The 72089-nt window shown below is 42.4% G+C and overlaps 1 protein-coding gene across 1 annotated transcript; it reads right to left on the bottom strand.

Annotated features, from left to right (window-relative positions):
* Positions 1 to 36435: 36435 nt before the first annotated feature.
* On the bottom strand, positions 36436 to 65980 carry LOC115892749. Its single transcript, XM_030914529.1, has 39 exons — positions 65959 to 65980; positions 65714 to 65778; positions 65369 to 65396; positions 64718 to 64779; positions 64281 to 64308; positions 63701 to 63762; positions 63257 to 63284; positions 62695 to 62769; positions 61005 to 61069; positions 60502 to 60529; positions 59986 to 60047; positions 59541 to 59568; positions 54233 to 54294; positions 53792 to 53819; positions 53209 to 53270; positions 52764 to 52791; positions 52186 to 52247; positions 51746 to 51773; positions 51164 to 51225; positions 50724 to 50751; positions 50161 to 50235; positions 48472 to 48536; positions 48048 to 48075; positions 47466 to 47527; positions 46700 to 46727; positions 46119 to 46180; positions 45682 to 45709; positions 45100 to 45161; positions 44655 to 44682; positions 44074 to 44135; positions 43637 to 43664; positions 43059 to 43120; positions 42620 to 42647; positions 39344 to 39408; positions 38855 to 38867; positions 38326 to 38387; positions 37885 to 37912; positions 37304 to 37368; positions 36436 to 36468 (listed from the first exon to the last, which is right to left on the bottom strand). Exons 1-39 carry the CDS (start codon positions 65978 to 65980, stop codon positions 36436 to 36438), a joined length of 1797 nt encoding a protein of 598 aa, XP_030770389.1.
* Between the last annotated feature and the right edge of the window lie 6109 nt (positions 65981 to 72089).

Below are 72089 nucleotides of genomic sequence, written 5' to 3'. Positions count from 1 at the left end.
ACTTATTCAATGGCAGACTATGAACAAAAACCTTAAATAAAGAAAAAACCCACTTTCATAATCTTCAAAAACTAATAGGGAAAATAGTACTTTACTTGATAAATTAGAAGCTCTCCAATTCTGTGATGCTCTAGAACAGCACTGTACAATAAACATATTACTGTAAGCCATGTGTATTAAAATTTTTAGTAGCAACATTAAAAAGCATAAAGAAACCAATTTTAATAAATTTCATATAACTCAAAATATCTAGAACATTATGATTTTGACATGTGTTCAGCATAAAAATTATTAATGGAATTTTTACATTCTTTCTTCTAATACTTTAACACTTCAAAATCTTGTGCATTTTGTACTTATTGCACATTTCAATTAAGGCACAAAATTTCCATCAGGAAAAATTGATCTGGCTTAAAATTTATAAAATTTACAGTTGAAAAAGTAGAATCACATATGAAAGTTGTTCCAAACATACTTAAACTTTTGCCAAAAACGGAATCGACTCTCAGTAGAATGAAAACTTTGGTGCCTCAGTCGCACTAGCCATATGTCAAGTGCTCAGCAGCCACACGGGAAGACACTAACGGGGAGACACAACCGAATCGGATGGTGCAGGTATAGCGCTTTCACTTTGCCCCTTCGCTAGAATTCCCCTAGATGGGAAGAGACCTGTCCCCAGTTCACTTGTGAAGAGAACCCGGGAAGACCAACTCCCAGCGCTGCGTTCGCCCACGAGGGTGTCCCACCTTGTGGGGGTCATCCTCAGTTTACTCAGATCATCTTCCCTGGTCCAAACTTGCATAACATGATAAAAGGCAGCTCAACAAGACACAGTTCAAACACGAGGGGTTTTAAAACTGTGGATATTTTTTCATGTCTGATTCTCTGCCTCCCTTCTTATGTCCTAGTGAATTTACGAGCATGTATACTGAGATTCATTAGGTGCTAGTTCTGTATGCCCCAGTCTTCAAACAGTACATCATTTACTCTCAGAGCAATCAGGTGAGATCGGTGAGAACTAGACAGGGTGACAGTCACGTGCTCAAGGACATTCACCGAATTATAAGTGGTTAGAGCAGGGATTTAAGCCCAGAGAGTCTGGATTATTAAAAAGCATGCCTAGTAGGGGCCACTTATGCTAATCACCCACCCTAAATTCACACTTTTCAAAGCTCTCTCACAATTCTCAGGGAATAGGCAGGCAAAACTGAGCAGGTATTACGCTTGCCACTTTGTCAGTGAGGCACAGGTGGTAAGAGATTCGCCCAAAGAGGCACAGCAAGAGCCTGGCAGAGCAACCCCTCAGATTCCACATCCTGTGCTCCTTCCACGATACCCAGTGCCAGGGAACAGGCAGAGGAAAACCTGCTATTTACTACGTACCACACGCATTCCCGTCTTTATGTTGGTCAATCTTCCCACCACTTTGGGAAGAAGGGATTATCCATGAGTAGAGATGAGAATTCCACATGGCAATGAAAAGTGCCCTAGGCCACAGAGCCTGCTGGTGCCACAGCTGAGGTCCCAATCCAGGTCTGTGTCCACAGAGACGGAACCTCTGCCAAGGATCGTCTAACATCAGGCTCGCCCCAGACTGCAACTGTGCTCTTCACTCAAACGAAACCTTCCACTAAGTCATATAACGTGACTGACTACATAACAGAAAACAGGATCACCAACATGGCGAAACCCAGTCTCTGGTAAAAATACAGAAATTAGCCGGGCATGGTGGCAGATGCCTTTAATCCCAGCTACTTGGGAGGCTGGGGCAGAAGAATTGCTCGAACTGGGGAGGCAGAGGCTGCAGTGAGCCAAGATCACGTCACTGCACTCCAGCCTGAGCGACAGAGTGAGATTCCACCTCAAAAAAAAAAAAAAAAAAAAAAAAAAAGGCAGGATCAGATTGCTCTACAGTTCAGACAGCATTAATTCAGAATGTCTGTTCTTGTGTTTGTCTGACTTGATAAAGTGCTATTGTATTTCTATGGGATGAATTCACAACCTAAAAAAAAAAAGACACAGAAGGCTGGTTCTATTAGATTAAGTATTCAGAGAGGTGGCATTTTAAGGGAACACACCACTTTTAATTTACCACATTTAATTTAACCACATTTAAGGGAACACAGCAGAATAAAATTGGCTTTTCCCCAGAGCAGGATTAAATAGGCCAGTCTGGCAGTGACCAGGGTGACCACTAACAAAGCGGGGACTAAGCCATTACTGGGAAACACATGAGAAGTGTAGAGCCTCTTCACTCGGGTTTTCACTTGCAACTCCTTAAATATCAGGTAAAATGAAAATCGCTCCTGTTACCACTCAGGCAGACAGTGCCCGGGAGTAGAAATAAATGTCCCTCCCCAGCACAGACCTGCCTCCGATGAGAGTATCTGCAGTTGTAGAACTATATGAGCAAAAACCAGACTTCACTACCAACCCCAATGTCACCTAGCTGACAAGCATCTGAAAGTTTGCATCTGAGCAGCACATGGCAGTATTATTAGCCAAACTTTAAACAGGTTTATGAGCAACTGGTTCAGAAAATCACATGTAATAAGTTCCTTAATTTCACCATACAGGCAAAGGTATACATTTTTATTAATAGAAAATCAATTTCTCCCACCTCCACTAAATAAAGATGGAGTAGATAAAGGTTATCAGTTTGGGCTCACCATGGTGGCTCACACCTGTAATCCCAGCACTTTGGGAAGCTGAGGTGGGTAGATCACTTGAGGTCAGGAGTTCAAGACCAGCCTGGCCAACATGGTGAAAACCCCATCTCTACTAAAAATACCAAAATTAGCCAGGTATAGTGGTGCACGCCTGTAGTCCCAGCTACTCTACTCAGGAGGCTGAGGCAGGAGAATCACGTGAACCCAGGAGGTGGAGGTTGCAGTGAGCTGAGATCACACCACTGCACTCCAGCCTGGGTGACAGAGCCAGACTCCACCTCAAAAAAAAAAAAAAAGATTATCAGTTTGATAAGGTGCCAATGATTAGCCTGCTCAGGACACCACCTGTCTCAGGTCAGCCCTGGCATTCCAATGAGAAGGAATTCTGCTCAAATAATTTCGTAACACACAAGTATTTACAATTCCCATTTAACAACAACAAAAAAACCCTCAAGCTTCCTAACCTAAACAATAGAAGTTGTTAGAACAACTTAACATTTGAGGAGTCACCAGTTCATTTCATAACATAAGAGCAATTTTTCCTTCCCTAGCATCTGCAAGCTAAAAGAGTTTCCTACAAATGAGATGGTGTCTGTGAAAATGCTGTGTGCAAATCCCCTCCACATGGCGGACCCTCCTGAAAAGGGTGTCAGTAAGTCCCAAATCCATACCTTGAGCTGGCTTTTTTGGGCTGAGCCGAACCTCCAGTTTGTAACAAGACCCGGGAGGACCTGGCTGAATAGGCCTCTCCCTTGGGAGAAACAGAACTGGATCAAAGTCTTTTGGGATAATTCTTTGACTATGTACTCCCTTGATTTTCTTAAATGTGTATTGTACAAGATTACTCAACCTCTATTATCTTCACTAATATTTTCAAAAAGTGACCTTTATAAATTAGAACCTGTAGAATTAATCATAAATCACCTATTAGTCAACTGTTTTCAACTTTTATTCCCACAATCCTTCCGAAGATGTGAGCTATCACTGAGTAATAAAATTGGGTAATTTTAATCAGCTATCTCCACTTTCTCTGTCTGAGAGAAATGATAAAAATGATGAAATGGTACACAGAGAAGCTCAAAAGGAAAGGCAACTTAAATTCAGCTATGCCTACTATAAAGAGCTCTGAAACTTGGGTATGAATGGTGACAAACAAAGCATATTAGAATTGAAGTGTGGCAATTACAGCATTGAATTTAATACCATTTATGAAACTTCACAGGGTTGTTTATAACATTTATGTATGCTCATCTAAGTGATGTTTCCAGCCTTAAAAAAATTAGTGCTTACCACACAGGGTTCAAAAGTTTGAAACACTGCATCTTTTTCAAGAAGTTGCCATTCACTGGAAAATTGTTTCCAAACAATCACCAACAATAACGTCATCTGATTTCATTTACTTACCTATTTATATTTGTAGGAGTGCTGGGAAGTCTTAATGAACAACTTCAGGAAAATGCCACCTGGAAAAACAAATTGAACAAAGAGTTAGATTTTAAACACACATACACACACAAAGACTTAGCATGCAATTTTATATCTCATTAAAATATGTGACGTTTCAAATATTGGTCCCTAGGCAGCACACAGCTCAACTTGCATTAGAACACGGCCGCTCCCGCCCAGGAACACCAACACACAAACACAGGGTCCAAACCACTGATGAACCAGAAAAAGTAAAAGGCCAGGGGGGAACGTCCAGACTGTGAACATGTACCTAATTCCATCCTTTCCTTTCCCCTCACAAGGGGACCAACTTAAAAACATAATTTGTGTCCTGGAGGATACTTTAATGAATGACCATAAAAAGGCTCAAAAATCCAGAAACAAATTAAGAAATAAAATATGAAATTGTGACTGAAGAAACTATCCTAGCAGCACTTTATATCCTTTTCAGTTATGCTGGTTAAGTCCTAAAGTTAAATTCACAAAGATGTCACGACTGGGAAAGTGGGAAAAGGGCTATTTTTAGAAAAACCCTAACACAGTAAAAATAAAAGTTGAAAAGTATTGAAAAGTAAGAACTTACTTAATGATTAGTTTATTTAGAAATCAGGGATTCCTTCTGGTGGTCTCAAAGTCTTTAGGGAACCTTTAGAAAATTATAAGCCTACTAATACATTCACAAAACAGAGAATCCTCAAATATCTCTTCAGCATTGCTTTGAAATATTAAACATAAATGGAACAAACTTCTAACATAAAATGTCACAATTACCATTTGTTGAAAATCTATCATGCACCTGGGACTGTTATAGGAACATATTACAACCTTTCTAGACAAAGATACCCATTAACAGCTGGGGAAACTGATGTTAAAAGAAGTAGAGAACCTTCCTCAATACCACAGGATCCAGGGTTTCCAAACACGCCTTTTTCCTCCTATCAGATAATCTGGCTCTTAAAAGAATCTCTTCCACTCTACAAAGCCTATTCGTCACCTCTCCAGATAGAAACCACATATTCCTTAATGCAAACTCTAACAGAAATTGGCTAGCAGATGACCAGTCAATTAGCTTTTTCTTTTTGCACATTTAAAAGTAATTTCTTCATTTAAAAATGATTAGGCTTATGTTATTTAGGACTACAAGGTAACACTGTATATGAGTAAATATTTAGAAAAAAAGCATTTTGAGTTCATGAGATATTAAAAATGCAACTGGGATGTATAAATATGTATAATTCCACATAAGGTAAATTAAACAGAAAATGCTCAACAGCGTCAATTCTACTGATAAGCAGGAAAACAAGAAGTCCCCATGCTTATTTTCTATAATCAAATTTTCAAATACAGCCATGAGATAATAATCAAAATCTGTAATATCAAGCTATGACTGTCCACACTAATACGCAGGTGAGCAGCTTCATATCAGCAGCACCAGTGTTAATCAAAAGTGTACCTGAGGTTGAAAAGCCAGTGGTGGCACAAAGCCTCCTCTATCACATCATTTTAGCTTAGTAATAAACTTGAAGATACTGGACAACAGTCATTGGGTTTCACTTTAATAAAGATACACAAAAGAACTCTGAATTCATAAAGTCCTTTGTTATAATAGTTAAGGAAACTATGACTTTTTTTTTTTTTTTTTTGGAGACAGAGTCTCCCTGTCACCCAGGCTGGAATACAATGGCGCGATCTCGGCTCACTGGAATCTCCGCCTCCTGGGTTCAAGCAATTCTCCTACCTCAGCTTCCCGAGTAGCTGGGATTACAGGCATGTGCCACCACCCCCAGCTAATTTTTGTGTTTTTAGTAGAGACAAGGTTTCACCATGTTAGCCAGGCTGGTCTTGAACTCCTGACCTCAAGTGATCCGCCCACCTCCGCCTCCCAAAGTGCTGGGATTACAGGCGTGAGCCACTGCGCCTGGCAAAACTATGACTTTTTACAAATGGTTCTTTGTTAACTTAATTACTTGCTAAATTCTAAGCATTTCCCACAATTTTATTTTACCCTTTAGGGGAAGTAATGATCAGTATTTTTATCTGGAAATGGCTTCTGTGAAATATGCCACTAGGATTATTATGAATGGGTCTGTTATAAATGGAGTTCTTGATCAACATTTCCTTATTTCTAAAAGCTAAATGAGTCACAACAAAATGAGTCACTTCAACCTTGGTACTGTTCAAAATTCAAAGATAACATTTTTTAAAATCTCCTTTTTTTACACATACAGCAAGCAAAGCTCTGGACAGTTAAGACAGTCAAGACCCTAACAGTAACAGAGAAGGCAGAATTGTATCCCAGTTCCCACCTAAAGTTTTCCAAATTCACACTGGCAGTAAAAAGCATTTTCTAGAATAAATTAATTTGACCCAAAGCTTTGAAGATAAAAGGCATTTAGGAATAGGTTCTTAGTATCATGATTAAGCCTTTTTGACAAAGAAGTAATATCTTGTGAAACCACCAAAGTAATCAGGAAGATAAAAACATGCCAATTCTGTTCTGGGTTTGGTTCGTTTACAGGGTGTGATTTTCATTTTTTTTTAAATACGCTATTTCGAAAATACAGTATACTAAAAATATACTAAGTCACAGACGCTTCCAACGTTCACCCAAAAAGTTAATATATTAGGACTGTCAGGCACTGTTCTATGTATTAGAACAGTGTCTTTATTTCTAGTTTTAATCTTGGCATCTGTTTTTTAGAAACATTGGTCTGTTATTACTTAAAGCTTATGAATAAGAGACCAATGTTTCTGAAAAACAATTTTTGTGAATTAACTCATTTGCTTTCACAAAACCCCCAAAGTAGCTACCAGTATTATCCCATTTTAAAGATGAGGAAGCAGGCAAAAAGAAACTTAATCTTACCAAAAGTTACATGGCTTGCAAGAAGTGGTATTAATATTCAAATCCGCATACATGATCACATTTTATTCTAACAACCATATAATGCAAGCAGGAGAGAAAATTTTGGCCTCATTTTAACTATGAGGGAAACGAATTCCTGAGGAATAATGGCTGGCTTCCTCAAAGGCATGCAGCTAGTCAGTAACAGGGGTCAAGAACTGCTAGGGGCACCTACTGCTAAGGCTGTACTGCTTTTTCATTTGTTCATTGTTGTCTTGGATTCTATAAATCAACGTGCAAAACTCAGTGTAAAGAGTGTGGTCCCTCTAATCACTGAGAAGACACTTCAGGATCCTCTCATGGGATGTGCTGACGACAAGAACATCAATTAGAGCACATACAAAAGTATTCTCACGCTGCCAGGTCACCTTTTCTCCATTTTCCTAAATGCAAATATGGGATTTTTTTCACTTACTGGTAGGTAAACACATGGGTTCATGTAAATATTGGTCTTTATCTGTATATATGTATATTATTAGTCTGCGTGGCCACTTATAGTCCAATCAAAGTAGGCACTGTTTATTCCAACAAACATTCTAAATAAAATTAAAACTACTGTGTTTTTGCACATTAAGGAGTTAAAAAGTCTTCACTTCCCATTCATCTCCATTTGGGCTGCTGCCCTTCTGTTACACTTCCGGATGTCAGGAGAAACAATAGCTGCCTTTAGTGCGGCACAGCGAACACGGCTCCCACGTGACCGGCACCAGCACTTACTTATTGAACTGAATTGCCAAAAACAGGAAGCAGAGTTGTAAGACCCCTTTCTCAGTTACAGATTGCTAAGACTTGCAGTGCACTGATTTGAACTGTTTCATGTTACTCTGTAAAACTAGAACCAAGGAGTAAAAACTACCTTGGAAATGACAGGGGTAAATTTCGGCTGAATGAAGAAAGAACTTTGTAATAAACAAGAGTTGCCCCGAGGTGGTCCACGTTGCCTCTAGGGTGGGTTAAGAAACAGCAGGTCGGCCGGGCGCGGTAGCTCAAGCCTGTAATCCCAGCACTTTGGGAGGCCGAGACGGGCGGATCACAAGGTCAGGAGATCGAGACCATCCTGGCTAACACGGTGAAACCCCGTCTCTACTAAAAAAATACAAAAAACTAGCCGGGTGAGGTGGCGGGCGTCTGTAGTCCCAGCTACTCGGGAGGCTGAGGCAGGAGAATGGCGTAAACCTGGGAGGCGGAGCTTGCAGTGAGCTGAGATCCGGCCACTGCACTCCAGCCTGGGCGACAGAGCGAGACTCCTCGTCTCAAAAAAAAAAAGAAAAAAGAAAAAAAAAAAGAAACAGCATGTCAGGCCGGGCGCGGTGGCTCAAGCCTGTAATCCCAGCACTTTGGGAGGCCGAGACGGGCGGATCACGAGGTCAGAAGATCGAGACTATCCTGGCTAACATGGTGAAACCCCGTCTCTACTAAAAAATACAAAAAACTAGCCGGGCGATGTGGCGGGGGCCTGTAGTCCCAGCTACTCGGGAGGCTGAGGCAGGAGAATGGCGTAAACCCAGGAGGCGGGGCTTGCAGTGAGCTGAGATCCGGCCATTGCACTCCAGCCTGGGCGGCAGAGCGAGACTCCGTCTCAAAAAAAAAAAAAAGAAAAGAAAAAGAAAAAGAAACAGCACGTCATAATCACAGAGGCTACAGGGGGGAAAGTCTCAGCAACTGTCCTCTCACAATCCTTCCCTGAGACCTGAGGTCTATGCCCATCCACGGCAAGAATGGGAGCTTCACGGCAGAGCACTGTATGTCACAGGACACTCTGCAATTCATTTTCTCATTTTATAGGCACTATTACTAAAAGGGGGCCAGAGTGTGGGTGGGGAAAGACATTTTTATTATCCCCATTTTATAAACCAGGAATCTGAACCACTTAAGCTAAATCACACCCTTAGTAAATGCCAGAATATGGGCTCCAATCTAGGACTTCTGACCCCCCAGGCAGGCCAGTGTATTTCCAGCTAGGCAATACTGCAGCAACCAACATAAGATGCCTGCAACCATTATTCTTATTAAGTATCATCTCCCCATATTAAGATCAGGGGCAAGGATGGGCCCCAAAGACTTGAAGCACCGAGGCAAATACCAAAGCAAAATTAGCTAAAAGAAAAATACAGTAAGAGCTCTGCTACTCTCACAAAACCATCCCTTCTACCTGACTAGGAAGAGCTCATTGTATTTTCTGTAGACGCACTCTCTAAGGCTCTACTTACATGAGTCAACTAAAGGAGTAATTGTCCAAATTCTACTTTACTGTGCTCTACTGATACAACAAGTGCTCGGGGAAGTCTGTCCACATGTTAAGGGGAGTCTGTGACAGCATACTAAGCACAAAGAGCACTCCTCGTTTCTGCAGCCAAAGCATTAATCGTTGCTCCAGAACTAGGCTGGTGGTAACTTTTTTTTACAGTCTGAAATGTGTTCTCTGACAACAGGTCCAGGACAACCTCACAATTGTGTCTGACAACAGGAGTTTAACAGAACTGGGTCAGCCACCGAAGGATTGCTGAACCTTGCAAGATTTTCAAGGAAAGACATGAGAGTGTCAAGTTTCATGAACCGTCTACCAAGCACAGAGAGTGGCAGCTTGCCAAAGGCTGAACTGTGTTAAATGCATGTGAGACGCTGGGAACCTGAACCCCAACAATGCCAGCCCCTGCCACTCAACCACGGTGGTGAAAGACTGAGGTTCAAGTTTCCAAAGACCTCACGGACTCTAAGCCAAACGTTGCTAATCAGGAAAAAGTCCTTCTTCTCTTAAGGAAGGAGAAACTCCTTGATTCAAACATTATCCCATCAACGTGAAGCTGTTACAGAGTATGTTTTTAAATATCTAGGTACAACAGAATAGCCTATAATGTGCCAGCCACGAGTCACATTCAATTATACTGCTTTTTAACATGCCAGGTTTGCACATCAAAACACTGCTATTGTTAGTCCCACACAGCTGGGCCCATGTTCATTCACATAATTCTTACCTCTTCCCCAATATTTAGTTATAAATCTATGGGACAACAAGGTCCTTGAGAACAAAACTAATTCTAGCTTACTCCTCTCAAAATCTCTTGCACTCAACACAGGGCATGACATAGAGTAGACAATTCATAAATGTTTACTGAATAAACAAAAGGATCATTGCAGCATGAACATTCCCTACAGATAGTAGTTAGAAAGGTCAGGCTATGTAGAAGAAAGAAATACTGGGTTAACAAGAGTGGAGAAAATCATCAGGCAAACACGACAGCAGGAATTCCAGCATGAGAAGAAAGCGCAGGAGGCAAGGAGGAATCGCAGGCAGCAACGAAGCACTGGGTAGCAGTGACGCTGTCCAAGGCAGGGGGGATCCTCCAGTGGGTATGTTTCCAAAACACCAGTGTCTGGACCCACCTCTGTGAACTCCTTCTATTGTAGAGTAGCCCTAGACTATGAGTGATGAAGGAGAGTGACAGGGGAGCAAGTGTGTATAGGCAATTCTGAGAACCCTCCTCCAGATGACAATTACTCAAATCGTCTTGCTTTTTTTTTTAACCCTGAATATACACATCATCATTTTGCAAGACAGAAACTACCGTGAACAGTGTTGAGCACGAGCAATGTGCAAACCTCATCAAATATCCTACTTGTTCCAGAATAGGTTATTTAAGATCCACAGACACAGGGCATTACACGCAGACAGGTGAGTGCAACACTCTTGGGGAATAGGCCAGGCAAACAGGTGGCCGCAGTGAATAACTCAGGCTGTAAGTGCTGACAAGCGCTTTCTGTGCCTGACAGTTCTTCGTGGTCTGCATTCCAAATCTAAGCATAAGCTTTAAGTAATAACAGACCAATGTTTCTGAAAAACAGATGCCAAGATTAAAACTAGAAGACAAGACACAGAGTAAGGGAGACGTAGGGAAGGAACACTCTCTTGGAGGCATCTGGAAAGAGAAGAAGGTGGAAAAGCCTCTGGTTCTTTCTCGCATCTTTCCTTTTCCAAAGGCAGCACTCAAAATCAGACACGTGGAAACTGTCCTCTTAAAACACACCCATCCCCAGCTCATCTGTCCTGGAATTTGCTGCACACTCCCCATCACAGGTCATGGGTTTATGCTCCTCTCCTTTTTTGGCCTGTGTGGACCCTGAATTGGATGCTGCATTCTGAAAACCTCAGATTTGAGGCCCAGGGCATCTGCCTCTGTAACTATTTTGCCTCTATATCCTTCCCAACTCTATGCGTGAAACTCTGCTCAAGACCCAACTTCAGTGTTGTCTTCCATGCAGCCTTCTCTGAACCCACCCTCGCCTCTGCCCTCTCCATGCCTTCTCTGAGCTCACGCGGCTCAGAGAGTGGTAGGGGTCACATCCACCACACTAATTATTCGCTTGTCTCTCTCCCTGTTTCAAGTCCATCCACTTATCTCACGGCTCACATTTACTAACTGTGGCTTGGGGTGACATCCAAAAATGACCTGTTTGTCCTTGACTGGGAAGGACTAACAGAGGGTGAGGCAGACCCCCCAAAATCACAGATATTCATACTTGTCCTCTGGTTCATTCAAATCTCCATTCAAACATTACCTCCTTCCCTGACCACCCTAGCTAAAAGTGCAACACACTCCTCTGTGCCTCCAGCACTGCCTGTCCACAGCTCTCACCACTGCCTGACGTCCATCCATATGGATGGATAAGGCGGATACACAGAGACAGAAATGTCTAGCTAGGTAAGTACAGAAATAGATCTGAATTTTTAAGTTAGTTGTCTATCCAACAGGATGTAAGCTCCCAGAAGACAAGGTTTTTAATCAGTTTTGGTCTGTGAACATAGATCCCTAACACCAGTAATAGTGCCTGAGAAAGAATGCATTCTCTCAGTAAATATCAGTTGATGAATACATGCGTGGGCAGATGATAATGTCTTGACCAAACACTAGGGGAAAAGGAGATCAGACAAGATAGGGAGGACATTTTGCTCTGCTGAAGCTTTGAAGGTTTGAAGTACCTAGCTGGGCAACCTGGTCGGGCGGATTCCAGTAGCGCAGGCAATATAGTTTGGAAAACTGCCAACATATAGGAGATGACTGAAGTCATAGGTAAGAGTGAGATTACCCCCAGAAAAGCATGTGAAGTAAGTCAGAGCTGGCTATATAGTAAAAAGAAAAAATAGCATCTACCTCAGAGGGATGTATGTATTAGAAGAGTTAGTGCGTATGAAATACCTGAGCTATCTCTTCAAGGCTCCACCAAATAATTCTACAAAGTATGCTATATATATAGGTAAATATATACATGTATATGTGTATATATACATACGTATATGCATATACACACATGTATATACATATACGTGTGTATATACGTATATACATATGTGCATATATTCATATGTATATACATATGTGTGTATATATGTATATACATATATACACACACACACACACACACTAAATATATGAGGACATTGTAAGACTGCAAAAGATCACTTTCAGTGCCAAATGACAAGCATTTGGGCACAGCATGGACCTAAAAATTGAACATTTACATGAGGCTGTGTTTTTCTTTTGTAGGGCTAGGAGTTACTCAAGATTTGTTCAGTTTAACAGATACTCTATTTAACAGATGCGGAGTTTAATAGATACTCCCGCATTATCTACAGTAGCAGTCCCCAACCTTTTTGACACCAGGGACCTGTTTCCTGAAAGACAATTTTTCTATGGGCAGTGGGTGGGGAAAGATGGTTTCAGGATGAAACTGTTCCACCTTAGATCATCAGGCATTAGATTCTCATAAGGAGCATGCAAGTTAGGTTCCTCGCAGGCACAGTTCACAATAGGGTGTGTGCTCCTATGAGAATCTAATGCTGCTGCTGAGCTGACAGGAGGCGGGGCTCAGGCCATAATGCTCGCTCACCCGGTCCTGCTGCGCAGCTTGGGCCCCAAAAAGGCCTGGGGACCCAAGACCTACCGTGTGAAATCACACCGCATTGCTGCTTCTTATCTAGTGGGGAAGAGAAAACAGGCAGGAACTCAATTTCCTGGAACGGGACATACAAGGAAAAAACTCATTCTACAGGATCCATGAACAGAATTGTCTACCATGGTGGGTGCAAGCACTATAGTGACAGCCTTAAGCCCAATCCACAAGGAGAAAAACTTCTTGGCACAGACTAAAGAGTAGTGACAAATGTGGCATTTCAGCTAAACTGAAAGAATGACTTAACTGTAAAGGTCCAATTTTAAGATAGAAAAAAATACTGGTTGGCTTAGGTGGTTAGCTTTTAAGTTTGCAACTAACTATAGCTTAACTAAAAATAACCACCCCAAGTGAATGGCAGAGAAACAAGCGTCACTACGGCTGCCCCACTTAGAAGAGTTGGTCAGGGAAGTTGAGGCCAACACACTCAACCACTGAAACAGCAGGGAAGGGCATGTTGGAGGTATCTCTGCAGAGGGGGTCTCTCAGCAGAGGGACCTGTAAGTTTCACTGCTTAGGGCGGAGGGGGAGTGAGCCGAGCTCCTCCACAGCTACAACCAGCCATCGCTGCTTTTATCTTTTTTCCCCCATGTTAGAATTTGACTTAACATTTTGAAGAAAGCACTCACTGTTGAAACAAACACTTTGGAAGTCACTGCCCTATACCCAATTAATTCTGGGGGAAAAATAAATCACAAGTTTTAAAATTCTAACTTTTATGTCCATTTAAAAATTGATTCAAGATTATCTTGATGATGGCTACCATGGGAGTAGGTTTGTGCAGAGATTAAGAAGTTTTAGAATTCTGTAATGTTTGAATTTTGTGTAATAGAAACGAACACTTTACTCATCAAAAGTGCCTAAGATCATTTACTTCAAACTACTTGTCTTTCCTATATTTCATAGGAAACAAATTATAACTAAATCCAATAGAAGTAAATATCCAAAAGAGAAGCAAATTTCTCTTTTAATGCCAGCTCTTCTCCCAGTTCCCAAAGAGGAGGAGAGTATGCTCACAACGAGAACTATGAAGCATTATTTCCATAATGTCTGTTCTAACTTAGAAGAGGAAGTTTTGTCTTCAGACTGAAGAGGTCCACTAACAGTGGGTGTGAAGACAGTGGTCCGTGGGGAGTATTTCACATTTCCCTTTAGCTGTTAAAGACATGCGGAGGGTGCCCTCTGTACACCAGGCCCAGCCCTCCAGCAGCAGGGTAAAGGCTCGGCTTGGCCCCAGGAGGAAAGGCTGAGTTGGGATATCCTTCCATGCCCTCTAACTCTTCCCTGTGACCCATGGCACACATGTGAGAGCCAGTTGGTCAGGGGTTAAAAGTACAGTCTGGCCAGAGGGCCCAGCCCAGCTAACTGGCCCACATAGCAACTGAACCCTGACCCTGGCCTCACCATCTCCATTCTCGAACCAAATGTGTTAATTGGCTGCAGATTCTTGAACTATGTCTCAGATGCATTTCCCAACTAACAACAACAACAAAGTGATGGACATAATTTTGTGTAGTAAGGGAAAACGGTTTTAACTAAACCACTGCTGACCAGCAAATTCAACAACAATCACTGGTAAACAACCACCTACAATTGACTGAAGTCCTTTTCGCCACAAGATTCTTCTGTGCTAAAGGGTTGCAGATGCCTTGCTGAAACCTTCAGAAAACGCTGTCCTCAGGGGCAATTCTGCCAATGCATGTTTTCATTCCTGAGCTTTCGTTTGCATGAAGTGAAGGCTACTCATGCTAACGCAGGGTGATGCGTCCTCTCTCCAGACCTGTTCTGTTCTTGCTGTGCGTCACCAAACACCTCACCACCTCAGTCTCTCTGTGTGACTCAGAACTGCTGGCTGTCAGGGCAGGAAGGACCTCAGAGAGACTCTGGCCCAAAGTCATCATTTCATAAAGGAATCCAGAGACATAAAGTGACAAAAGGTCTTGGTGGCAGAGCTAGGGACTGCAAAACGGACACTGCCTCCTAATCCTGTGTTCTTGCCAGTGGATTATAGAACAGACTGCTCAGCTGTGCCTCAGGGACCATATGGCAAGAAGGCGGCTGCGGGCAACCCCCATCCCAGGGCAGCAGCTCTTAATCTGTTTCCTATATTAGGGTTAAACACAAGATTTCATTTAAAAGAAAGGGCTCTGCTGTAAATAAACAAACATCTTGAAAACCAACACATGGAGGGCCAGGCATGGTGGCTCATGCCTGTAATCCCAGAACTTTGGGAGGCCGAGGTGGGCGGATCATGAGGTCAGGAGATCGAGACCATCCTGGCTAACATGGTGAAACCACATCTCTACTAAGAATACAAAAAAATTAGCCGGCGTGGTGGCACACGCCTGTAGTCCCAGCTACTTGGGAGGCTGAGGCAGGAGAATCGCTGGAGGCTGAGGCAGGAGAATCCTTGAACCTGGGAGGCAGAGGTTGCAGTGAGCCAAGACTGCACCACTGCACTACAGCCTGGGTGACAGAGCAAGACTCCATCTCAAAAAAAAGAAAACCACCACATGGCAAAACTAACTCCACAAAATGTTAAAGGAGAGAAATAACTAAAAATGTAGGTTTTATTTTAATGAGTGTGTCTTTTTAAAACGGAACAAGCAAAGAAAACAGCACTAAAACAAAATGTTATAGCTTAGTGTTCTCTCCTTCATTTTCCCCTGACCAGGAAGATAACACACGCACTACAAAAGACAAGAGAAGAAAAACAAAGGGAAGACAGTGTAATTTAGTTTCTGGGTCTCTGGAAAAGTCTTCAAACTGCACAGACTGGACAATTTCAAGAAGGAGAGTCGCAGACGACATTTAATCTTCTAATTTAAATTTGTAAAACTTTCTCTTTGGAGACAGGGTCTTGCTCTGTCGCCCACGCTGGAGCGCAGTGGCCTGGTGCAATCTTACAGGCGTGAGCCACTGTGCCCAGCCAAAATATGTAAGATAAATCTTTACTCGAAAAAGAATGAAAGAAATTAGTCCTCATAAATTACCCACGAAAAAGTAAATAAATACGTAAAGTTAAGTCTCCCAATTTTACCTTTTGCTCTCCTGTCTGCCGAGCACCTTTAATAGCCTTCAATTCCTCCCATGCCTAAAAACACAAGTCCTCCGCACAGGTGCTGACAAGCCACGAGCTGTGTCTCTTTAAGGGCAGTGGAGGGAGGGAAACTCTGTGGTAGGCATCTGAACTGGATGCAATTTGCAGGAGAAGAGAGGGCCCCGGGGATACTGGCAATTCAACAAGTCACCAAGAACTATGTTCACTGTGGTTTGACATTCCACAAATAACCTTTTCTTTGACTTTTCAATTCTTTGTCATGAGCCAGATGAGTTTAAAATCTTACTTCCGACAATCTTTGTTTGTTTGTTTGTTTCTTAACTTTTATTTTAGGTTCAGGGGTACATAGGCAGGTTTGTTATATGGATACCAACAGTCTTCTTAACTTTTTAAAGTGAAATAGCTTCCAGTGACATTGAACCAAGCAACCTTTTAGCATTTTATAGATCATTTAAAGCCAGCAAACTTGATCATTGGCAATGCAATAGTCCTTTACAGGAAATACCCACAAGCTAAGTGCAGTTCCTTAGAGATTTTGTTAATATGTTCAGTCAAGTCAGTTCTGTCTATGCCAAGTGTCCTCTCAGCGCCATCCTCTGAAAAGATCAAATGTTTTCTAAAAGGACAACCCCTCTTACTTCCTCTATCCCACTCATTCGTAAATTTCCACAAGCAACAGTATCATACAATGCAAATGAGAGATGCAGGCCTTCCAGGCATAGGGAATTAAAACATTTTAAGAAGTCACAGGATAAGGTAACAAAGGACTGATTGTCTTGATGCTCTAACAGTATATGAATATTAACATGAGTTGTTTCATAAACTTGGAACACTGCAAGAGGCCATCCTGGTCAGCCTCCAAGCAGACTTACTTAAGCGACCTAATTTTTATGTTCTACTTCTGAGGATCTCCAGGACAGAAATTCCACAACCTCCCATTGGTATCTTGACTTGTGGTTTAATTTCCTTCAGAGTCAAAGGGGGCTGTTTCTCTCAACTTTTTTTTTATGTTAAATAAGAGCTCAACTCATATAAAAAGTGTCATTTAAACGCTGAAACTGGCAACTGGAACAACACAAAAGTGAACAACCAAGAACTAGGCTATCTGCCGTACACGGGTCCATTTGCCTGGCTCACTACGGGACAGTCATACTGTACTCTCCCCAAGCTGAGTCCAATCAAGACTCAAGCTCACAGCCTTAAGAAATGACTCCACAGCTCCTAAAAGGAGAGTAGCTTACAGACAATGAAGAAATACTTCTTAGTCACTGGGGAAAATCTTTCCCAGGCCTTCCACACTTTCTAAATGAGAACAAGACAATTTTGTTTTTCTGATGTCCTTTTTGTTTAGACTCTCCTAAGCAATATCATATTCAGTTTTCTTAAATTTTTTTAAAAGTGAACTTTCCACTGAGCTACACTCCTTGAAACAAGTCTTCCAGAGATTTCTGCCCTTGGCCTCCTGGAATTTTTCAATTAAACTCCAAAGAGGGCCGGGCGCGGTCGCTCAAGCCTGTAATCCCAGCACTTTGGGAGGCCGAGACGGGCAGATCACGAGGTCAGGAGATCGAGACCATCCTGGCTAACACGGTGAAACCCTGTCTCTACTAAAAACTACAAAAAACTAGCCGGGCAAGGTGGCGGGCGCCTGTAGTCCCAGCTACTCAGGAGGCTGAGGCAGGAGAATGGTGTAAACCCGGGAGGCGGAGCTTGCAGTGAGCTGAGATCCGGCCACTGCACTCCAGCCTGGGCGACAGAGCGAGACTCCGTCTCAAAAAAAAAAAAAAAAAACCTCCAAAGAGATGTTTACCTGACCCCAAATGTTACCCTAATGAAAACTATGTTTTTAATTCTTTGAACTCTTCTCTTTCCTTGTCATACCCTCTGGGAAAGAGAGACAAGTACAGATGTTGGCTTGACCTCAACTGGCAAACACCAGGATAACTGAGTTTTAATCATTTCTTAGGAAGTTGGACAGAATCACAAAGGTATTAATTATGCTCCCTCTTCTGGCATGGTCCTCTGTACTTCACTTGCTTAGAGGATCAGTGTAAAGATAGGAAATGCCAGCACATTATCTTTTCGACAAAAACAAGATGCTCATCACAGGAAGAATAAAAGGAGTATTACAGGATTTTCAAAAGCCATGAGAGAGCTGAAAGAACTACAACCTCAGGGGCAGGGAAAAGGAGGAATAAGAACCATTTTTTGCCAATTAAAGGATCTAAATGAGGCTGGGTCCAGGCTCTCTCTCGCAGGGGGGTTTTAGGCAGTTTTGGAATTGGGAAACTACAATCTGGGTTTAGTTGATAATTTCCTTCTCTTGCAAGAGGGGAAGGTTCTGGTACAGAGGTTTTGACAATTCCATTTCAAATAGCCACATTTACCCCTGTTTAGGAAGGGCTTAGGCTGTTTCTTTCTTGCATATGGGCATGCATGCGCGGGCACGCATGCGCACACACACACGCACACACACACAGAGCCGGGTCATATGCATTTCAAGGGCTTCTTATCTCAAGATAGCCTCTGCCTAGAAACATGTACTTTACCAAGAAATCAATGGGTGAAATGAATGACTTTACTTCGCTGTCAGTTTTCTCTGGGAAATGTCTTCCAGGAATCATCTATGTACAAGGATTTTGACACCACTACACTCTACTCCATCTCTAACTCTAGGTTCTCAGTAGAATGCTTGTTCCCAGCTATCTGTCCTGTAACAAAGTACAATAGCCGCACGATCTATCAACAACATAGGAGAGCAATGTGAGGGCTCAAGAGACGCCAGTCAAGTCTTGCTCCCTGCTCCTAGAAGTTACAATCCAGTGGCAGAGAGAGCATCTATTCACCAAGAGCTGTGGTTGAGGCAAGCCCTTCTGGGGAGGTACGTTCAGTCTAACAGGGATTATTAACTTGAACCCAGTACGAAGGGGTAGTTTATTTCCCCCACCTTTAGAATCTGGGACTCTGCAAAAGAAACGGATAAAAATTGTCCTTAAAGCAAAAAACCCTCACATGACCTATAATAAGGTGACCCAAGTTTAGAGATTTGCTATTGTTAAAGTCTGGCCATTTCTCTATACTGGGAGTGGAGAGGGAGGGGGAGCAGGAGAGGGAGGAGGAGGAAGAAGATTTTCTGTTACTGCGAAGATTCTCAGTGCTCTCAAGGTTTTAGTTGAGAGTACTAAAACAACCTCCTCCTCCTCATCATCATCATGTATTAGCTGAGCCCTGGCTATATGCCAGGCACTGTGCTAGGCACTTAATAGCATTTGTCTTCATGGAAAACTCACAACAATTTTATGAGACAGGCTATTAACCCCATTTTACAGATGGGGAGACTGGGTTGGGGTTGGGGTTGGGGTTGGGGATGGGATGCATAAAGGAGCCTGCCCAAGGTCCTGCCATAACAAGCAACACAAGCCTTTCTTGTATTACCTCTCAGTGGCCTAAGAGGTCATAGAACATCAGAGCGTAATGTGGAAGAAGTAATACAGTCATTTTTTAAACACAAGGTTCACCTCTCTAAAGGGCTTGAGGATGAGGAGCAGCACCAACCCTGGAGTTCAAATTCTTGGGTTTAAGCAGCAGCTTCATCATGCGCCATTTGGAAATGTAACAAACTAATCATGAGACACTGATTAGCAGGGCCCAGTTCCCATGGGTGGTAACTGTCCACTTTCCTCTCTTCCCTTGGGCAAGTTACTCAAACCTCAAAGAACTTTTTTCCTCATCTCAAACACTGGGAGTCAACAACATGCACCTCACCAAGCAGCCATGAGGATTACGTGAGATGATTTCACAGTGATCAAATGGGACACATGTACTGACTGTTGCCATTCTTTCATGCTATCCCATTTGATTTTCATGTTGTCTCATTTGCGGAGGAATGCTATCCCATCTGGCTTTCCAGAAGACTGGGTAGAAGATAGGAACAGTCATGTCCTCATTTCATAACTGCAGTAAGTGAAGCCCAGGCGCACTGAGTCGGCGCACGGAGTCATCACACAGCTGGTATACCACAGGCTCCCTATCCTCAGCTTCCTCTGCCCTTTGTCTCAGGCACAAAAAACCTCAACACTCTCAGGCAACAGAGTCTGTAATGAAGACCACCACTTGGCATGATTTCACTGTCCTGACAGTGATTCTGCGCAAGGCTGGCACACACTCCTGCTCCACCCACTCAGGTAGGAGCTTCCACATTCAAATAAAACAACGGCAAAAACTTCCAGGTTTTTAAAGGGGGAAAAATAAAGTCAATCCCTAAATTCTGCCCCACTATTCAACCTTGGCTCCCTTGGTTATTAATATAGTGTAAGTTATATTTTCTAGCAATTATTTGAAAAGTTCTAGAAAGGAGTATTTCCACACAACAGAAACTAGAATATTCTTTTTATATATACCAACACTTGGAATAGTCTTTGTACTTCTTTTTGCTGCCTAATGAATACTTACTGGATTTTTAAACTCAGTAAGGTACTTCTTTATTTGAGGTGTGGAGAAACTCAGTAACTGCTGCTTCAGTAACATACAACTGTTAAATTATTGCAACTACTTCTATCCCTTCCACTTTTCCCCTTCATTATTAGTAATAAAATGAAGGTATTTCTTACAGTCAGTCATCTAAAGTCCTTGCCACATGAATTGTAAAAAAACAGATACCAAACAAGGCAAGTCTAAATACCCTGAACTTTGCTAGCAATATTAAATTAAAATGTCTACTGCAAAGCCAATTAAAGTTGGTCCCAAAGACTCACATTTTCCACAGTCTGCTGGCATGGTGGATGCTTGTTGGCAAAGATGCCGAATAGAGTCTTCTTACTAAATAGGTCAAATGATGACAATGGTAGACACTGCAAGCTAACCATTATGGAAGAATTTCACCACTTTAAAGGGTCTGCAAGCCAAGAAGAAATGATGCAGCAGAAAAAGACCACCAGAAAATGCTGACATTTCTGATCCCTGCTTTTGACTCTGCATCCCACACCTCCTGGACAAAGTGGGAGACTTAGGCTTGAATCCTAAATACTCTATGCCCACATGTAAGCTATTATGGGTAACTGTGCTTGAAATTTAATTCCACATCTGCTCTTCTGCAGCCTTTGGAAATCTTATGAATTTCTCTGACAATTGTTTGCAAAGGCCATAATCACAGGCATCTGTAACTGGATCCCCAGCTACAGGACAAAACACCACATAATCCTAAGAGGCTTTCGGTCAAAGCTTACTTGGTTTCTTTTGTCTTTTGCTGTCTTTAAAATTGCACTAAGCCTTCAATTTAGAGAGAGCACCGATTAGCATTGGTCTGAAGGTGGCCCAACCCCCTGTATCGTCCCCACCACACAGCCAGCACAAATCCTTATCATCTCCCTTCTGGCTGTGGCCTCCCTGGCCCACCTTCAGAAAGAAGCCTTATGCCTCTGGAGGACGCAATCTGAACTAAGGACAAGTAAGGTCCCAGGGCCAGTTCACGTTCTCTGCCCCTCCCTCTGGTGGTTCCAGAATCGGAGGAGATATGAGGATGTACCCTGGTTCCAAGTGTCCAAGAAAATAGATGCACTGGTACTTTTCAAATTCTTTCACTTGGGTCACTCAGAAGCTGGATCTATCTTTTCTAATTCTAGCTGACCAACAGCCTGACATGAGACCTTAAGCAACAAAACTAACTTCCTGTGTCTGTTCCACATTGTTTTTTAATTTGTTTACGAGATAGCATCTTGCTCTGTGGCCTAGGCTGGAGTGCAATGGTGCAATCATAGCTCACTGCTGCCTGGAACTCCTGGGCTCAAGTGATCTTCCTGCCTCAGCCTCCCGAGTGGCCAGGAATACAGGTGCCTGCCACAGCACCCAGCTTGTGTTTTTAAAAATTTAACAGCAACCATTTCTTTAAAAAAATTCCTGAACTATTCTTTCATTCTATAAACACTCGCAAGAGTCAAGTGGAAAAAGTTCTTGTACCAACAAGGCCACATACTGATTTAGTAACCTTGGGCAAATAACACTCCCATCTGGGTACCTTAGTTTTCTAATCTAATGTCTAGCCATCTCCTGTTTTTTTTTAATGAGAAACAAAAGTAACAATGTACACAGAAGTGTTCTTCAAAGGATGAAGCTCTGTAAAAATCTAAGATATCATTACTGCTGTTATCCTCTTCAAAAGCTCCATGTTGATGTTTAAGAGCTCTGGGGCCAGCCAGGCAGGGTTGATAAAAGTTACTTAACCTCTCTAGCCTCAATTTTCTCATCTGTAAAGTGGAGATAAAATAATGGTCCCTGACACTGTTAGTGTGAGGAATAAATAAGTAACTGCAGAGAGAGCACTTAAAATGGTGCCTGACTCAACAAATGGTACCTAATGTTAGTTACTCTCCTTATTCATAGTGAATCCTGTGTTCTTGTTTCATCAGCCGCCTTTCAGAATAACTTACCGTTTACAAGCCATTCTGTTTTAGTGTGCTAAGAAAAGGGAGGGTACTAATACATATTGTTACATATCTCATTTACTCCTGCCAACCATCATGTGTGGCAGATCTTATTATCCCCTTTTTACATGAAGTTCAGAAAGGTCAAGTGGCTGTCAGGTGGCAGCCAGGATTCAAAGACAGGCCTGGATGACCCAGACTGTGCTTTCTATTGCATCCAGTTGCCATTTAGATACAAAGTGGGAGAATAACAAAGGCATTTCTTAAAACAATTAGAAGTCGGCCGGGCACGGTGGCTCACGCCTGTAATCCCAACACTTTGGGAGGCCGAGGCGGGTGGATCTTAAGGTCAGGAGATCAAGACCATCCTGGCTAACACGGTGAAACCCCATCTCTACTCAAAAACAAATCAGTTGGACATGGTGGCACGCGCCTGTAATCCCAGCTACTCGGGAGGCTGAGGCAGGAGAATCGTTTGAAACCAGGAGGTAGAGGTTGCAATGGCCGAGATCGCACCACTGCACTCCAGCCCAGCGACAGAGCTAACTCCATCTCAGAAAAAAAAGATAATAAAAAATAAAAATAAAAATTAGAGATTATCTAATTTATATGGGAAGTGCAAAAAACAGCATTAGATTTGGACTTAAGCTGTGAAGACAGTTCAAATAGTGCCTACTCTTGCCCTCCTTTCCCTGTCTCTCCTCAACCTGCACCCTCATTAACAGGTGAGCAGAGACTTCTGCTGCAGGGCCAGCCTTGTGCGCTTCTCTACAGCACTCGCCACCCAGCAGCATGCGTGCTGGTTCATGTCCGTCTCCTCCAGCAGACCATGGGTTGGTTCCTTGAGGATGGTCACTATGTCTGGTTCACCTCATATGCCCAAGGCCTCCCCTCATGCCCAGCCCAGAACAGGACACAACACAGTTAACAGAATAAATGCATGGATGGTGGCTATCCAGATACTCCCTGATGTACCAAGGACTGGTTCATTTGACAATTATTGTAGTTATAAGGGGCCCAAAATTAAACCTAGCCCCTGCAGGTTGTCACTTCAGAATATGACCTGTGTCACATGTAAGACCACCTCTTGTAAATGGCATTTCATTAGTCTATGTAATTAGACATACATATAACTAAGATATATTTATATCATTATGAAACTTGCCTGCTACGAAATGCTCTTGCACCATTATACAAACACCCGCACTTTCACACACAGGGCTCTACTAGAGCTAGTTCGTTATGATAGCTCTTTTCTATCCCTTTTGGTCCAGGAAGACCTAGCCAGGAACAACAACAACAACAAAAATGGGCAACAGTGTTCGAGGTATGTTGTGATGAAAAGTTACCTTTAGGTCATTATCTTTCCGCCTTGACAAGTATCTGGCAAGAGAGCAGATACAAACATAAGCAAAATGAAATCAAGGTCTTTATACTATACCTAGAACTTTAAAGTCACTTTATCTTACCTCTTGATTTTTTCTAACTATACTGAAGTCATTTTTCCTTCTGCTTTCACATTTTTTTTTTAACAACTAATAAATACTGTGAAGTTTCTATCAAAGATAGTGTGGTGGGATGTTATTCAATCTTTTTTTTTCCAGTTTAGAACTGGGTCTTCCTCCTGACAAGAATCACAGAGGCATACAATTCTCTCTTAAAATTTAAGTGTAAAATTGTTGGACAATTTATTTTTTGAAACATCTATGATGCTTACTCTTGTATTTAATAAAAGTCAATGTACTCTTGTTACAAAGGGCCTTTTACCCAGAATACATTTATATTTCACTAAATAGTCATTCAAAACCTAGAAATAGTTATATCACCCATGCTGGAACATTTAATCTTACCAAAATAATGTAGAACAGTGTAAAGTCATAATACCTCTCTAAAAGATGTTCTCTAAATGGATAATGCAGATCATGCCTTTTGTTACCACTGGTTTATAGCTAAGAATGTTTTCTAGTCTCTAAAAGGCCTCCGGTTCTATTTAGGGATCTTTGACCCTTTATACCTGGGGGTTTGTGACATTTCTGAGAAAATCAGACTGCTTCCCACTAAAAATTAGCCAAATATTTCTCAGCCAAATATTTTTTTTTGGCCACAAAAAAATTCGCCAAATATTTAACCTAGTGACACACCGAATGCACTAATTTGTGGTGGAAGAGGGAAATCTGACTTCCTATTTTTGTAAAATCTCCTCAGGCTTAGTCCCTATCTATACAGAAAGAAACACTCAGGAAGTAAAACGCTCATGACTTGGTGTGTACATGTAAAGTTTACAGAAAAACATGAAGACAAGGGCCTAACCCCCTAATGACCAATGTTTGTTACCATGACCAAGGAACAAATGAAATTCAAAGAACGGGGGAAGAAGTTGACCTCAAGCGCCCTGCAACATTTTTCCCTTTGCAGCTTTTGAAACCGTTTAGTTTCTTTATCTTTATTAGGACATTTTCCTCATCAAATTAATGAGTCACTAAACAAAAGGCTTACTAAAATGTTTACCTCTGAGAATAAACTATCTGGTAAGACTCTAGGAGAAAAGACAAGTCATAATTGGCCATCACTTTTCAATGAAATCATCTGGGAAAAGCAAGGCAGAAAGTGGGGGTAGGAAGAGAGGATGACAACATAAAATTCAAAGCAAATCCTGAGACTAACTCCAAAATGTTTGCGATCCTTTGTGTCCTGTAATCCTTGACATTGTCACCTCTTCCCTCCTGCCTTTATGGAACACTTTCTTTCTGACAATTATTAAATAAGACATTCTTGTGGAATACTTAGCTTTGTTCAAACCAACTCTTGCACAAGGGAAAACAGGAGAGGAGAAGCCAGGAGACTTTGTGCCGTGGGGGCCGCAGAAACAGAAAGGAAGCTTACTAGTTGAGGCAGCAAGAGCAAACACAAGGCACATTTAGAACATGGATAGGAAAAAAAGGGCAACACATATAATCACCAGGTTTTCTTATAGTTCTTTCTGGGCACACACAACTGGCATGAACATGTGGTTGGCAGGTCTGAGAACTGAGTCCTAGAGACTGAGAGCTGGCGCACAAGGGCTGGGAAGGGGGCACTATATCTGCCTCATCTGGAGAGTGTCTGAACGCCATGGTTCCCTTCAACTCATTTTCATTTGATGGTCTTTTCACAGTGCTCAAGAGCACACAGTCTTCCATTAACAGGCAGTACAATAGTCTTTTAACAAGCAACACGGACCTACGGTGAGGGGTCAAAGAGAAGTCAAATGCGTGGCAACAGAATTCCAGCCAGGAAATTCTGGAAGACTCCAGAAGTACTCAGACATGGCAAGGCATTCTCTCCCAAACACTCAGGAAGGACAGAGAGCACCTCCCTCGAAGGAGTGCAGGATGGATGCCTCAGATTTCAGAGGAAGCCTCTGCAGATCCACAGCGAATTCTACTGAGGAAATTTTTTCCTCAAGAAGACTCTCTAAGAGTAACAAAAAGTCAGAGCTAATTTGGGTTTGTCTCCTGTGTATTTTCTAGTTCTCAGTGTAAACTGCATAAATTCTCTACCCAGTGCGGGGACGAGGGTGCTTTTTCCTTTTCTCTCCACCAAAGTTTCACAATTATGTACGAGACTGGCCCTTCTTGAGCATCTTTTGCTTTCTTCACTTCCACTTTCATTCTGCCTGATTACTCTTCAACTTAGTGAAAAAAATCAGACACACACACACACACACACACACACACACACACACACACAGTCAACTGAATTACTCCTGGCCATCCAGGTTGGTCCTTCTGAATTTTAAAAATCATTCAGAATGGGGAGTTATTGTTTCTTGGGTACAGAGTTTCAGTTTTGCAAGATAGAAGAGTTCTGGAAGTGGTGGTGATGGTTGCACAACAGTGTGAAAACATTCAACTACTACTGAATTGTATGTTTAAAATGTACATTTTATGTTAAGCGTATTTTATCACAATTAAAAACAAAAGCCAACAGGTGTTCCCATGCCTGGTTGTGGCAACTCTCGCAGAATCTCTGTCCCTAGTGTCTGCTTGGAAGCAGTCACCACACGGCAGTGCTGGGACACTACCGGGTGCTGACATTCGTTCACAGGGCACGAAAGGACATGCCAGCTGCTGCCCACAGTGAGTGCTTTTCCCGGAGAGTAGGCACAGTATCTGCATCAGGGACGCCTGATTCACTTCTCATCCTCGTGGGAATCAGGAGAAAGATTTCACAGCCCTTAAGTACGACATCTAGGTTCCTGGAGTTAAAGAAAAGAAGAGCTAAAGTCAAGAATGTAAGGTCCTGAGATCCCTGGTAACATCTTTCCACCTCTTGTTTTACGACTGAGGAAGACAGCCTGGGGCTCAAAGGCCCCAGCTGTCTCTCCCGGGCACCTCTCCCTTCACGCTCCAAAAACAGTATCATTTTCATGACAGAAAGCTCTTTTTAAAAATGCTCCATAAGATCCTCACAGACCTGGTCCCTGTCTCCAGAAGGTCACGGTTTATGATATACCACTGTGACCACACTAGTTGAAACATATGGGTAACAGGTGAGTGTACTAAATCAATATTGGAATAAGCAATGACGTACTTATAATACATCTGGTAGTGGTCAAGGACACACACTCTTTGGGAGAAGAGGCAACCTGAGAAGTAACCAGACCAGAGACTGGAAGGACCAAGTGTGTGTGGAAGAACCCAAGAGCTCCATACACAGCCTAGAGGAGCAAGGCGGGACCAATTGTCTATGAAGGCCTCACTCACAAACCAGAGAGCATGACTGTCCCCAGTCCTTCCCCACTCTGAAACCTTTCCACAAGCTGACCCAGGGCACCCTGCTTGATGAGGCAAGAAGGAGGGGGGATGGAGAGGATATCTCATTCCTATTCGTCTTCAAGGTAACACACACAAAAATAGCAAACTCTTGTGTAGTACTTATTATGAACCACTCTTCCAGTAACTCGTAGACAGGAACTCACTTAAACCTCACAAGCCCAGGTACTGTTTTATCCACTGACAGAGGAAGTCAGATAGAAAAAGGTTAAGGAGCTTGCCCAAGGTTTCAGAGCTAGTTAAGTATGGGGGCCAGACAGTTATCCTGGCTCTTAGACTTTATGCAGTCCCGCTTCTCTGAAACAATGGCTATTTTTGTAACACTAGAAGAAGAGAGGCTTAAAGACATTCGGCCCTATGTAGCATGTTAACTCTGCTCCCCTATTTTTAGTGGGAGAGGCAGCATGGCTTTGTATAGACATCCTCCGACTCAACTTGGCAGGATGTCAGCTAACTGTGTGGCCTTGGACACATTAACTAACTATGAGCTATTCACTGCATCTGTAATATATGCTGTCTAATGTATCTGTAAGAGTTAAATCAAGTTCCTAGCACACACATAATAGATAAAAGCTATCATTCACCCAGGTGAAAGTGCTAAAAACAAGCAGCTGACACACAGCCACCATCTGACAAATTAATCAAAATCCTGTAATAAAGTAACAGTGGCTATAAGCTTAAACTGGCACGCAGCAGTCAGTTCATAGCCAGAGCCCTACAAATCATGAACAGTTCCTTCACCACACTGTTTGGGTAGAGATTCTATAATTTTTCCTAAGTGTTCCCCTGGGATAAGAACCAAGACACAAGAAAGAGAGAAGGGAAAAACTTACAAGTTAGCAGAATGTTTTACTTAAAAACACAGTGCAAAAGTTGAAGACAAAAAAATTTGACATTTTATAATAGTCTTTGTTTGATTCTAGAAAGCCAAACAGTCCCTAATTACTAAATCACATACAGAACGGACATAGCCGCCAACGACCAAAGAAAGAATATAAATTGCACGTCACATCTCAACTTCAGAGAGAAACCATCTGATGTGGCTAGCCTTCCGAGTGGGTGCTAGCATTGTGTTCTTTCCTTGCCCTTAGAGGAGAGTCTGGGGACCAGCCTGGCTGGCCTAGCTATCTAGCTATCTCTCAGGGACCAGATAGCAAACTTTGTACCCAGTGTGTTTCGAACTCACACTCAAGAATGTAAAAATAATCAGCAATGCCATCTAAACATGCACCGAGGAACAGTTTTCAGGACTGCTTCAAACCAGGAACTAAGGTAAAATAACAAGTTACACAAGCCATATGCAGACATCCCGCCTCCAGTCAGGACGCGGGGATTCTCCTTCCTGGAGACAGACTGTATTTTTACAACAGGCTTTTCTATTTTCCTTACAGATTGCTTCAACTATAACAGCACAAACCAAACATCTGAAATAATGAGTCACCTACTGGCTTGAATCCACAGCACCAGGTCAAATGCAGTTTAAGCCACGTCAGTGCTTAAAGGCAACCCTCATGTGGTGAGTGGACAGATTTCTGCCACCAGAAATCTACAAGCCCTTTCCACCTAGCTGAACAATGTCTCAGTGTGGAAGGCAAGACAAGTGTTTCTAGCGTTGAGGACCATACTAGGAGAATCTTCTTTCTTCCTTTTTATTTTCACAGGGTCTCACTCTGTCACCCAAGGTAAGTGCAGCAGCGTAACCACTGCTTCCTGCAGCTTTGAACTCCTGGGGTCAAGCAATTCTCTTGCCTCAGCCTCCCGAACAGCTGGGACTACAGGCTTAAGCCATCACACCCAGTTAATTTTTTTTTAACTTTTTTGTAAAGACAAGGTCTCACTATGTTGACCCAGCTGGTCTTGAACTCCTGGCCTCAAACAATCCTCCTGCCTTCGCCTCCCAAAGTGCTGATATTACAGGAGTGAGCCACTGCAGCACCCAGCTGTTCCTTCTTTCTTAAATTGCCTCTCTTTGGAGGGGATTCCTGATGAGGAAAACACAAAAAAGAAACTCAAAAACTTACAGCATTTTTTCCTATAAGCATTCTGGTAAAGGGGAGTCCAAGAGAAAGGAGGTTTAAATGAACAATAATGGTATTAAGTAACATCACAAATATTACTTGTGGATTTAAGTTTGTTCTTGATTCTACAAAATATGAAAGTCAAAACATTCTTTCATCAGTTAAAAAAAAAAAAAAGCAGCCCTCTCTGCAGCTGTTCTAGACTGAACTGAAGATGACAAAGCTTATAATGAATTATAAGCAACTCTCATGACATCTAAATTATACATTGATTTTCCTCCTTCACAATATCATTATAATGTCTACAATTAAAGCCAGACAAATATTGGAAACTGAATTGAAAAGATATATAGTTACAAGATTACTTCTCAAGAAAGATGCAAGGAGAAAGGGTCCTCATCCCAAAAGACTGGACTTGCAGGAAACACAAGCTCACATCATCCTACAGAAGGTAAGCAGCTGCCTAGAGGATGACCTCTCTGATAAAAGAGTAAAGCATGCAGGCATGAACGAATCAATGAACATTTGAATGAAACAGCCCTGGGATCACCAAGTTCCAAGAATATTTTTCACGAGTCTCACAGTGTCCAGTTTTCCTTTAACGTAAGTCTGTCTCACCTTTTCTAAGACATACTTGATGTGATAAAGAGAAACCTAGTAAAAATGATTGACCTTCCTTGGCAATCTTTGTGACTCTTCCCTATTCATTCCAACTCTGCTTAGGGATAAAAGTGTCGTGTGCGTCTCTGAAATTGTCTCCTACAGCCATGTCTGAATTATCCAAAAGTCAGGACACCTCCCCACCACGGTCCCAGAACCCAGCTAGGAACCCAGAAAAGGCATCTACCAAGGAAATGCTGCCCAAAGCCCAGGGAGCCACATTCTGATGCTGGTAGGTTGTCAATTATAAGCAAATTATAAGCAATTATAAGCAAATTGTAAGCAAAAAAGTGAGAAGCAAATGCCACTTCTCACTTCAAGGAATTGGTCCACTCGGGGTTAATGGGCAAATTCAGGCATGAAGCAGGAGAAAGATGGCCCAGAATGAGGACAGAGGCCATTCCTCTTAATGTCTCCTCTCTCCAAAGAAAAGGAGGAAGTAAAAACTGAAAAATAAGACTGATCGGGGCCATTGGCCAGGCCTGTGGGCTAAAGATTAACCCCCACCCTGATCACTTGTGCTATCTGTAGATCACGTATCCACCTGGTCACGTACCCCATGCTTGCTCAGCCTACCACGACCCTGTCACATGGACGCCTTACCATTGTAAGCCCTTAAAAGGGCCAGGAACTCTTTCTTCAGGGAGCTCGCTTCTGTTCTTGAGACGCAAGTCCATCAACGCTCCTGGCCAAATGAAGTCTTTGGAGAGCTCAGTTCTGTTCTTGAGATGCAAGTCTGCCGACCTCCTGGCTGAATAAAGCCTCTTCCTTCTTTAACCTAGTGTCTGAGGACTTTTGTCTGTGGCTCATCCTGCTACATTTCTTGGTTCCCTGACCGGGAAGCGAGGCAGCTCCTTAGGTGGCTTAGGCCTGCCCTGTGGAGCATCCCTGCAGGGGACTCCGGCCAGCTTGAGCTACGCGGATCCTGAGCATGCTCCTGGGCAGGCATTTGCCCTGGTGGAATGCCTCGTCAGAGCAGTGCACTGCAGGCACCCGTGGAGAATCAACACACTGGTTGAACACCAGGAAGGAACTGGCTCTTGGAGTCCAGATATCTGGAGTACAGTAGGACCGGTCTTGGGAACTTGCCCACTCCATTTGAGTGGAAGCGTGGCCTGATCACCCATAGCATGCCTTTATCAGCACTTTTGGGTTTTTGGTTTTGTTTTTTTCTTGAGACGGAGTCTTGCTCTGTCGCCCAGGCTGGAGTGCAGTGGCCAGATGTCAGCTCACTGCAAGCTCCACCTCCTGGGTTCACACCATTCTCCTGCCTCAGCCTCCCGAGTAGCTGGGACTACAGGCACCCGCCACTTCGCCCGGCTAGTTTTTTGTGTTTTTTTAGTAGGGTCGGGGTTTCACCGGGTTAGCCAGGATGGTCTCGATCTCCTGACCTCGTGATCCGCCCATCTCGGCCTCCCAAAGTGCTGGGATTACAGGCTTGAGCCACCGCGCCCGGCTGTTAACCGATTTTTAAAAAGAAATGGTTATAAGTCTTTTTTTTTTTTTGAGACGGAGTCTCGCTCTGTCGCCCAGGCTGGAGTGCTGTGGCCGCATCTCAGCTCACTGCAAGCTCCACCTCCCGGGTTTACGCCATTCTCCTGCCTCAGCCTCCCGAGTAGCTGGGACTACAGGCGCCCGCTACCACGCCCGGCTAGTTTTTTTGGTACTTTTTTAGTAGAGACTGGGGTTTCACTGTGTTAGCCAGGATGGTCTCGATCTCCTGACCTCGTGATCCGCCCGTCTCGGCCTCCCAAAGTGCTGGGATTACAGGCTTGAGCCACCACGCCTGGCCTGATTTGGGTTTTGATTTTGACTTGGTTTGAATTGCTTGACAGGACCAGTCTTGGGAACTTGCCCACTCCATTTCGGTTGACGTGTGGCCTGATCACCCACGGCGTGCCTTTATCGGCACTTTGGTTTTGGTTTTGATTCTGATTTGATGTGAGTTCCTGGAACCCAGTGTCCCGCAGATGGTTCAAATGCACTCAGTCTGTAGCGGCAACTGCTTTGCTAACAGAAGAAAGTAGAAAAATAAATTTAGAAGAAACCTAATTGTGAGCACACCTCACCAGTTAAGAAGTATCCTAAGTAAAAAAAAAGAAAAAAGAAAAAAAAAAAACAAGGTAGCTTACTAACTCAAAAATCTTAAAGTATGGGGCTATTCTGTTAGAAAAAGATGATTTAACATAAATCCCTGAAAATGCTCTTAACTCAGCAGATTTCCTAACAGGGGATTTAAATCTTAATTGCCATACAAAGGTCCGACTAGACCTAGGAGGAACTCCCTTCAGGACAGGATGATAGATAGTTTCTCCCAGGTGACTGAGGAAAAAACCACAATGGGTATTCTGTAATTGAGGGAAACTCTTGTAGAAGCAGAGTTAGGAAAATTGCCTAATAATTGGTCTGCTCAAATATGCGAGCTGTTTGCACTTAGCCAAGCCTTAAAGTACTTACAGAACCAGGGGGAAAAAAAAAAAAAAGCCATCTATACTAATTCTAAGTTAATTTGGACTAAAAAAAGTCTTGTTAATACAAAGGATAACTGAAATCCCACACTTACAAAGTTTTCCACAAAAGTAAAGTTTGCTAAAAGTTAACAATGTAACATGTATTATAGTAACTTCTGATCTGTGGCCTTAGACAGTCTAGTCCACAGATATGAAGGAAGTTTGCTTTGGAAAAGAATAGTTATCATCTCTGAAAACAACAATTAAAAAAAAAAAAAAAAGAAGGGGGGCAGAATTTATATAAAAAGGAATGTTATATGGAAAATTCTTGACCTGAAATAAATTAACTAGTTGTTTAAAGAAAGGGATGTTTGCAGTAAGTCAGAAAGTTGAGGCATGTCGAAGAATTGTCTGTGAAAGTCATAAAAAAAGTGTTAGAAAAATTTATGCAAGAAATGTTGCATAATTTAAACTAATGAATCCTCCTGAATGTAAAACTACTGAAAAAACAGTTTATGTGCAAGGTGTATAAGGAAAGTAAAATATGCCTTTGGTAAAAGGATTATAAGGAGGCATAAGAATGTATATTTTTACTTACATTAAAAGGTTAAAAAATTGTTTTGAAGGTTTAAGCAAGTTTTGAAACGTTAATTATAAAGAAAATTCTGTGTGGAAACATATTGGCTACAGTTAAAGGGTATCATCCAGTTTCTCTGTGAACTGGACATTAAAATAAAAATACAACGGGGTTTTCTGAAAGCACTAGCCTGCTGTTTGACAAAAGTTATAAAAGGTTAAAAAAGCCTATAAAAATCTTATGGTCAGATATTAAAAATTGAATAAATATGTTTACAAAGTTTTCTTCAAACTAAGTTTAACATTAATAACACTAATATAAAGGTGAAATCTAGCTTATCTGGTATAAACATACAGGAAGCATTGTCAAATACAAAATGGTGTTTGGAGTTCTTCGGTCTTAAAAACTAATAAAAATAGATGCTAAAGGAAATTTCTCGGTAAGAAGGCACCAAGGACTATAAAGTTCACTGCTGATGTCCCCACATTTAAAACAAAAGGTCCATTTCTTAAAAATTATATACTTGATTTCATCTTTCACTTTCCTTTCCCTCAAAACTAAAAGTCTTTTAGCACATGTACCACCCCTAGAATTTCCGGTAAACCAGCGCCAGCCTGAAGATCATGTTCTCATCAAAGGGTAGAAAGAAGGAAAACTCGAGCTGTATAAACATGTGGCTGCTGGGCCATTGCATGGTGACTGTTGTGATGAGGTTCTGAATTTTTAATTGTATATATTTAAATTTATTTAACCATGAAGAGGCACATATATGACTGCGAACCACACTAGACGGGACAGCTCCAGAGATCCAGAAGTGAGGGAAGACATGACTCCCTTATCCTGGAGTTTTTTTTTTTTTTTTTTTGCAGAATCATTTGCTGCTCTGATTCTAGCCTACATTTAAGGTTACTTCCTGGGCATCTGCACAAGGGTCAGTCACTCTGTGGGGCTGGGGAGATGCTCATGAGGACAATATCCAGGTCCAGAGGGATTCCAGCAGGGGGCGCTCTTGCACCCAGTGGACGAGCATGGCTCCGCACGCCCTGTTTAGACAAGAGCAGAGCAGCAGGAGCAGAGGGGTAGGGGCATCTCGCTGTCCTCAGGAGCTCACCCTCATCTCCAGGGACCCTGACGCAGAAGCTGAGCAGGCTCCAGGATGAGTGTGGGGCGCAACAGGCTGAGAAGAAAACCCTTCCACACCTGCACTAGATCCCAGCCTGAGTGCGACCTAGAACTCATCCTAGGGGTGTGTCCATTAAAACATCCATTGGGCCTAACACGTCTACCCCAAGATTGAACTCTGGAATAAGGACAAACGAGGAAGAGACAGTCGCTGCCCTGGCAGTAAACACCCATGGCCAGGGTTCCTCTTCCATCTGCGGGAAGACCCCGAGTGTGAAACTGATGATGTTAAACCATCTCCAAAGTAAGTGGAAACTGAGGTGTTGCGGATTCCACAGAAGAGTTGTGAGGATGACCTGGACTCTAGGGTCAGTCCCCACCCCTTTGCCAAGCTCACCCTCTGCTGGATCTCATGTCTCTCCCCACCTCCCCTGCTACTCGGGAGCGCTGTCACTGCCCTGGCCAAGAACTGGGGGGCTACGTCTAGTTGAAACACATTTCCGGCCCAGAAATGTGATTATGTTATACGTAATATCATATATATTATGTATTTGTATTATATGTAATATCATATATCTATATTATATAGTATATATACAATATATTATATAGCATATATAATGTTATATACTATATTATATATTTATATATATGTATATTTTTTGAGACAGAGTCTCGCTCTGTCGCCCAGGCTGGAGTGCAGTGGTACGATCTTGGCTCACCGCAAGCTCTACCTCCTGGGTTCACACCTTTCTCCTCCGGAGTACCTGGGACCACAGGCGTCCGCCACACGCCCGGCTAATTTTTTGTATTTTTAGTAGAGACGGAGATTCACTGTGTTAGCTAGGATAGTCTCAATCTCCTGACCTCGTGATCCACCCGCCTCGGCCGCCCAAAGTGCTGGGATTACAGGTGTGAGCCACCGTGCCCAGCCATATGTATTATATTTCTCTTATATATATATACACACTTACAGTGGACTGGGCGCGGTAGCTCACGCCTGTAATCCCAGCACTTTTGGAGGCTGAGGTGGGGGGGGGATCACTTGAGATCAGGAGTTCGAGACCAGCCTGGCCAACATGGTGAAACCCCGTCTCTACTAAAAATACAAAATACTAAAAATAGAAAAATAGCCTCATTTATACCACAAGCCCCCAGTATATTATGTTCCCCATGTCTTACCACGATTTCAAACAACTTTCAGATTTATTTTCAGGTTCCTGATTTCAGCCACTCAGACTGGGCTGGAGGAACTCTAAGAAAGGGACTTCGTCCAAATTTGGGCTCCTCTTCCTCCCTCATGCAAACGAACTCTTAAAGATTAGTCCACCAAGTCTTCTAGAGATGCCTACACAAGTCTGAATTTTAGGGTCAAAGTGACTGAGGTTTAAGTTGAGTCAGTATGGCCCGTTCCTGACTCTTAATGGTTTTTAGTTTGAAGAAGATAAAATGCATGAATCATACTAGGGCAGAAAGAGTTCACAATAGGTGTTTTGGTGACAAAGCACTTGTCCTACATAGCCCAAGGGTAAATGCCAATACGTATTCAGAATGGAGCAGGGAAATTGAAAAGAAATTTGAACCCATGTAATGTAAAGCTCCTGGCTCTTAGCAACTGAGTGACCTTGGGCAAGTTATTTAACCTTTCTGAGCCTTCATTTTCTCACCCTAAAATGGAGGTAACAGTATTGTCCCTATCACTCCCAACCCCCTTACTGTTTGGTAAGAATTACATGAGATAAAAGGATATGTAACTAGTACAGTGCCTGGTACAAACTAAGGAGTCAGTTAATATTACCTCTTCTTCCTCCCCCAGCTCAGCTCCTTTCCTCTTCCTTATCCAGGAAACACAGAAATATATGGATTCACCGTAGAAGCTGGCCCCAGCTCCTCAGATGCAGCAGATGGATGGGCACACTCTGTAATGACCCAGGATGGGGCGGGTGTTCTCCTGCAGGGTGACTGAGAATGTGAGCCGCAGAATGAAATGTAAGAACACCAGGCTCCATGAGGACTGGCTGCAGCCACAAACTGCAGGACACTGTTCACAGGTGCTCAGTAGGAAGAGAAAGGGGTTTGTGATATTTTTTTTCACCCAGATGGAAATATGCATTCATAAAATGATGGTAGCTGGGCGTGGTGGCAGGCGTCCCTGATCCCAGCTACTTGGGACGCGGAAGCCAGAGAACTCCTGGAAACTGGTAGGTGGGGGATTCCTTCAGCCGAGATTCTAACATCTCAGTCCCAGCCTAGGGGACAAGAACAAGGCTTCGTCTCAAACAAACAAACAAATACACACACACACACACACACACACACACACACACACACACACACACACACACTTACGGAGGTAAGCTTCGCGATCCCTTCTTTGCCTGCAATAGGAGAAAGGAAAACACTATGAGGATCAGATCACATGGAGTCCTGTTGGCACACACCTTTTATTTTTTTTGACGGAGTCTTGCTCTGTCGCCCAGGCTGGAGGGCAGTGGCGCGCTCTTGGCTCACTGCAAGCTCCACGTCCCGGGTTCGCGCCATTCTCCTGCCTCAGCCTCCCGAGTAGCTAGGACTACAGGTGCCCGCCACCACGCCTAGCTAATTTTTTGTATTTTTAGTAGAGACGGGGTTTCACCCTGTTAGCCAGGATGGTCTCAATCTCCTGACCTCGTGATCCGCCTGCCTCGGCCTCCCAGAGTGCTGGGATTACAGGCGTGAGCCACCACGCCCAGCCAGTACAGATCTTTTATTCACTTGGTGACATTAGAAAACAACATGTCAAACAGTGATCAAGTCACGGGCCCGTGAATGAAGCATAGACGATGCTTGTGCAAAAGGCAATGGGTTTTCATGGAATATTTAGCAAGTCCATGTTGGCTGGCAAATACAAAATATTTTTCAAGAAGAAAAAGTTGCTACTGAGAAATATGCTCACTACAGGATAGTTTCTAAGTGATGCTCTCATTTTTGACCACCATCATCCAACCGGACTCAGTTGGTCATAAACTCCGGTGACCAGTCACTAGAGTCCATGATCAACTAAGACCTGATGGATGACAGCCATCAAATATGGTATTCCCTTGATATTCCAGCCAACAAAAAATTGCAATTGTCTTCTATAATGTACTTGGTCAGATTTTTGTATCTTCATTTCATTAATAAGGCAAGAGGAACCAGGAAAAACATTTCTTCAGACAAAGAAATGCATCTTACCATCTCCGGTGTCATGTAATCTTCAAAACTAACAGGTGGACCCTCACTGAGATCTTCGACCAAATCTAGGAGAAGATATAGTGACAGTGCATTGGTGCTGCTGAGGAATCCCACAAGGAGCCTTGGGAGATGTGGACTGGGGCTGGAATGCATGGAGGTGGGCCGTTGACTAACATGGACTCAGCTGCTGCTGGACCATTCTCCTTGGTGTTGAAGGAAGGCAAAGAAGAGGGACAGAAAGAAATGAAAGATCCTTGGATTTCTAGCTAGGACAACCTCTTCAATGTGAAATAGTCACCCTAAGAACCGGTTAATATAGAAAGCCACTGTACTATAGAAACAGGAAGTAGATTCGAGGCTACCTAGATCCAGGGGTGTGGGAGTTGGGAAAGACAGAGGAGTGACTACTAGTGGGGTTTCTTTGAGGGGGAATAAAGAGGTTCTCAGATGAGATTGTAACAATGGTTGCACAACCGTGTAAATATAGTAGAAACGCTAAATCACCTAATTTAAATGAGTGAATTGTTTTGCACGTCAACTACATTTAAATAAAGCAGTTAAAAAAAAAAAAGAATACGTACAGAGTTGACGCTGGGCTTTTGAATTGCTCTGCAATAAGAGAAAAAAAAAAAAAAAACAGTGATCAGGTCACTGGCCCCGAAAGAAAGCATAGAGGATGCTTGTGGAAAGTGCAGTGGGGTTTCCTTTTGGAATATTTAGCAAGTGTCCATGTTGGCTGACAAATACAAAATTATTTTTCAGGGAGAAAAGTTGCTACTGAGAAACACACTCACAACCAAACACGTTTGTAAGTGATGTCGTCCTTTGACTGCCATGGTCAATGAGACCTCAGTTGGTCATAACCTCTAGTGACCAGTCGCTAGAGTCCATGACCAACTGAAGCCTGGTCCATGATGGCAGTCAAAAATGATACTCACTTGATAGTCTAGAAGCCCCAGAAAAAACAAAAAACAAAACAAAAAAAAAAAATTTCTCTTCCAGAGAAAGAAATAAAGTCTTACACGTTCTGATTTCATATGCTCCACGCCGCCATGGGCAGAGACCTGCAGATCTTCAACAGGACCTAGGAGAACATAGAGTGACGGTCAGTGCATTGGTGTTGCTGAGGAATCCCACAAGGAGCCTTGGGGGCTGTGGACCAGGGCTGGAGTGTATGGAGGGGGGCGGTTGACAAGCATGGACTGAGCTGTTGCTGGACCATTCTCCTTGGTGTTGAAGGAAGGCAAAGGAGAGGGGCAGAAAGAAATGAAAGATCCTTGGCTTTCTAGCAAGGGCAACCTCATCAATGTGAAATAGTCATCTTAAGAGTTGGGAAAGACAGAGGAGTGACTACTAGTGGGGTTTCTTTGAGGGGGAATAAAGAGGTTCTGAGATGAGATTGTAACAATGGTTGCACAACCGTGTAAATATAGTAAAAACGGTGAATCACCTACTTTAAATGGGTGAATTGTTTTGCATGTCAACTACATGTAAACAAAACTGGCTTTTTATTGTTTTGTTTTTATAAATACGTACGGTCTTCATACTCACCTCTAGATAAATCCTGCAAAAAGAGAAAAGAAAAACAAACACCATGAGGATCAGATGATGCTGGGTTCTGTTGGCAAAGGCCTTTTGTTCACTTGGTGAAATAAAAAACCGGACGTCAAGCAGTGATCCAGTCACTGGCCGCCAAATAAAGCATAGAGAATGCTTGTGGAAAATGCCGTGGGATTTTTTTGGGGAATATTTAGTAAGTGTCCATGTTGGCTGATAAATACAAAATTATTTCACAAGGAGAAAAGCTTGCTATTGAGAAACATACTCACTACCAGACAGTTTGTAAGTGATGCCGTCCTTGGACTGCCATCGTCAATCAGGCCTCAGTGGGTCATAACCTCCAGTGACTGGTCGCTAAAGTCCATGACCAACTGAGGCCTGATTCATGATGGCAGTCCAAAATGATATCCACTTGATAGTCTAGAAGCCCCAGAAAAAAACAAAAAAAGTTTCTCTTCCAGAGAAAGAAATACGTCTTACAAGTTCTGATCCCATATTCTCCTCTACACCGCCATGCGCAGACGCCTGCAGATCTTCATCAGAATCTAGGAGAACACAGAGTGACGGTCAGTGCATTGGTGTTGCTGAGGAATCCCACAAGGAACCTTGGGGTGTATGGAGCGTACGGAAGTGGGCGCTTGACAAGCATGGGCTGAGATGCTGCTGGACCATTCTCCTTGGCGTCGAAGGCAGGCAAAGGAGAGGGCCAGAAAGAATTGAAAGAGCCTTGGCTTTCTAGCTAGGGCAACCTCATCAATGTGAAATAGTCACCTTAAGAACAGTTTAATACAGAAAGGCACTGTATGGTTCAGCGACAGCATCTCATCACACCTCCTCCCCATTTGAAGGTCCAGGCAAATCCCCAGTTTTATGAAATGTTACAAGATCATTTAACTTCTGTGGATCTACATACCCTGCCACTACGTTTATCATCTACCCTGTTGTATTTTTCAAGTTGTAGTAAAGCATACATCTTTATCATTTGAATTATGCAGTGTGCATTTTAATGAGACTACATTCAATGAGTTACATTCAGGATGCTGTGACAATAATGAGAAAAATCTTAATTCATAATCTCAGCTTCACCTTGGGCAATGAGAGAAAAACAGCAGTGTCACATAGAACAGATGATAAATCAATAATGATTGCAGAGTACAATGGAATAGGAAACAGGAAATCCAGAAAATATCAACAAAACCGAAAGCTGGTTCTTGAAAAGATCGGTAACATTGATAAACCTCTACCTTGGCTACCCACAAAGGAAAGAAAGAAGTCACAGTATACTAATAATATTAGTTTAAGAGGAGTCGAATCAAAAAATAGTAAATAATAAAGGAATATTCTGAACACATCTGTGCTCACAATTGGATACAGTCGATGAAATGAGCGAATTTATAAAATCTATGTTAGAAGACCAAAAGTCTTCTCAGGAGAAATAGATCATCTGAATAGGCCTATATTTATTTTAGAATTTTAGATATGGAATCAATGATTAATATCTTTTCAAACAACTAAAACACTATATTCAGGTGATTTCACTGGTAAATTCTACCAAAATTCTTACAAAGAAAAATATAGTCTTACCATACAAGCAAGTCATCATAACCTGAAGTATTTCCTCAGTTACATTTTAAAAATTATGCTTCCAAACAAGACACAGGAAGGTTTGTAATAGCTGTATTCATAATTGACCAAACTGAAAGCAAATGTCTAAACATTTGAGATGTCCTTTACTATCAAAAGTGAACCCAGCCTGGGCAGAATGGTGAAATCCCTTCTCTACAAAGATAATAATAATAATAATAAACTTGATAAAGTGGCATGTGACTTATGGCCAGCTACTTGGGAGGCTGAGGTGGAAGGATCACCTGAAGCTGGGGAGGTCAAGATCGCAGTGAGCTGTGATCGCACCAGTGCACTCCTGGGCGACAAAGGAGACCTTTTCACAAAAAAATAAAATACTAAAAAAAAGAACTGAACTCTAAGTTGTCAATGTTACTTTACTTGTGTACTTGTGTCACCCACCATTGATTTAATGCATAAATTGGCACAAATGAAATAAATGAAGAACATGACACAGCATTTACTGAGTTTCTCTAATATGGGGCACTGAATGAATAAACTGCAATTAGTTGCTTAAGTGAACTGAATGATTTAATTTCCACACTACCTTTATTGTCCTGCAGCAACAATTTCTGCTCCATTTCCATAGTTTTGTTATCCAGCCCTTGGAACCGATAGGCAAACCTGCAAGGTAGAGCAGACTTCTTATAGATTCTTGGAAATGTATTATAATAAAGACAGTGCTTGACATGTTGCTGGCAGAGGACAGCAGAAAAGTTAGTAAAAACTTATTCCCAGATGAAACTTTTGATCCGAGTTGTTACCGTCTGCTTTTCAACTCTACCTGAATTAGATTTGGGTTCTAGGAGGATTTTGCAAGGTTCATTGCACTTAAAACGGACTGTTTGTGCAGGCAGATACCTTTATTTAGATGAGACAATATAGAAAAGCAGCAGATCCAAGTCACCAAGAATGGCCTGGGATCAAATCCTACTTAGAATCTGCACATACCTGGGACAGTGAAATGAACCCTCTGTGCCTCAGTTCCCTATTCTGAGATGTGGGAATGTTAGTAGATCTAACAACGCTGAATCACCTACTTTAAATGGGTACATTGTTTTGCATGTCAACTACGTTTAAATGAAGCTGTTAAAAAAAAAAAGAATACGTACACAGGCGACACTGGACGATCCTTCTTCTCTGCAATAAGAGAAAAACAAAACAAAACAAAACAGTGATCAGGTGACTGGCCCCGAAAGAAAGCATAGAGGATGCTTATGGACAGTGCAGTGGGGTTTTTTTGGAATATGTAGCAAGCGTCCATGTTGGCTGACAAATACAAAATTATTTTTCAGGGAGAAAAGCTTGCTATTGAGAAACATACTAACTACCAGACAGTTTGTAAGTGATGCCGTCCTTTGACTGCAATCGTCAATCAGGCCTCAGTTGGTCATAACCTCTAGTGACCGGTCGCTAGAGTCCATGACCAACTGAGGCCTGACCCATGATGGCAGTCAAAAATGATATTCACTTGATAGTGTAGAAGCCCCAGAAAAAACAAAAAGCAAAACAAAAACAAACATTTCTCTTCCAGAGAAAGAAATAGTCTTACACGTTCTGATGTCATATCCTCCAAGGCGTCATGTGCAGACGCCTGCAGATCTTCAACAGGACCTAGGAGAACATAGAGTGATGGTCAGTGCATTGGTGTTGCTGAGGAATCCCACAAGGAGCCTTGGGGGCTGTGGACCAGGACTGGAGTGTATGGAGGGGTTGGTTGACAAGCATGGACTGAGCTGCTGCTGGACCATTCTCCTTGGTGTTGAAGGAAGGCAAAGGAGAGGGGCAGAAAGAAATGAAAGATCCTTGGCTTTCTAGCAAGGGCAACCTCATCAATGTGAAATAGTCACCCTAAGAACCGGTTAATATAGAAAGCCACTGTACTATAGAAACAGGAAGTAGATTCGAGGCTGCCTAGATCCAGGGGTGTGGGAGTTGGGAAAGACAGAGGAGTGACTACTAGTGGGGTTTCTTTGAGGGAGAATAAAGAGGTTCTCAGATGAGATTGTAACAATGGTTGCACAACCGTGTAAATATAGTAGAAACGCTGAATCACCGAATTTAAATGAGTAAATTGTTTTGCACGTCAGCTACGTTTAAATAAAGCTGTTAAAAAAAAAAAAGAATACGTACAGAGTTGAGGCTGGGCTTTCGAATTGCTCTGCAATAAGAGAAAAAAAAAAAAAAACAACAGTCATCAGGTGACTGGCCCCGAAAGAAAGCATAGAGGATGCTTGTGGACAGTGCAGTGGGGTTTTTTTTGGAATATTTAGCAAGTGTCCATTTTGTGTGACAAATACAAAATTATTTTTTAGGGAGAAAAGTTGCTACTGAAAAATACACTCACTACCAAACAGTTTTTAAGTGATGCCGTCCTTTGACTACCATCGTCAATCAGGCCTCAGTTGGTCATAACCTCTAGTGACCAGTCGCTAGAGTCCATGACCAACTGAGGCCTGATTCATGATGGCAGTCAAAAATGATATTCACTTGATAGTTTAGAAGCCCCAGAAAAAACAAAAAACAAAACAAAAAAAACATTTCTCTTCCAGAGAAAGAAATAAAGTCTTACAGGTTCTGATTTCAAATCCTTCACGCCGACATGTGCAGACACCTGCAGATCTTCAACAGGATCTAGGAGAACATAGAGTGACGGTCAGTGCATTGGTGTTGCTGAGGAATCCCACAAGGAGCCTTGGGGGCTGTGGACCAGGACTGGAGTGTATGGAGGGGTTGGTTGACAAGCATGGACTGAGCTGCTGCTGGACCATTCTCCTTGGTGTTGAAGGAAGGCAAAGGAGAGGGGCAGAAAGAAATGAAAGATCCTTGGCTTTCTAGCTAGGGCAACCTCATCAATGTGAAATAGTCACCCTAAGAACCGGTTAATATAGAAAGCCACTGTACTATAGAAACAGGAAGTAGATTCGAGGCTGCCTAGATCCAGGTGTATGGGAGTTGGGAAAGACAGAGGAGTGACTACTAGTGGGGTTTCTTTGAGGGAGAATAAAGAGGTTCTCAGATGAGATTGTAACAATGGTTGCACAACCGTGTAAATATAGTAGAAACGCTGAATCACCTAATTTAAATGAGTAAATTGTTTTGCACGTCAACTACGTTTAAATAAAGCTGTTAAAAAAAAAGAATACGTACAGAGTTGAGGCTGGGCTTTCGAATTGCTCTGCAATAAGAGAGAAAAAAAAAACAACAGTCATCAGGTGACTGGCCCCGAAAGAAAGCATAGAGGATGCTTGTGGACAGTGCAGTGGGGTTTTTTTTTGGAATATTTAGCAAGTGTCCATTTTGGGTGACAAATACAAAATTATTTTTTAGGGAGAAAAGTTGCTACTGAAAAATACACTCACTACCAAACAGTTTTTAAGTGATGCCGTCCTTTGACTACCATCGTCAATCAGGCCTCAGTTGGTCATAACCTCTAGTGACCAGTCGCTAGAGTCCATGACCAACTGAGGCCTGATTCATGATGGCAGTCAAAAATGATATTCACTTGATAGTTTAGAAGCCCCAGAAAAAACAAAAAACAAAACAAAAAAAACATTGCTCTTCCAGAGATAGAAATAAAGTCTTACAGGTTCTGATTTCAAATCCTTCACGCCGACATGTGCAGACACCTGCAGATCTTCAACAGGAACTAGGAGAACATAAGAGTGACGGTCAGTGCATTGGTGTTGCTGAGGAATCCCACAAGGAGCCTTGGGGGCTGTGGACCAGGGCTGGAGTGTATGGAGGGGGGTGGTTGACAAGCATGGACTGAGCTGTTGCTGGACCATTCTCCTTGGTGTTGAAGGAAGGCAAAGGAGAGGGACAGAAAGAAATGAAAGATCCTTGGCTTTCTAGCTAGGGCAACCTCATCAATGTGAAATAGTCACCTTAAGAACCGGTTAATATAGAAAGCCACTGTACTATAGAAACAGGAAGTAGATTCGAGGCTGCCTAGATCCAGGTGTATGGGAGTTGGGAAAGACAGAGGAGTGACTACTAGTGGGGTTTCTTTGAGGGAGAATAAAGAGGTTCTCAGATGAGATTGTAACAATGGTTGCACAACAGTGTAAGTATAGTAGAAACGCTGAATCACCTAATTTAAATGAGTAAATTGTTTTGCACGTCAACTACGTTTAAATAAAGCTGTTAACAAAAAAAGAATACGTACAGAGTTGACGCTGGGCTTTTGAATTGCTCTGCAATAAGAGAGAGGAAAAAAAAAAAAAAAACAGTGATCAGGTCACTGGCCCCGAAAGAAAGCATAGAGAATGCTTGTGGACAGTGCAGTGGGGTTGTTTTTGGGAATATTTAGCAAGTGTCCATGTTGGCTGACAAATACAAAATTATTTTTCAGGGAGAAAAGTTGCTACTGAGAAATACACTCACTACCAAACAGTTTGTAAGTGATGCCGTCCTTTGACTGCCATGGTCAATGAGACCTCAGTTGGTCATAACCTCTAGTGACCAGTCGCTAGAGTTCATGACCAAATGAAGCCTGGTCCATGATGGCAGTCAAAAATGAAATTCACTTGATAGTCTAGAAGCCCCAGAAAAAACAAAATGCAAAACAAAAAAAAACCATTTCTCTTCCAGAGAAAAAAATAAAGTCTTACACGTTCTGATTTCGTATCCTGCACGCTGTCATGTGCAGATGCCTGCAGATCTTCAACAGGACCTAGGAGAACATAGAGTGATGGTCAGTGCATTGGGGTTTCTGAGGAATCCCTCAAGGAGCCTTGGGGGCTGTGGACCAGGGCTGGAGTGTATGGAGGGGGGGTGGTTGACAAGCATGGACTGAGCTGCTGCTGGACCATTCTCCTTGGTGTTGAAGGAAGGCAAAGGAGAGGGGCAGAAAGAAATGAAAGATCCTTGGCTTTCTAGCTAGGGCAACCTCATCAATGTGAAATAGTCACCCTAAGAACCGGTTAATATAGAAAGCCACTGTACTATAGAAACAGGAAGTAGATTCGAGGCTGCCTAGATCCAGGGGTGTGGGAGTTGGGAAAGACAGAGGAGTGACTACTAGTGGGGTTTCTTTGAGGGAGAATAAAGAGGTTCTCAGATGAGATTGTAACAATGGTTGCACAACCGTGTAAATATAGTAGAAACGCTGAATCACCTAATTTAAATGAGTAAATTGTTTTGCACGTCAACTACGTTTAAATAAAGCTGTTAAAAAAAAAAAGAATACGTACAGAGTTGAGGCTGGGCTTTCGAATTGCTCTGCAATAAGAGAAAAAAAAAAAAACAACAGTCATCAGGTGACTGGCCCCGAAAGAAAGCATAGAGGATGCTTGTGGACAGTGCAGTGGGGTTTTTTTTGGAATATTTAGCAAGTGTCCATTTTGGGTGACAAATACAAAATTATTTTTTAGGGAGAAAAGTTGCTACTGAAAAATACACTCACTACCAAACAGTTTGTAAGTGATGCCGTCCTTTGACTACCATCGTCAATCAGGCCTCAGTTGGTCATAACCTCTAGTGACCAGTCGCTAGAGTCCATGACCAACTGAGGCCTGATTCATGATGGCAGTCAAAAATGATATTCACTTGATAGTTTAGAAGCCCCAGAAAAAACAAAAAACAAAACAAAAAAAACATTTCTCTTCCAGAGAAAGAAATAAAGTCTTACAGGTTCTGATTTCAAATCCTTCACGCCGCCATGTGCAGACACCTGCAGATCTTCAACAGGATCTAGGAGAACATAGAGTGACGGTCAGTGCATTGGTGTTGCTGAGGAATCCCACAAGGAGCCTTGGGGGCTGTGGACCAGGGCTGGAGTGTATGGAGGGGGGTGGTTGACAAGCATGGACTGAGCTGTTGCTGGACCATTCTCCTTGGTGTTGAAGGAAGGCAAAGGAGAGGGACAGAAAGAAATGAAAGATCCTTGGCTTTCTAGCTAGGGCAACCTCATCAATGTGAAATAGTCACCCTAAGAACCGGTTAATATAGAAAGCCACTGTACTATAGAAACAGGAAGTAGATTCGAGGCTGCCTAGATCCAGGTGTATGGGAGTTGGGAAAGACAGAGGAGTGACTACTAGTGGGGTTTCTTTGAGGGAGAATAAAGAGGTTCTCAGAAGAGATTGTAACAATGGTTGCACAACCGTGAAAATAGAGTAGAAACGCTGAATCACCTAATTTAAATGAGTAAATTGTTTTGCACGTCAACTACGTTTAAATAAAACTGTTAAAAAAAAAAAGAATACGTACAGAGTTGACGCTGGGGTTTTGAATTGCTCTGCAATGAGAGAGAGAGAAAAAAAAAAAAACAGTGATCAGGTCACGGGCCCCGAAAGAAAGCATAGAGAATGCTTGTGGACAGTGCAGTGGGGTTTTTTTTGGGAATATTTAGCAAGTGTCCATGTTGGCTGACAAATACAAAATTATTTTTCACGGAGAAAAGTTGCTACTGAGAAATACACTCACTACCAAACAGTTTGTAAGTGATGCCGTCCTTTGACTGCCATGGTCAATGAGACCTCAGTTGGTCATAACCTCTAGTGACCAGTCGATAGACTCCATGACCAAATGAACCGTGCTCCATGATGGCAGTCAAAAATGAAATTCACTTGATAGTCTAGAAGCCCCAGAAAAAACAAAATACAAAACAAAAAAAACCATTTCTCTTCCAGAGAAAAAAATAAAGTCTTGGCCGGGCGCGGTGGCTCAAGCCTGTAATCCCAGCACTTTGGGAGGCCGAGACGGGCGGATCACGAGGTCAGGAGATCGAGACCATCCTGGCTAACACGGTGAAACCCCGTCTCTACTAAAAATACAAAAACTAGCCGGGCGAGGTGGCAGGCGCCTGTAGTCCCAGCTACTCGGGAGGCTGAGGCAGGAGAATGGCGTAAACCCAGGAGGCGGGCCTTGCAGTGAGCTGAGATCTGGCCACTGCACTCCAGTCCGGGCGACAGAGCGAGACTCCGCCTCAAAAAAAAAAAAAAAAAAAAAAAAAAAAAAAAAAATAAAGTCTTACACGTTCAGATTTCGTATCCTCCACGCTGTCATGTGCAGACGCCTGCAGATCTTCAACAGGACCTAGGAGAACATAGAGTGATGGTCAGTGCATTGGGGTTGCTGAGGAATCCCACAAGGAGCCTTGGGGGCTGTGGACCAGGGCTGGAGTTTATGGAGGGGGGTGGTTGACAAGCATGGACTGAGCTGCTGCTGGACCATTCTCCTTGGTGTTGAAGGAAGGCAAAGGAGAGGGGCAGAAAGAAATGAAAGATCCTTGGCTTTCTAGCAAGGGCAACCTCATCAATGTGAAACAGTCACCCTAAGAACCGGTTAATATAGAAAGCCACTGTACTATAGAAACAGGAAGTAGATTCGAGGCTGCCTAGATCCAGGGGTGTGGGAGTTGGGAAAGACATAGGAGTGACTACTAGTGGGGTTTCTTTGAGGGAGAATAAAGAGGTTCTCAGATGAGATTGTAACAATGGTTGCACAACCGTGTAAATATAGTAGAAACGCTGAATCACCTAATTTAAATGAGTAAATTGTTTTGCACGTCAACTACGTTTAAATAAAGCTGTCAAAAAAAAAAAAGAATACGTACAGAGTTGAGGCTGGGCTTTCGAATTGCTCTGCAATAAGAGAAAAAAAAAAAAACAAACAGTGATCAGGTGACTGGCCCCGAAAGAAAGCATAGAGGATGCTTGTGGACAGTGCAGTGGGGTTTTTTTTGGAATATTTAGCAAGTGTCCATGTTGGCTGACAAATACAAAATTATTTCTCAGGGAGAAAAGTTGCTACTCAGAAATACACTCACTACCAAACAGTTTGTAAGTGATGCCGTCCTTTGACTGCCATCGTCAATCAGGCCTCAGTTGGTCATAACCTCCAGTGACTTGTCACTAAAGTCCATGACCAACTGAGGCCTGATTCACGATGGCAGTCAAAAATGATATTCACTTGATAGTCTAGAAGCCCCAGAAAAAAAACAAAAAAGTTTCTCTTCCAGAGAAAGAAATACGTCTTACAAGTTCTGATCCCATATTCACCTCCACACTGCCATGTGCAGACGCCTGCAGATCTTCATCAGAATCTAGGAGAACACAGAGTGACGGTCAGTGCATTGGTGTTGCTGAGGAATCCCACAAGGAACCTTGGGGTGTATGGAGTGTACGGAAGTGGGCGCTTGACAAGCATGGGCTGAGCTGCTGCTGGACCATTCTCCTTGGCGTCAAAGGCAGGCAAAGGAGAGGGGCAGAAAGAATTGAAAGAGCCTTGGCTTTCTAGCTAGGGCAACCTCATCAATGTGAAATAGTCACCTTAAGAACAGTTTAAAACAGAAAGGCACTGTATTGTTCAGCGACAGCATCTCATCACACCTCCTCCCCATTTGAAGTTCCAGGCAAATCCCCAGTTTTATGAAATGTTACAAGATCCTTTAACTTCTTGGATCTACATACCCTGCCACTAAGTTTATCATCTACCCTGTTGTATTTTTCAAGTTGTAGTAAAGCATACATCTTTATCATTTGAATTATTCAGTGTGCATTAAAATGAGACTACATTCAATGAGTTACATTCAGGATGCTGTCACAATAATGAGAAAAATCTTAATTCATAATCTAAGCTTCACCTTGGGCAATCAGAGAAAAACAGCAGTGTCACATAGAACAGATGATAAATCAATAATGATTGCAGAGTACAATGGAATAGAAAACAGGAAATCCAGAAAATATCAACAAAACCGAAAGCCGGTTCTTTGAAAAGATCGGTAACATTGATAAACCTCTACCTTGGCTACCACAAAGGAAAGAAAGAAGTCACAGTATACTAATAATATTAGTTTAAGAGGAGTCGAATCAAAAAATAGTAAATAATAAAGGAATATTCTGAACACATCTGTGCTCACAATTGGATACACTCGATGAAATGAACAAATTTATAAAATCTATGTTAGAAGACCAAAAGTCTTCTCAGGAGAAAGAGATCATCTGAATAGGCCTATATTTATTTTAGAATTTTAGATATGGAATCAATGATTAATATCTTTTCAAACAACTAAAACACTATATTCAGATGATCTCACTGGTAAATTCTACCAAAATTCTTACAAAGAAAAATATAGTCTTACCATACAAGCAATTCATCATAACCTGAAGTATTTCCTCAGTTACATTTTAAAAATTATGCTTCCAAACAAGACACAGGAAGGTTTGTAATAGCTGTATTCATAATTGACCAAACTGAAAGCAAATGTCTAAACATTTGAGATGTCCTTTACTATCAAAAGTGAACCCAGCCTGGGCAGAATGGTGAAATCCCTTCTCCACAGAGATAATAATAATAATAACAAACTTGATAAAGTGGCATGTGCCTTATGGCCAGCTACTTGGGAGGCTGAGGTGGAAGGATCACCTGAACCTGGGGAGGTCAAGATTGCAGTGAGCTGTGATCGCACCAGTGCACTCCTGGGCGACAGAGGAGACCTTTTCACAAAAAAATAAAATACTAAAAAAAAGAACTGAACTCTAAGTTGTCAATGTTACTTGACTTGTGCACTTGTGTCAACCACCATTGATTTAATGCATAAATTGGCACAAATGAAATAAATGAAGAACATGACACAGCATTTACTGAGTTTCTCTAATATGGGGCACTGAATGAATAAACTGCAATTAGTTGCTTAAGTGAACTTAATGATTTAATTTCCACACTACCTTTATTGTCTGCAGGCCACATTTTGTTGGATTTCCATAGTTTTGTTGTCCAGCGCTTGGAACCCATAGGCAAACCTGCAAGGTAGAGCAGACTTCTTATAGATTCTTGGAAATGTATTATAATAAAGACAGTGCTTGACATGTTGATGGCAGAGGACAGCAGAGAAATTAGTAAAAACTTTTTCCCAGATGAAACTTTTGATCCCAGTTTTTACCGTCTGCTTTTCAACTCTACCTGAATTAGATTTGGGTTCTAGGAGGATTTTGCAAGGTTCATTGCACTTAAAACGGACTGTTTGTGTAGGCAGATACCTTTATTTAGAGGAGACAATATAGAAAAGCAGCAGATCCAAGTCACCAAGAATGGCCTGGGATCAAATCCTACTTAGAATCTGCACATACCTGGGAGAGTGAAATGAACCCTCTGTGCTTCAGTTCCCTATTCTGAGATGTGGGAATGTTAGTAGATCTAACAACGCTGAATCACCTACTTTAAATGGGTACATTGTTTTGCATGTCAACTACGTTTAAATGAAGCTGTTAAAAAAAAAAAGAATACGTACACAGGCGACACTGGACGATCCTCCTTCTCTGCAATAAGAGAAAAACAAAACAAAACAAAACAGTGATCAGGTGACTGGCCCCGAAAGAAAGCATAGAGGATGCTTGTGGACAGTGCAGTGGGGTTTTTTTGGAATATGTAGCAAGCGTCCATGTTGGCTGACAAATACAAAATTATTTTTCAGGGAGAAAAGCTTGCTATTGAGAAACATACTAACTACCAGACAGTTTGTAAGTGATGCCGTCCTTTGACTGCCATCGTCAATCAGGCCTCAGTTGGTCATAACCTCTAGTGACCGGTCGCTAGAGTCCATGACCAACTGAGGCCTGACCCATGATGGCAGTCAAAAATGATATTCACTTGATAGTGTAGAAGCCCCAGAAAAAACAAAAAACAAAACAAAAACAAACATTTCTCTTCCAGAGAAAGAAATAGTCTTACACGTTCTGATTCCATATCCTCCACGCCGTCATGTGCAGACGCCTGCAGATCGTCAACAGGACCTAGGAGAACATAGAGTGATGGTCAGTGCATTGGTGTTGCTGAGGAATCCCACAAGGAGCCTTGGGGGCTGTGGACCAGAGCTGGAGTGTATGGAGGGGTTGGTTGACAAGCATGGACTGAGCTGCTGCTGGACCATTCTCCTTGGTGTTGAAGGAAGGCAAAGGAGAGGGGCAGAAAGAAATGAAAGATCCTTGGCTTTCTAGCAAGGGCAACCTCATCAATGTGAAATAGTCACCCTAAGAACCGGTTAATATAGAAAGCCACTGTACTACAGAAACAGGAAGTAGATTCGAGGCTGCCTAGATCCAGGGGTGTGGGAGTTGGGAAAGACAGAGGAGTGACTACTAGTGGGCTTTCTTTGAGGGAGAATAAAGAGGTTCTCAGATGAGATTGTAACAATGCTTGCACAACCGTGTAAATAGAGTAGAAACGCTGAATCACCTAATTTAAATGAGTAAATTGTTTTGCACGTCAACTACGTTTAAATAAAGCTGTTAAAAAAAAAAAAAGAATACGTACAGAGTTGAGGCGGGGCTTTCGAATTGCTCTGCAATAAGAGAAGAAAAAAAAAAACAACAGTGATCAGTTTACTGGCCCCGAAAGAAAGCATAGAGGATGCTTGTGGACAGTGCAGTGAGGTTTTTTTTGGAATATTTAGCAAACGTCCATGTTGGCTGACAAATACAAAATTATTTTTCAGGGAGAAAAGCTTGCTATTGAGAAACATACTAACTACCAGACAGTTTGTAAGTGATGCCGTCCTTTGACTGCCATCGTCAATCAGGCTTCAGTTGGTCATAACTTCTAGTGACCAGTAGCTAGAGTCCATGACCAACCGAGGCCTGACCCATGATGGCAGTCAAAAATGATATTCTCTTGATAGTGTAGAAGCCCCAGAAAAAACAAAAAACAAAACAAAAACAAACATTTCTCTTCCAGAGAAAGAAATAAAGTCTTACACGTTCTGATTTCATATCCTCCACGCCGTCATGTGCAGACGCCTGCAGATCGTCAACAGGACCTAGGAGAACATAGAGTGATGGTCAGTGCATTGGTGTTGCTGAGGAATCCCACAACGAGCCTTGGGGGCTGTGGACCAGGGCTGGAGTGTATGGAGGGGTTGGTTGACAAGCATGGACTGAGCTGCTGCTGGACCATTCTCCTTGGTGTTGAAGGAAGGCAAAGGAGAGGGGCAGAAAGAAATGAAAGATCCTTGGCTTTCTAGCAAGGGCAACCTCATCAATGTGAAATAGTCACCCTAAGAACCGGTTAATATAGAAAGCCACTGTACTACAGAAACAGAAAGTAGATTCGAGGCTGCCTACATCCAGGGGTGTGGAAGTTGGGAAAGACAGGAGTGACTACTAGTGGGGTTTCTTTGAGGGAGAATAAAGAGGTTCTCAGATGAGACTGTAACAATGCTTGCACAACTGTATAAATATAGTACAAACGCTGAATCACCTAATTTAAATGAGTAAATTGTTTTGCACGTCAATTACGTTTAAATAAAGCTGTTAAAAAAAAAAAGAATACGTACAGAGGTGAGACTGGGCTTTCGAATTGCTCTGCAATAAGAGAGAGAAAAAAAAAAAAAAAAACAGTGATCAGTTACTGGCCCCGAAAGAAAGCATAGAGGATGCTTGTGGACAGTGCAGTGAGGTTTTTTTTGGAATATTTAGCAAGTGTCCATGTTGGCTGACAAATACAAAATTATTTTTCAGGGAGAAAAGCTTGCTATTGAGAAACATACTAACTACCAGACAGTTTGTAAGTGATGCCGTCCTTTGACTGCCATCGTCAATCAGGCCTCAGTTGGTCATAACCTCTAGTGACCAGTCGCTAGAGTCCATGACCAACTGAGCCCTGGTACCCATGATGGCAGTCAAAAATGATATTCACTTGATAGTCTAGAAGCCCCGGAAAAAACAAAAAACAAAACAAAAACAAACATTTCTCTTCCAGAGAAAGAAATAAAGTCTTACACGTTCTGATTTCATATCCTCCACGCTGTCATGTGCAGACGCCTGCAGATCGTCAACAGGACCTAGGAGAACATAGAGTGATGGTCAGTGCATTGGTGTTGCTGAGGAATCCCACAAGGAGCCTTGGGGGATGTGGACCAGAGCTGGAGTGTATGGAGGAGGGTGGTTGACAAGCATGGACTGAGCTGCTGCTGGACCATTCTCCTTGGTGTTGAACGCAGGCAAAGGAGAGGGGCAGAAAGAAATGAAAGATCCTTGGCTTTCCAGCAAGGGCAATCTCATCAATGTGAAATAGTCACCCTAAGAACCGGTTAATATAGAAAGCCACTGTACTACAGAAACAGGAAGTAGATTCCAGGCTGCCTAGATCCAGGGGTGTGGGAGTTGGGAAAGACAGAGGAGTGACTACTAGTGGGGTTTCTTTGAGGGAGAATAAAGAGGTTCTCAGATGAGATTGTAACAATGCTTGCACAACCGTGTAAATATAGTAGAAACGCTGAATCACCTAATTTAAATGAGTAAATTGTTTTGCACGTCAACTACGTTTAAATAAAGCTGTTAAAAAAAAAAAAAGAATACGTACAGAGTTGAGGCTGGGCTTTCGAATTGCTCTGCAATAAGAGAAGAAAAAAAAAAAACAACAGTGATCAGGTTACTGGCCCCGAAAGAAAGCATAGAGGATGCTTGTGGACAGTGCAGTGAGGTTTTTTTTGGAATATTTAGCAAGTGTCCATGTTGGCTGACAAATACAAAATTATTTTTCAGGGAGAAAAGCTTGCTATTGAGAAACATACTAACTACCAGACAGTTTGTAAGTGATGCCGTCCTTTGACTGCCATCGTCAATCAGGCCTCAGTTGGTCATAACCTCTAGTGACCGGTCGCTAGAGTCCATGACCAACTGAGGCCTGACCCATGATGGCAGTCAAAAATGATATTCACTTGATAGTGTAGAAGCCCCGGAAAAAACAAAAAACAAAACAAAAACAAACATTTCTCTTCCAGAGAAAGAAATAAAGTCTTACACGTTCTGATTTCATATCCTCCACGCTGTCATGTGCAGACGCCTGCAGATCGTCAACAGGACCTAGGAGAACATAGAGTGATGGTCAGTGCATTGGTGTTGCTGAGGAATCCCACAAGGAGCCTTGGGGGCTGTGGACCAGGGCTGGAGTGTATGGAGGGGGTGGTTGACAAGCATGGACTGAGCTGCTGCTGGACCATTCTCCTTGGTGTTGAAGGAAGGCAAAGGAGAGGGGCAGAAAGAAATGAAAGATCCTTGGCTTTCTAGCAAGGGCAACCTCATCAATGTGAAATAGTCACCCTAAGAACCGGTTAATATAGAAAGCCACTGTACTATAGAAACAGGAAGTAGATTCGAGGCTGCCTAGATCCAGGGGTGTGGGAGTTGGGAAAGACAGAGGAGTGACTACTAGTGGGGTTTCTTTGAGGGAGAATAAAGAGGTTCTCAGATGAGATTGTAACAATGGTTGCACAACAGTGTAAATACAGTAGAAACACTGAATCACCTAATTTAATGAGTAAATTGTTTTGCACGTCAACTACGTTTAAATAAAACTGTTAAAAAAAAAAAAAGAATACGTACAGAGTTGACGCTGGGCTTTTGAATTGCTCTGCAATAAGAGAGAGAAAAATAAAAAAAAAAACAGTGATCAGGTCACTGGCCCCGAAAGAAAGCATAGAGAATGCTTGTGGACAGTGCAGTGGGGTTGTTTTTGGGAATATTTAGCAAGTGTCCATGTTGGCTGACAAATACAAAATTATTTCTCAGGGAGAAAAGTTGGTACTCAGAAATACACTCACTACCAAACAGTTTGTAAGTGATGCCGTCCTTTGACTGCCATCGTCAATCAGGCCTCAGTTGCTCATAACCTCCAGTGACTGGTCGCTAAAGTCCATGACCAACTGAGGCCTGATTCACGATGGCAGTCAAAAATGACATTCACTTGATAGTATAGAAGCCCCAGAAAAAAACAAAAAAAGTTTCTCTTCCAGAGAAAGAAATACGTCTTACAAGTTCTGATCCCATATTCACCTCCACACTGCCATGTGCAGACGCCTGCCGATCTTCATCAGAATCTAGGAGAACACAGAGTGACGGTCAGTGCATTGGTGTTGCTGAGGAATCCCACAAGGAACCTTGGGGTGTATGGAGTGTACGGAAGTGGGCGGTTGACAAGCATGGGCTGAGCTGCTGCTAGACCATTCTCCTTGGCGTCAAAGGCAGGCAAAGGAGAGGGGCAGAAAGAATTGAAAGAGCCTTGGCTTTCTAGCTAGGGCAACCTCATCAATGTGAAATAGTCACCTTAAGAACAGTTTAAAACAGAAAGGCACTGTATGATTCAGCGACAGCATCTCATCACACCTCCTCCCCATTTGAAGCTCCAGGCAAATCCCCAGTTTTATGAAATGTTACAAGACCGTTCAACTTCTGTGGATCTACATACCCTGCCTGCCACTATGTTTATCATCTACCCTGTTGTATTTTTCAAGTTGTAGTAAAGCATACATCTTTATCATTTGAATTATTCAGTGTGCATTTTAATGAGACTACATTCAATGAGTTACATTCAGGATGCTGTCACAATAATGAGAAAAATCTTAATTCATAATCTAAGCTTCACCTTGGGCAATGAGAGAAAAACAGCAGTGTCACATAGAACAGATGATAAATCAATAATGATTGCAGAGTACAATGGAATAGAAAACAGGAAATCCAGAAAATATCAACAAAACCGAAAGCCGGTTCTTTGAAAAGAACGGTAACATTGATAAACCTCTACCTTGGCTACCCACAAAGGAAATAAAGAAGTCACAGTATACTAATAATATTAGTTTAAGAGGAGTCGAATCAAAAAATAGTAAATAATAAAGGAATATTCTGAACACATCTGTGCTCACAATTGGATACACTCGATGAAATGAACAAATTTATAAAATCTATGTTAGAAGACCAAAAGTCTTCTCAGGAGAAAGAGATCATCTGAATAGGCCTATATTTATTTTAGAATTTTAGATATGGAATCAATGATTAATATCTTTTCAAACAACTAAAACACTATATTCAGATGATCTCACTGGTAAATTCTACCAAAATTCTTACAAAGAAAAATATAGTCTTACCATACAAGCAATTCATCATAACCTGAAGTATTTCCTCAGTTACATTTGAAAAATTATGTTTCCAAACAAGACACAGGAAGGTTTGTAATAGCTGTATTCATAATTAACCAAACTGAAAGCAAATGTCTAAACATTTGAGATGTCCTTTACTATCAAAAGTGAACCCAGCCTGGGCAGAATGGTGAAATCCCCTCTCTACAAAGATAATAATAATAATAATAAACTTGATATAGTGGCATGTGCCTTATGGCCAGCTACTTGGGAGGCTGAGGTGGAAGGATCACCTGAACCTGGGGAGGTCAAGATCACAGTGAGCTGTGATCGCACCAGTGCACTCCTGGGCGACAAAGGAGACCTTTTCACAAAAAAATAAAATACTAAAAAAAAGAACTGAACTCTAAGTTGTCAATTTTACTTGACTTGTGCACTTGTGTCACCCACCATTGATTTAATGCATAAATTGGCACAAATGAAATAAATGAAGAACATGACACAGCATTTACTGAGTTTCTCTAATATGGGGCACTGAATGAATAAACTGCAATTAGTTGCTTAAGTGAACTTAATGATTTAATTTCCACACTACCTTTATTATCTGCAGGCCAAATTTTGTTGGATTTCCATAGTTTTGTTGTCCAGCGCTTGGAACCCATAGGCAAACCTGCAAGGTAGAGCAGACTTCTTATAGATTCTTGGAAATGTATTATAATAAAGACAGTGCTTGACATGTTGCTGGCAGAGGACAGCAGAGAAATGAGTAAAAACTTTTTCCCAGATGAAATTTTTGATCCCAGTTTTTACCGTCTGCTTTTCAACTCTACCTGAATTAGATTTGGGTTCTAGGAGGATTTTGCAAGGTTCATTGCACTTAAAACGGACTGTTTGTGCAGGCAGATACCTTTATTTAGAGGAGACAATATAGAAAAGCAGCAGATCCAAGTCACCAAGAATGGCCTGGGATCAAATCCTACTTAGAATCTGCACATACCTGGGAGAGTGAAATGAACCCTCTGTGCTTCAGTTCCCTATTCTGAGATGTGGGAATGTTAGTAGATCTAACAACGCTGAATCACCTACTTTAAATGGGTACATTGTTTTGCATGTCAACTACGTTTAAATGAAGCTGTTAAAAAAAAAAGAATACGTACACAGGCGACACTGGACGATCCTCCTTCTCTGCAATAAGAGAAAAACAAAACAAAACAAAACAGTGATCAGGTGACTGGCCCCGTAAGAAAGCATAGAGGATGCTTGTGGACAGTGCAGTGGGGTTTTTTTGGAATATGTAGCAAGCGTCCATGTTGGCTGACAAATACAAAATTATTTTTCAGGGAGAAAAGCTTGCTATTGAGAAACATACTAACTACCAGAGAGTTTGTAAGTGATGCCGTCCTTTGACTACCATCGTCAATCACGCCTCAGTTGGTCATAACCTCTAGTGACCGGTCGCTAGAGTCCATGACCAACTGAGGCCTGACCCATGATGGCAGTCAAAAATGATATTCACTTGATAGTGTAGAAGCCCCAGAAAAAAACAAAAAACAAAACAAAAACAAACATTTCTCTTCCAGAGAAAGAAATAGTCTTACACGTTCTGATTCCCATATCCTCCACGCCGTCATGTGCAGACGCCTGCAGATCTTCAACAGGACCTAGGAGAACAGAGAGTGATGGTCAGTGCACTGGTGTTGCTGAGGAATCCCACAAGGAGCCTTGGGGGCTGTGGACCAGGGCTGGAGTGTATGCAGGGGGGTGGTTGACAAGCATGGACTGAGCTGCTGCTGGACCATTCTCCTTGGTGTTGAAGGAAGGCAAAGGAGAGGGGCAGAAAGAAATGAAAGATCCTTGGCTTTCTAGCTAGGGCAACCTCACCAATGTGAAATAGTCACCCTAAGAACCGGTTAATATAGAAAGCCACTGTACTATAGAAACAGGAAGTAGATTCGAGGCTGCCTAGATCCAGGTGTATGGGAGTTGGGAAAGACAGAGGAGTGACTACTAGTGGGGTTTCTTTGAGGGAGAATAAAGAGGTTCTCAGATGAGATTGTAACAATGGTTGCACAACCGTGTAAATATAGTAGAAACGCTGAATCACCTAATTTAAATGAGTAAATTGTTTTGCACGTCAACTACGTTTAAATAAAGCTGTTTAAAAAAAAAAGAATACGTACAGAGTTGAGGCTGGGCTTTCGAATTTCTCTGCAATAAGAGAAAAAAAAAAAAAACAACAGTCATCAGGTGACTGGCCCCGAAAGAAAGCATAGAGGATGCTTGTGGACAGTGCAGTGGGGTTTTATTTGGAATATTTAGCAAGTGTCCACTTTGGGTGACAAATACAAAATTATTTTTTAGGGAGAAAAGTTGCTACTGAAAAATACACTCACTACCAAACAGTTTGTAAGTAATGCCGTCCTTTGACTACCATCGTCAATCAGGCCTCAGTTGGTCATAACCTCTAGTGACCAGTCGCTAGAGTCCATGACCAACTGAGGCCTGATTCATGATGGCAGTCAAAAATGATATTCACTTGATAGTTTAGAAGCCCCAGAAAAAACAAAAAACAAAACAAAAAAAACATTTCTCTTCCAGAGAAAGAAATAAAGTCTTACACGTTCTGATTTCAAATCCTTCACGCCGCCACGTGCAGACACCTGCAGATCTTCAACAGGATCTAGGAGAACATAGAGTGATGGTCAGTGCATTGGTGTTGCTGAGGAATCCCACAAGGAGCCTTGGGGGCTGTGGACCAGGGCTGGAGTGTATGGAGGGGGGCGGTTGACAAGCATGGACTGAGCTGTTGCTGGACCATTCTCCTTGGTGTTGAAGGAAGGCAAAGGAGAGGGACAGAAAGAAATGAAAGATCCTTGGCTTTCTAGCTAGGGCAACCTCATCAACGTGAAATAGTCACCCTAAGAACCGGTTAATATAGAAAGCCACTGTACTATAGAAACAGGAAGTAGATTCGAGGCTGCCTAGATCCAGGTGTATGGGAGTTGGGAAAGACAGAGGAGTGACTACTAGTGCGGTTTCTTTGAGGGAGAAAAAAGAGGTTCTCAGATGAGGTTGTAACAATGGTTGCACAACAGTGTAAATATAGTAGAAACGCTGAATCACCTAATTTAAATGAGTAAATTGTTTTGCACGTCAACAACGTTTAAATAAAGCTGTCAAAAAAAAAAGAATACGTACAGAGTTGAGGCTGGGCTTTCGAATCTCTCTGCAATAAGAGAAAACAAAACAAAACAAAAACAGTGATCAGGTGACTGGCCCCGAAAGAAAGCATAGAGGATGCTGGTGGACAGTGCAGTGGGGTTTTTTTTGGAATATTTAGCAAGTGTCCATGTTGGCTGACAAATACAAAAATTATTTTTCAGGGAGAAAAGGTTGCTTGTCAGAAATACACTCACTACACCAAACAGTTTGTAACTGATGCCGTCCTTTGACTGACATCGTCAATCAGGCCTCAGTTGGTCATAACCTCTAGTGACCGGTCGCTAGAGTCCATGACCAACTGAAGTCTGATCTATGATGGCAGTCAAAAATGATATTCACTTGATAGTGTAGAAGCCCCAGAAAAAACAAAAAACAAAACAAAACAAAAATTTCTCTTCCAGAGAAAGAAATAAAGTCTTACAAGTTCTGATTTCATATCCTCCATGGTGCTATGTGCAGACGCCTGCAGATCTTCAACAAGACCTAGGAGAACATAGAGTGACGGTCAGTGCATTGGTGTTGCTGAGGAATCCCACAAGGAGCCTTGGGGGATGTGGCCCAGGGCTGGAGTGTATGGAGGGGGGTGGTTGACAAGTACGGACTGAGCTGCTGCTGGACCATTCTCCTTGGTGTTGAAGGAAGGCAAAGGAGAGGGGCAGAAAGAAATGAAAGATCCTGGGCTTTCTAGCAAGGGCAACCTCATCAATGTGAAATAGTCATCTTAAGAGTTGGGAAAGACAGAGGAGTGATTACTAGTGGGGTTTCTTTGAGGGGGAATAAAGAGGTTCTCAGATGAGATTGTAGCAATGGTTGCACAACCGTGTAAATATAGTAAAAACGCTGAATCACCTACTTTAAATGGGTGAATTGTTTTGCATGTTAACTACAGCTAAACAAAGCTGCCTTTTTTTGTTTGTTTGTTTAAATAAATACTTACGGTGGTCATACTCAGCTCCAGATAAATCCTGCAAAAAGAGAAAAGAAAAACAAACACCATGAGGATCAGATGATGCTGGGTTCTGATGGCAAATGCCTTTTATTCACTTGGTGAAATAAAAAACCGGACGTCAAGCAGTGATCCAGTCACTGGCTGCCAAATAAAGCATAGAGAATGCTTGTGGAAAATCCCGTGGGATTTTCTTGGGAGTATTTAGTAAGTGACCATGTTGGCTGATAAATACAAAATTATTCTTCAAGGAGAAAAGCTTGCTATTGAGAAACATAATCACTACCAGAGTGTTTGTAAGTGATGTCGTCCTTTGACTGCCATCGTCAATCAGGCCTCAGTTGGTCATAACCTCCAGTGACTTGTGGCTCAAGTCCATGACCAACTGAGGCCTGATTCACGATGGCAGTCAAAAATGACATTCACTTGATAGTCTAGAAGCCCCAGAAAAAAACAAAAAAAGTTTCCCTTCCAGAAAAAGAAATACGTCTTACAAATTCTGATGCCATATTCTCCTCCACACTGCCATGTGCAGACGCCTGCAGATCTTCATCAGAATCTAGGAGAACACAGAGTGACGGTCAGTGCATTGGTGTTGCTGAGGAATCCCACAAGGAACCTTGGGGTGTATGGAGTGTACGGAAGTGGGCGGTTGACAAGCATGGGCTGAGATGCTGCTGGACCATTCTCCTTGGTGTCGAAGGCAGGCAAAGGAGAGGGCCAGAAAGAATTGAAAGAGCCTTGGCTTTCTAGCTAGGGCAACCTCATCAATGTGAAATAGTCACCTTAAGAACAGTTTAAAACAGAAAGGCACTGTATGGTTCAGCGACAGCATCTCATCACACCTCCTCCCCATCTGAAGGTCCAGGCAAATCCCCAGTTTTATGAAATGTTACAAGATCCTTTAACTTCTTGGATCTACATACCCTGCCACTAAGTTTATCATCTACCCTGTTGTATTTTTCAAGTTGTAGTAAAGCATACATCTTTACCATTTGAATTATTCAGTGTGCATTTTAATGAGACTACATTCAATGAGTTACATTCAGGATGCTGTCACAATAATGAGAAAAATCTTAATTCATAATCTAAGCTTCACCTTGGGCAATGAGAGAAAAACAGCAGTGTAACATAGAACAGATGATAAATCAATAATGATTGCAGAGTACAATGGAATAGAAAACAGGAAATCCAGAAAATACCAAAAAAACCGAAAGCCGGTTCTTTGAAAAGATCGGTGAAATTGGTAAACCTCTACCTTGGCTACCCACAAAGGAAATAAAGAAGTCACAGTATACTAATAATATTAGTTTAAGAGGAGTCGAATCAAAAAATAGTAAATAATAAAGGAATATTCTGAACACATCTGTGCTCACAATTGGATACAGTCGATGAAATGAACAAATTTATAAAATCTATGTTAGAAGACCAAAAGTCTTCTCAGGAGAAATAGATCATCTGAATAGGCCTATATTTATTTTAGAATTTTAGATATGGAATCAATGATTAATATCTTTTCAAACAACTAAAACACTATATTCAGATGATCTCACTGGTAAATTCTACCAAAATTCTTACAAAGAAAAATATAGTCTTACCATACAAGCAATTCATCATAACCTGAAGTATTTCCTCAGTTACATTTTTAAAATTATGTTTCCAAACAAGACACAGGAAGGTTTGTAATAGCTGTATTCATAATTGACCAAACTGAAAGCAAATGTCTAAACATTTGAGATGTCCTTTACCATCAAAAGTGAACCCAGCCTGGGCAGAATGGTGAAATCCCTTCTCCACAAAGATAATAATAATAATAATAAACTTGATAAAGTGGCATGTGCCTTATGGACAGCTACTTGGGAGGCTGAGGTGGAAGGATCACCTGAACCTGGGGAGGTCAACATCGCAGTGAGCTGTGATCGCACCAGTGCACTCCTGGGCGACAAAGGAGACCTTTTCACAAAAAACTAAAATACTAAAAAAAAGAACTGAACTCTAAGTTGTCAATGTTACTTGACTTGTGTACTTGTGTCACCCACCATTGATTTAATGCATAAATTGGCACAAATGAAATACATGAAGAACATGACACAACATTTACTGAGTTTCTCTAATATGGGGCACTGAATGAATAAACTGCAATTAGTTGCTTAAGTGAACTTAATGATTTAATTTCCACACTACCTTTATTTCCTGCACAACAAATTCTGCTCCACTTCCATAGTTTTGTTGTCCAGCCCTTGGAACCCATAGGCAAACCTGCAAGGCAGAGCAGACTTCTTATAGATTCTTGGAAATGTATTATAATAAAGACAGTGCTTGACATGTTGCTGGCAGAGGACAGCAGAGAAATGAGTAAAAACTTTTTCCCAGATGAAACTTTTGATCCCAGTTGTTACCGTCTGCTTTTCAACTCTACCTGAATTTAGATTTGGGTTCTAGGAGGATTTTGCAAGGTTCATTGCACTTAAAACGGACTGTTTGTGAGGGAGATACCTTTCTTTAGATGAGACAATATAGAAAAGCAGCAGATCCAAGTCACCAAGAATGGCCTGGGATCAAATCCTACTTAGAATCTGCACATACCTGGGAGAGTGAAATGAACCCTCTGTGCCTCAGTTCCCTATTCTGAGATGTGGGAATGTTAGTAGATCTAACAACGCTGAATCACCTACTTTAAATGGGTACATTGTTTTGCATGTCAACTACGTTTAAATAAAGCTGTTAAAAAAAACAAAATACGTACAGAGGCGAGACTGGACAATCGACTTTCTCTGCAATAAGAGAAAAAACAAAACAAAACAAAACAGTGATCAGGTTACTGGCCCCGAAAGAAAGCATAGAGGATGCTTGTGGACAGTGCAGTGGGGTTTTTTTGGGAATATTTAGCAAGTGTCCATGTTGGCTGACAAATACAAAATTATTTTTCAGGGAGAAAAGCTTGCTATTGAGAAACATACTAACTACCAGACAGTTTGTAAGTGATGTCGTCCTTTGACTGCCATTGTCAGTCAGGTCTCAGTTGGTCATAACCTCTAGTGACCGGTCGCTACAGTCCCTGATCAACTGAGGCCTGACCCATGATGGCAGTCAAAAATGATATTCACTTGATAGTCTAGAAGCCCCAGAAAAAAAAAAACACAAAACAAAAACAAACATTTCTCTTCCAGAGAAAGAAATAAAGTCTTACACGTTCTGATTTTATATCCTCTACGCCATCATGTGCAGACGCCTGCAGATCTTCAACAGGACCTAGGAGAACACAGAGTGATGGTCAGTGCATTGGGGTTGCTGAGGAATCCCACAAGGAGCCTTGGGGGCTGTGGACCAAGGCTGGAGTGTATGGAGGGGGGTGGTTGACAAGCATGGACTGAGCTGCTGCTGGACCATTCTCCTTGGTGTTGAAGGAAGGCAAAGGAGAGGGGCAGAAAGAAATGAAAGATCCTTGGATTTCTAGCAAGGGCAACCTCATCAATGTGAAATAGTCACCCTAAGAACCGGTTAATATAGAAAGCCACTGTACTATAGAAACAGGAAGTAGATTCGAGGCTGCCTAGATCCAGGGGTGTGGGAGTTGGGAAAGACAGAGGAGTGACTACTAGTTGGGTTTCCTTGAGGCAGAATGAAGAGGTTCTCAGATGAGATTGTAACAATGGTTGCACAACCGTGTAAACATAGTAGAAACGCTGAATCACCAAATTTAAATGAGTAAATTGTTTTGCACGTCAACTACGTTTAAATAAAGCTGTTAAAAAAAAAAGAATACGTACAGAGTTGAGGCTGGGCTTTCGAATTGCTCTGCAACAAGAGAAAAAAAAAAAACAACAGTGATCAGGTTACTGGCCCCAAAAGAAAGCATAGAGGATGCTTGTGGACAGTGCAGTGGGGTTTTTTTTGGAATATTTAGCAAGCGTCCATCTTCGCAGACAAATACAAAATTGTTTTTTCAGGGAGAAAAGTCGCTACAGAGAAATACACTCAATACCAAACAGTTTGTAAGTGATGCCGTCCTTTGACTACCATCGTCAATCAGGCCTCAGTTGGTCATAACCTCTAGTGACCAGTCGCTAGAGTCCATGACCAACTGAAGCCTGGTCCATGATGGCAGTCAAAAATGATATTCACTTGATAGTCTATAAGCCCCAGAAAAAACAAAACACAAAACAAAAAAAACATTTCTCTTCCAGAGAAAGAAATAAAGTCTTACACGTTCTGATTTCATATCCTCCATGTTGTCACGTGCAGACGCCTGCAGATCTTCAACAGGACCTAGGAGAACATAGAGTGATGGTCAGTGCATTGGGGTTGCTGAGGAATCCCACAAGGAGCCTTGGGGGCTGTGGACCAGGGCTGGAGTATATGGAGGGGGGTGGTTGACAAGCATGGACTGAGCTGCTGCTGGACCATTCTCCTTGTGTTGAAGGAAGGCAAAGGAGACGGGCAGAAAGAAATGAAAGATCCTTGGCTTTCTAGCAAGGGCAACCTCATCAATGTGAAGGCAAAGGAGACGGGCAGAAAGAAATGAAAGATCCTTGGCTTTCTAGCAAGGGCAACCTCATCAATGTGAAATAGTCACCCTAAGAACCGGTTAATATAGAAAGCCACTGTACTATAGAAACAGGAAGTAGATTCGAGGCTGCCTACATCCAGGGGTGTGGGATTTGGGAAAGACAGAGGAGTGACTACTAGTGGGGTTTCTTTGAGGGAGAATAAAGAGGTTCTCAGATGAGATTGTAACAATGGTTGCACAACCGTGTAAATATAGTAGAAACGCTGAATCACCTAATTTAAATGAGCAAATTGTTTTGCATGTCAACTACGTTTAAATAAAGCTGTTAGAAAAAAAAAGAATACGTACAGAGTTGAGGCTGGGCTTTCGAATTGCTCTGCAATAAGAGAAAAAACACAACAAAATAGTGATCAGGTAACTGGCCCCGAAAGAAAGCATAGAGGATGCTTGTGGACAGTGCAGTGGGTTTTTTTTTTGGGAATATTTAGCAAGTGTCCATGTTGGCTGGCAAATACAAAATTATTTTTCAGGGAGAAAAGGCTGCTTCTCAGAAATACACTCACTACCAAACAGTTTGTAAGTGAAGCCGTCCTTTGACTGCCATCGTCAATCAGGCCTCAGTTGGTCATAACCTCTAGTGACCCCAGAAAAAACAAAAAAAATTTCTCTTCCAGAGAAAGAAATACGTCTTACAAGTTCTGATCTCATATTCTCCTCCACACCGCTCTGTGCAGACGCCTGCAGATCTTCATCAGAATCTAGGAGAACACAGAGTGACGGTCAGTGCATTGGTGTTGCTGAGGAATCCCACAGGGAACCTTGGGTGTATGGAGTGTATGCAAGTGGACGGTGTAAGTAATCAGAGCTCCATGGCTAAACTCCTTTGGGTAAAACCAAACAAAAACAACTTCTCACGGCCTGGCAGTAACATGTCATACCTTTCGTAGTCATTTTAAGCATGTCCCCCAATTTGTTTTACTTCTTTGTTCAAATTAATTGGAAGAAATAAAGCAGCTTCTGACAATGTGACTCCACTATCAAGAATACCATATAGGCCGGGCGCGGTGGCTCAAGCCTGTAAGCCCAGCACTTTGGGAGGCCGAGACGGGCGGATCACGAGGTCAGGAGATGGAGATCATCCTGGGTAACACGGTGGAACCCCATCTCTACAAAATACAAAAAACTAGCTGGGTGAGGTGGCGGGCACCTGTAGTCCCAGCTACTTGGGAGTTGAGGCAGGAGAATGGCGTAAACCCGGGAGGCGGAGCTCGCAGTGAGCTGAGATCCGGCCACTGCACTCCAGCCGGCGAGAGAGCAAGATCCGTCTCAAAAAAAAAAAAAAAAAAAAAAGAGAATACCATATAATCTCCTCCATGGCAAACTCTATTTTGAATTTCAGACTTCCCACATATTTGAGTCTGAATTATCCCAGTTATAGCTTACCTTAAAGAATGGGAGAAAAGAAACAATTGGGCCCTTAACTGGCTCGTCACTTAGGGCCCAGACCAGCTGCATAGGTAAGGACAAGAGAATGGGAGATGGGACTCCAAAACTGGAGGATTTGAAATTTTACTGAGAAAAGAGGGACTAGGCCAAAAAAGGCCTCAACAAAGAAGGCTCACCAACAAAGACAGAGGCAGAACCAGCCTTTGTCCCCCATGCCGCGCCCCGGGAAAGCCGGCTATGGGCAGGAGGGAGCTGGAAGCTGAGGATGTCTCTGAGGGGGGAGGGACGGCAAAGGGGTGGGGGCGGTGGGAGCCAGAGAGATGCCAGAGAGCAAATGGCACCCATGGCTTCTTTACCTTTGGAGATCTTTGCATTGCGTGGTAGTGCACGGGATGGACCTCCGTGGCTCCCAGATCAATCTGGCAGGCTCTGCAGCGGTGGATGCTGGTGGCGCGGCTGCCACAGCCTCAGGAGTCTCAGATTCCTCGCAGGGTCCCACGTTCAGCCTGCAGCAGTCACAGATAGGCCACCGCAGGGCCCATGGGAGAATGCAGTTTTTATGGGCGGCTGCACTGCCCTAGCAGTGTTCTGCAACTGGTGTTGCAGAAGTGGTGTGACCCCAGGCGAGCCTGGAGCCTCTGCCACCACCTCTGAAAGTGGCTGCTGTATGGAGTTGGTAAGAAAAGCCAGGGGCACAAAAGAAAAACGCTAAGGGGCACAAAACTGCAGACAGTTGAGTCGGAGCTCCTTCTCCCCCCACTCCCACTACCACTGAAGGCTGCTGGCCCTGGCTGATGCTTGTACCCACAAAGCCTCCTATGTCACCTGGTTACCAGGAAGCAACCAAGTCAGGCTATTGGCTCACAATACCCCACCCACAGACCCACCCAATGCTCACAATGCCCCATCCCTGCTGCTGCTCACCTGTGGCCACCCTGCCGTCTGCAGTGACTGCACTATTTGTCCTGGGCTGCCTGAGCTTTCCAGTCCTGAGAAAAGTGCAGGGGAGTGGGGGTTTTTACTGGAAGTCACCCTGGGCAATGAACTCCATAGAAAACCCCGGTTACTGAAGTCAGTTCCATTAGCATCTCTGTTTTTCTGAGTCTGGCAGCTTTCATTGCTCACCAAATGTAGTTATCACAATTTTGAACTGCTTTGGTAAGGAAATGCTTCTCTCCTGTCTACAAGTGTTAGTTTTTGTCTCCAACTTGACCATAGCAACTCCTAGAGCCCTGGGTCCCACTCTCAAGAGTGATGACGTGACTTGAATGAAAGCCTAGGGCATATCACACTTCCCTTCCTTGTCACAAAATAGGGACTGAATTAATCCTTCCCAGTTCTGAAATGCCAGGACCTACCAACTCTCTTTTCTCCTCGTTTCTTCCATGGCAGGGATATTCAGATATTTCTTTTACTATCAATGCATAAAACATGTTTCTTATACAATCGAGAACCACACAGTGGGATACCACTGCCTCATTTGATGAAGATGAACAGTAAACGTCTGGAAAGCCTGACAGTGTTCCAAGTGTGGCATCCCATTTCACACCCCAGAACCATTCCATTTTATGGATTTTACAGAATCAGTCTAGATGGAGAAGTTAAGTAGCTTCCCAAGTTTCCATGACTGCTCAAGATGGGGCCACAATTTAATCCTGAGTAATCTGGATCCCCACAAGCCGATCACGATGATCAGAAAGTAAGGCAGAAGTCCTGCTTGGAGGGGAAGTGACATAGTAGATTAGTGTTTTTTTTATTTTAAAGATAACAGTTTTTTGATGTGGATTTTAAAATGCCTCCCCTTCATTCAACATAAGTCTCTTGTAAGATCCAATACTGCACGTGTGTGAAACAGTCCCAACCTCAGTGAGTTAGGCAGATGAGCAAACAAAGGGTTTCATTGTCTGAGGCTACACTGCTGGACAGTGAATCAACCTGGAATAAAAACGCAGATCTGTCTGACCCAAAATTAGGGTCTGGGCTAGAGTTTGAATTTTATCTGGAAACGAGAGTCACTGAACCACACAGGGTGAGGAGTCTCTCTCAGATGTGTTTGCAGTGATGTCACTCTGCACAATGGAGAGGACTTGATGAAAGCATGGGGCTAATTAATTAAGAGACCCTGCGTTCGTCTGGAGAACAGTGAGGCTAAAGGCGGCGGCAGTGACTCAAGTGGAAGGAAAAGTTTGTGGTCATTTGGGAGATAGAGCAGGAAGTGCTTGTGATAGACGAGAAGAAGAGGGGGAGGAAAACAGGCTGCTAAGGCCCTAGTTTGATGGACTGTGTAAATAGCAGTGATCTCCCCTAGACAGAGCATGTAGGAAGAAGAATAGGTGGCGGAATGAGACAGTTTTGAACTCTTTAAGTGTCAATTGAAATGGAACCCTCAGGTTGAAAATTGGATATAAACCTCTGTAGGCTAAGTCCATGCTGTGACATCCCAACTCATGTTTCAAAAGTAACACACACACAGTAACTCAAACCATTAAGGAAATTTCCTACAAGTACTACTAAGAATGACACTTTTTAGTGATTACTTTCTAGGGAAACTTTGAATTTATGGTTGTACAAATGAGGTGTCGGTAAAAGAAAACTGTTATGTAAGAACAACATTTAAATTCTATTGTCATAACAGCATATAGAAAACAATTGAAGCCATGGGTATGACCGTGATTGCTTTAAAAAGCTGTGTCTGATAAGGGGAGGGGTTGGAGAGAAAGGAGACTTGGGGAACGGGGAAATGTACGTGGCATGAAGTAAAGCCTGCAAAAGTGAAAGGAGAGATCAAGGCATCTGATGTTCATCAGAAATGGCTGATCTGGTGAGTCTCATCAGAATGGAGGTGGTGTCTGCTTCTCATTTCTGTGATGGCTGCACTAACACAGTGCCTGGTCAGTAGGTATCTTATCCTAATACCCCAATGAACAGAGTCATATTTTGCCAAGAAGGCAGAAAAGCCCCAAATGCCATTGCCTGTGGCAACTCAGTGATTGTGGAGTGTGTGAGTAAGCTGAGTGTCAGCAGGGGGGAGAGAGTGAACCAGAGGTGAGAAAGTAAAGATATCAAACGGAGGGCTTCTCCTCCTAAAAGTTTGGCTGAAAGGGAGATGGAGGAATAGTTAAAGGCAGATACATGGTTAAAAAGCGACAACGTGGGAAGGTGAAAAATAAATAAAAGTATATGTAGTTGGAAAAAGTACCAATGTTACAAACCCTGTGACACACAGAGAGACCACAAAGGGGCCACAGGAGTGGTGATCGCAGGAAGAAAAGGGTTGCTTCAAAAAGCAGAGGAGCAAACACAACTACGTAAAATCCTAGCATATTCTCAATTAACATATAGGCTGAATGAAAACACTAACCTAAACCCAAATGTCACAATCTTTTACCTTACTGTATACATTATTTTAACAACCACCGCATTTCTAGCCCTAAATCAAACTCAAACACCACACCCTCATATTATCTTGCACTTGAAACAAATTAACTTGATAATACCATTAATATCATCCACTCTTCTATCCATAGGAGGCTTACCTCCATGAACCGGCTTCCTGCCCAAATGAATTACCATTCAAGAACTTACAAATAACAACTTCATCATTCATTCCTATCTTATAGTTACTATAAATAACCCTACTTAACTTGTATTTCTACATACACCTAATCTATGCTACCTCCATAACACTACTCCCCACATCTAAAATGTAAAAATAAATGACAATTGAAAACACAAAACCTACACTTCTCATCCCCCGCTCATTATCCTCACACCTTCCTCTTACCAATCTCTCCACTAACCCTAACTATTGCAAGAATTTAGGTTACTAAGACCAAGAGCCTTCAAAGCCCTTAGTAAGTTAAACCACTACTTAGTTTCTGAATATATAAGGACTGCAAAACCACTCTGCATCAACTGAACGCAAATCATTACTTTAATTAAGCTAAACCCTTGCTAGATCAATGGGACTCAAACCCGCAAAAATTTAGTTAACAGCTAAATACCCTACTCAATGGCTTTAATCTACTTCTCCCGCCGCAGGGAAAAAAGGCGGGAGAAGCCCCGGCAGAAATTAAAGCTGCTCCTTGAATTTGCAATTCAACGAAAACACCTCGAGGCTGATAAAAGAGGGCTTAACCTCTGTCCTAGGTTTACAGCCTAATGCTTACTCAGCCTTTTACCTTCTTCCTACCTATGCTCATCAACCGTTGGTTTTCTCAACAAATCACAAGGATATTGGAACCTTGTATTTACTATTCGGCGCATGACTCGAGTTATAGGCATAGCTCTAAGCCTTCTTATTCGAGCCGAACTAGGTCAACCCAGCAACCTATTAGGCAACGACCACATTTATAACGTTATTGTTACAGCCCATGCATTTGTTATAATTTTCTTTATAGTTATGCCCATCATAATCAGAAGCTTCGGAAACTGACTAGTACTCCGATAATTGGCGCTCCCGATATCGCATTTCCCCGCTTGAATATAAGCTTCTGACTCCTTCCCCCATCCTTCCTACTTCTACTCGCATCCTCGCATCCGCCATAGTAGAAGCTGGTGCCGGAACGGGTTGAACAGTCTATCCCCCTTTAGCAGGAAATTTCTCTCACCCAGGAGCCTCTGTAGACCTAACCATCTTCTCACTTCACCTGGCAGGCATTTCTTCTATCTTAGGAGCTATCAACTTCATCACAACTATCATTAATATAAAACCCCCTGCAGTATCTCAATATCAAACCGCCCTATTTATTTGATCAGTCTTAATCACAGCAATCCTACTACTCCTCTCTCTACCAGTATTAGCTGCTGGCATCACAATGCTACCAACAGACCGTAATCTTAACACTACCTTCTTTGATCCTGCCAGAGGAGGAGATCCATCTTGTACCAAAATTATTTTGATTTTTCGGTCACCCTGAAGTATACATTCTTATTCTACCTGGGTTTGGAATAATTTCTCACATTGTGACATACTACTAGGGAAAAAAAGAACCATTCGGGTATATAGGTATAGTTTCAGCTATAATATCAATTGGGTTTTTAGGCTTTACTGTGTGAGCTCATCATATATTCCCAGTAGGCATAGACGTAGATACACGGGCCTACTTCACCTCCGCCACTATAATTATCGCAATTCCCACTGGCGTTCAAGTCTTTAGTTGGCTTGCTACACTTCACGGAGGTAACAGCAAGTGATCCCCTGCAATACTCTGAGCCTTGGGCTTTATTTTTCTCTTTACCGTAGGGGGCTTAACCGGTATTGTATTAGCAAACTCATCACTAGATATTGTACTACACGACACATACTACGTTGTAGCCCACTTTCACGACATTTTATCAATAGGAGCTGTATTCGCTATTACAGGAGGGTTTATTCACTGGTTTCCCCTATTTTCAGGCTATACTCTAAACCAAGCTTGCGCCAAAGCCCACTTTGCCATTCCATCTGTAGGTGTAAATTTAACCTTCTTTCTACAACACTTCCTCAGCTTGTCCGGAATACCTCGACGCTATTCTGATTACCCTGATGCCTATACCACATGAATATATGTATCATCTATAGGCTCCTTCATCTCCCTAGTAGCGATAATATTAATAGTATACATAACCTGAGAGGCCTTTG

This window comes from Rhinopithecus roxellana, chromosome 13, assembly GCF_007565055.1.
Source record: "Rhinopithecus roxellana isolate Shanxi Qingling chromosome 13, ASM756505v1, whole genome shotgun sequence".
Classification (NCBI taxonomy): domain Eukaryota; kingdom Metazoa; phylum Chordata; class Mammalia; order Primates; family Cercopithecidae; genus Rhinopithecus; species Rhinopithecus roxellana.
Note: the sequence above shows the minus strand (reverse complement) of the source record. Positions and strands in the feature narration are given on the sequence as shown.

Bases quoted from the DNA above. Each gene is read 5' to 3' on its own strand.
- LOC115892749 (XM_030914529.1), bottom strand. From the start codon at position 65,980: ATGCTTAAAATGACTACGAAAG. The intron at 63,285-63,700 runs GTAAGACTTTAT...CTCTTATTGCAG, and splicing joins AGGATATAAAATCAGAACGT to AGAAAGTCGATTGTCCAGTC. The intron at 47,528-48,047 runs GTACGTATTCTT...ATGTTCTCCTAG, and splicing joins GAAAGCCCAGCCTCAACTCT to GTCCTGTTGAAGATCTGCAG.